General features: G+C 37.2%; 1 protein-coding gene across 1 annotated transcript; it reads right to left on the bottom strand.

Moving 5' to 3' along the window:
• Positions 1–17,092: 17,092 nt before the first annotated feature.
• Positions 17,093–63,342, bottom strand: TMEM41B (transmembrane protein 41B). The gene is made up of 7 exons (XM_056802104.1): positions 62,931–63,342; positions 41,673–41,790; positions 36,933–37,061; positions 25,745–25,838; positions 24,909–25,013; positions 20,707–20,845; positions 17,093–19,525 (listed from the first exon to the last, which is right to left on the bottom strand). The coding sequence occupies exons 1-7, from the start codon at positions 63,019–63,021 to the stop codon at positions 19,356–19,358; spliced, it is 846 nt and encodes a 281-aa protein (XP_056658082.1). The 5' UTR covers positions 63,022–63,342; the 3' UTR covers positions 17,093–19,355.
• Between the last annotated feature and the right edge of the window lie 8,747 nt (positions 63,343–72,089).

Raw genomic sequence — 72,089 nt, 5'->3', positions numbered from 1 at the left:
CCCATTGCCTAGCCCTTACCACTCTTCTGCCTTGGAGCCAATACACAGTATTGACTCCAAGACGGAAGGTAAGGGTTTAAAAAAAAAATTTAAATTCATTAAGTACAGGATGGAGCCATATAGCCAGACACGTTGTGTGAAAAAGACCTGGATCTTTCAGTGCTTCACCTGGCCTGCTATTTCAGGCAGATATCATCCATGTTCACTTCATTGACCACCTGCTTGGTCCTCTTCTCAGCAGCCTGCTGGCCAGCTATCTCACCTCTAGAGCCTCTCCTTCACCTCCTGCACCATTACCATCAAATCAACTTTGCTAATATTCCTGGAAGAGGTGTACCATCTACTCTCCCTGTGGCCCCATTAACCATCTCTCTTACATTTTGGACCAAAGTGCCCCCTTTTCCACCCTATGTGTGTTTTTTCCTATAAGAATGTAAGCTCCTTGAGGGTAGGGGCTGTTTTTGCTTTTGTATTTGTATACTCAATGCTTAGCACAGTGCTTAGACCATAGAAAGTGCTTAATAAATGCTTTCTCTAAACTGGAAAGAACTACATGAACTGATGCCAAGCAAAATAAGCAGAACCAGGAGAATATTGTACACAGTAACAGCAAAATTGTATGATGATCACCTGTGAAAGAATTAGCTGCTCTCAGCAATTCAATGATCTGGGACAATTCTGAGAGACTGACTTATAACTAAGAATGCTATCCACATCCAGAGGAACAACTATTTTTTTCACGTTAGTTTATTTATGGTTCTATTTTGGAGTTTTGGTTTTATGAGTATTCTCTTACAACAATGATGAATATGGAAGTATGTTTTACATGATAACACAAGAATAATCCAGATCAAACTGCTCTGAGAGATGGGAGGGAAGAGAAGGGAGACAATTTAGATCTTGTAATTTCAGAAAACATATGTTGAAAATTATTATTATGTGTAACTGGAAAAACAAAATATCTTTGAATTTTAAAAAATACTTTTCCTTCTTTCCTTCTCCTTGAAAATGTATCAGCAGAGTGACAGGATGATCAAAAAGAGCCAATATTATCTTGAGTTGCATTATAAAAGTTTCCATACATGGATTCTACACAATCCTTGCATTAATAAAAGTCCAGTATTTCAGAAACAGGTGTTAATAGTCCTACTGCCCACTCCACCTTATTGGATCACAGTTGGAGTATTGCTTTTTGTTCTAGGCATGCTTTACAGAGATTAATAAATTGCAGTATGTAGAGGAGAATGGCCAGGATGTTAAGAGGCAAGGAGGCTATATACATGGAGGCTACACTACATGAGAATTAAACAAACTAGGGTTGTTTAACCTGAGATGAGAGGCTTAGTGGGGACAGAAGAGCCAGTTTTAAAGATTGGGAGGTTTGTCTGGGATAGGCAGGACTAGACATAATTTTCCCTAGCTCCAAAAGTCAGAACTAGACTTGTTTTGCCTGCTCCCCAGAGTGCAGGAGGATCAGGAGGTGAAAGCTGCACAGGGAAATATTCAAAGCGAATCTTCCTAACACAAATCGGGTTGCCCCAGTGTGGAATGGTCTGCATGGAGAGACAATGTACTCCCCCTCACTTGAGCCTTTCAAGAAGAGGCTGAATGACTAATTGCTAACAACACTGTGAAAAAGATCCTTTAACAAATCTTGATAGGAATCGAGAGGCTCTGAGGTCCCTCCCAGCTTGAACATTCTGAGATTCGTTGACATGTTTAAAAAAAATAGATTTTTTTTTTGTTCTTCCTGCTCAAAAAGGGAAATTCTAAGTTTATAAATATCTTCTTTATTTTCCCTCTCTCCCTATGCTATAGGTCCTGGCACTTTTCTCAAGAGTAGAGACACTGATATAAATATAATTCTAACCCCCACTCCCCAACATATACACATATACACATACACAGTCTTCAGCTATCAAAACAAAACACCTACACAACTGCAAATAACATTTTCCTAGAAATAAATATAACTGCCCCCCTCTGAGGTCTAAACATACCTCCCTGAATTTAGAAATTTAAATTCATTACACTTTTTGATTAAAGGAGTTTCCTAAATTACCTTAACATATATTCACTCAACAAGTATAGAACTGGAGTTGGTCTCAGCTATTTCACTTACCAGCTAACAACACAACCTTGAACAAATGGCTTCCCTCCTTTGAACCTGTATCCTCTTCAATAAAATGGGGGGAAATTATTTAGTTGTGAGGAAATACAATTTATAAATCTTAAAAGTGAAATATAAATATGAATTATTGCATACCCAAGGATAACATGAATCAGAACACAATTAAGTGAATAAGAAATATATTAAGTCCTATGAGATCAGATAAGGAAGAAATTGCTTCTAGTTTTGGGGAAGGATAAGAAGACATCACTGCAAGTGGCTTCATTTGCAGTGAGATTTGAAGGGATGATAATGATAATGATGACAATATCATCTATATATAGTGCTTTAAGGTTTGCAAAGTATTTTACAAATATTACTTGCTTTATCCTCATGACAATCCTGAGAAGCAAATGCTATTATTATCCCCATTATCCAGATGAGGAAACTGAGGCTGAGAGGTTAGGTGACTTGCTCAGAGTCACACAGTTAGTATCTAATTTGAATTCAAGTTTCCTGACTCCAGGTCCAGTGCTCTATCCGTCGTGCCACCTAGCTGGGAACAGTACAAGATAGGTTATACAATTTTAACTCCATCGAAAGCAAAGGGCAAATGAAACTCAGAGAGATACAGGATTCTTGGTTCAGTAAGAAGGCAGATGAAATTCAGCTTTATGCTGTTAGTAACAATCCAAATCACTTCTATGATGCCCTGAAGGCTATTTATGGACCAAAGATCTATGGTGCATCTCAACTACTTGGAGATAAAGACATGATCCTGGAGAGATGGACTTCCAGAATGTTTTCAACAGATCATCCACCAATGTTGAAGCCACTGACTCTACACCTCAGTTTGAAGTCAATTATTCCCCAGTCAAACTTGTAATGGAAGAAGTTTTGAATGCCACTAGGCTCCTCTCACTTGGCAAAGCACCTGGGGCTGATGCTGTTCCAGCAGAGATTTACAAGGAACAAGGATCCACTGCTCATACAAAAACTGAATGAAATCCTCCAGATTATATGGCAAGAGGCAGTTATCCCCCAGGAGGTCAAGGACTTGCCTCCATTGTCCGCCTCTATAGAGAAAAGGAAGCAGGCTGTTCTGTGACAATCACAGGGGAGCTTCTCTCTTAAGCATTGCTGGAAAGAGTCTTCCTCCTTAACAGGCTGATGCTTCACTTGAGAGGCAGCATGGCTTCAGGAAGGGCCAAGGAATGGTGTTGGGAATGTCTGATAACTCCAGAAGAAAAGCCAGGAGCCGAATAGAGGTCTGTACACAATATTCATCGATCTGACCAAGGATTGATACTGTTAGTTGTGAAGGCTTGCAAAATCTGGTGGCCCACAGAAATTCATCATTGTTGTATGCCAGCTCAATGGGGACATGCTTGCACAGGCTCTGGATAACAGACAATGCTCTCCTGCTTCCCCAGTCACATGGGAGTGATCCAGAGCCGTGTGCTTGCTCCCATGATGTTTCAGCAGATGTTATCAGACACCTTCGATAAAGATAAAAATGGCATCAAGGTCAGCTACTGCACTCGTGGTAAATTATTTAACTTGAAAAGGCTACAAGCCAAGGCTAAAGTAGAGGGAGAGTTGGTATGTGACTTTTTGCTCACAGATAAGTGTATACTCAAGACAGCATCTGAGACTGAATGCAGCAGCACAGTGATCAATTCTCTGTCACTTTTGCTAATTTTGGCCTGACAATTAACACCAAAATAAGAGGTTCTCGACACCGTCTACTCATTAAACTACTGGTTACAGCAAATGGAGAAATGTTGAATGTTGTGGGTAAGTTCCCTTAGCTTGGCACTAACTTCCCTGGGATGTACACACACATGATGAGTTGATGAACACACTGCTGGAATTAGCTCAGTGGTTGGGAGGCTCCAAAGGAAAAAGGGTGGGAGAGAAGAGGTATTAGGCTGCCTACTCTACGGAGCTGTTGCACTGACCTCATTGTCGTATGCCTGTGAAACCTGGACAGTACGTATATCAGCACCATGACTGAATGGCTTTTATTTGAATTGTCTTAAGAAGATTCTGAAGATTACCTGGCAAGATAAGGTATCAGATGCTGAGATCCTTATCAAGCCAAACTGCCATGCATGCAAACCTGATTAAAGAATGCAAAACCCCAAAAGGCTGACCATGTTATTGAAATGTCAAACTTGCATTTGCCTAAAAGACTATTTTATGGAGAACTCACACAAGACAAGTCAGAAGAAGCAATACAGGGGGCAGCTGGGTAGCTCAGTGGATGGAGAGCTAGGCCTAGAGACAGGAGTTCCTGGGTTCAAATCTGGCCTCAGACACTTCCCAGCTGTGTGACCCTGAGCAAGTCACTTGACCCCCATTGCCTAGCCCTTACCACTCTTCTGCCTTGGAACCAATACACAGTATTGATTCCAAAATGGAAGGTAACGGCTTAAAAATAAATAAATGAATGAATGAATAAATGAACGAATGAATGAAAAGAAGAAGCAATACAAGGACAATCTCGAGGTCTAAGGAAATTTGGTATTGATTATGAGATATGGGAGACACTGGTGCAGGACAACTCAGCACAGCTTGCTCACATCAAAGAAGAAGGCACTATGCTCTAGGAGCAAAGAAGAAATTGCAGCAGCTAAAAACAACAACAACAAAAACCATGAGTTGAAGAAATTCAGAGATCTCTATCTCCAATTTTCATACACATTCTTTGTGCCCAACCTATAATAGAGCCTTCTGAACTTGTATTGGTCTGATCTGCCACAACTGGACACATAATACACAGACTCCAACTTAGTAATGTCATTTTTGCCCCTTTTGAGTCTGAAGAACAAAAACCAGGAACAAGTTTTATTATACTGAGCGTAGATCTTAACCTGTTACTGGCCCAGGTTATTCCTGGAGACCTTTCTCTGATTGTAATTTCTATGGCTCATTTGGCCCCAAAATTTGATCGACTTCTCTCAAAAGACCTCCTAAGTTTCCTGAAAGCATTGAGACTAATACACAGCATCAACCATAGAACAAGTTTATTAAAAGCAATTTAAAAAAAAGGAAAGTCCCCTTGCCAAAGCAGAAGTGACAGTTCCCCTTCTAATGAATTCCATTTCCCTGCTATACAGAAATTTAGATTTGGTCTCTGCAAAACTCAGTCTAATACGCAATCATGTCTCTTTTTTTATCCTTATCTTCTGTCTTAGAATCAAAACTATTGATATCTAACCATTGAGAAACTTAGCTTCCCCTACTTATTTATATCTTAACCATGGGCGTCAGAATTATGGATCGTGAGGCTGGTTCAATGTCTGCTGTTTTCTCTCCTCCTCTCTGGTGTCTGTGTTCACCAGCATCAATATGGTGGCCCACTGTTAATCCCATACTCTCCATCTGAATCCCTGTCCTTCAACATAGTTCAGTAGCTCTTGTTTCTCTCCACATTGCCCATTGGTAACCAGAGTTTCTCAACATTTGTCAGGCAGCCTGGGCACTTTCCCTAGCTAATTTCACATTCCTAATGGCTGCTCTACGCAGGATCTACATCTTCTCTCTACTGCATACCCATCCTCATCTTTCCCCTCTACTCTGTACAGAATTAGGATTCAATCCTTGATATCCTGACTCAGGAAACCATACTGTAAGCATGTGAAAAAGGAATTAGACATACTCTATTTACTCTAAGGTAGAACCAGAACAAATGACAGCAAGTTCCATGGCTCCGAATGGCAGCTTAGGATTTACATAATGCTCAATTTGGCAAGTCTATCAACCATCATTCTCTCTTGGGTTCATAGAAACCAGTTTCCTCAGGGAACATAACAATTTGGTTTGTTTCCAGGTGTTTACAAAAAAAAAATGATAAAAAGACTCCCATGTAAGCACTTAAGCTCACAAACCAGGAAATATATTGAATATTTTATTTAACACAGAAAAAAAATACGAAGGACTCACAACCAAAACAGTCAAGACACCATTCTTCTCTCTGAACTTTGTACCTCCCTGTCTGGGATTTCCTCAATACTCTGTATTTATTTACTAAAAGAGGTTGAATGCATCCTGGCAAGGGAAAAATCAATCCTTATAGCCAATCATGAGCCAGCCTGCCAATCAAATTGATATTGAAGGCCTACTATGTATTCCTCAAAATAAGTAGATAGGTAGCTACTGTGACTATTGTTACATAATGAGCAGGTGAGCTGGGAGTAGGGAGAACACGGACTGTGATAAACATTTTAAAACTGAGGCATATGGAGGTTGTGACTTGCCCAGGGTCATGTAGCCAGTGAGTGCCGAGTCCAAAATGGAACTCAGATCATCTTGACTCTAGTCCCAACATTCTAGTTACCCTCAATTCCCCACTTTCCTTTAATCTGTAAATCTGAGACTAGGAAGGAAACAATTCTCTTTATGAGCCATGGGTGTGCACAAAGAAGATCCAAGAGGGAGTGTGCTTGACAGAAAGAATTTATATTTTCTTTTTCATTTTAATACCATGTTATTAAAGCTATGTGATCACATGGTAAGCAGGGTGTCTCTTGGGGTACGGAAGGATGACACACCTGAGGGAGTGAAATATAGCACAGTGGTAGGAGGAAATGAGTGGAAAAGAGAAAAAATAAATTTTGTATTTTAATATTTGATCATCTCTTACATTAGATTGGGATTCAAGATAATGAAAGGTTAAAAAAAATCAATTCCAAAATCATCCTCAAAGACCTGTTGTGCTGGAGAGAATAGCTCAGACATTGCAGGCTTGACTACCCTCTACAGGGTAAAGGCGATACTGCAGACAAGATGCTCTAGTCTAAACATTTGGGGAAAGATTCTACTCTACTCTAGAATGTGAACTATAACTGATTTCTTCTGTTAAAGAATAAAAAAGTAAAGTCTTCCTGTAGTAATTGGCACCTGAACTTAGCCTGAAAGGAAAAGGATGGAGGGAACAAATTCCAAGAATGGGAAACAGCTTAGATAAATGTACAGAACCAAAAATTAGTATGTCAAGATTGAAGAACAATTAATGGTCCAGTTTGGCCAGAGGGTGTATAAAGGAGAAAATTATGAATTAAGATTAGAAAGATAGATTGGAGAAAGACTGCAAAAGGCCTTAAGTGTCCTTTGTACCATCATCAATAAAAGAATCACCAGATTTTTGAATAGGGAGGTAATATAGATTTATTACTAATTCCTACTATGGGCAGCTAGATGGATCAGTGGATAGAGCACCAGGCCTGAAGCCAGGAAGATTAATAATATTCCTGAGTTTAAATCTGACTTTATATACTTATTCGATCTATGACCCTGGATAAGTCACTTAACCCTGTTTACCTCAATTCCCTTATCTGAAAAATTAGGCAGGGAAGGAAATGGTAGTAACTTTGCCAAGAAAATCCCAAATGGGTCACAAAGAGCCAGATAAGACTGACAGGTCTGAATACCAACTAACATATAACATATGCATATAACATATACTAACATATAAATAATATATAATAATATACATTGTATATAAATTGCAGTGTGAATGGAAAGAATGGGGATGAATTGGAGGGAGGAGGTAGAGAAGTAATGGATTCTCTGCTCTCTTGGTTTGAGCTCTTCAAGTTCCTGACCTGGGTTTGGGGCTGTGAACCCATTGCTTTGGACTTCCAGAAGTGTGCTGAACTCAGACCCTTTCAGGTAGTTGGGAAATTCTACTGGTTCAGCAGGGGAGAACTTTAGGCTCCCCTTTGGCCTGAGATTTCTGCACTCATTTCCCCTTATTCCACTGAAAGCGTCAGTCTGGTTAGAGGTTAGAGCTGAGATTCCATTCTGCTCCCAGGGTTTGAACCACACACCTGCTTGCTCCTGAACTGCCTGGGGCCCATCACCCCTCTTCATCCTGGAATGCCATCCCAAGGCACAAGTCCTTTCCTCAGTCTACCCTGGATCTACAACTTTCAACTAAGCAGTGAGCCAAAGAGCTGCCAGCTGTCACCTCGTCCTAAACCATGCATAATCTTAAACCCTTTTCTGCTGGATGTGGGGCCTCCTCTTTCCCTCTCTGCTCCTGGCCAGATCCAGTTCCCAGTGTAGGCTTCTCTGTCTCCCTGAGATGGAAAATTGATTTGTGATTTTTTCTTTAATATCTTGATTAGGATTTTTTCTTAAAATATCTAGATCATGATTCTAGATCTATTTGTAAGAGATAGTTTAGGTTTGGGGGAGAGAGCAGATTCTCACTACACTTCATGCTACTCTGCCCTCTTGGTTCCACCACAGCCTCCATAATCATTCCTGCTCCAGAAAAGAGATTTCAATTTTTTTCTTTATATCCAAGATTTTAGAACACATAAAAGGGAGACTTCCGGGTAAGTATGGCTTCAGAGTAGATGCGGCTTGCTTCCTCTCCTCAGACTCAACAACACAGATGACCGCAAAAGACCCTCCCAAAATAAAAAACAACCATCCTCATAAGAACGGAAAGACCCCACAACAAGGCGAAGCTCTGAAGGTAGGTGGGATTCCGGCACCTCCACAATATAAGGGAACGAAAAGCTGACCCACCCTCCCCTCCCCCACCAAACAGCGGGAGCCAGAGTTAAAGTCAGCACTGGCCAGAATCAACAAGTGAGTGAGGGGCACCCCAGGACTGAACAAAAGGCAGCCCCAGGTCTGAGGACCTGAATAAGATCACCAAGGTCCTCCTGAGAGTACTAACACCCAAAACCCCGGCAGGCGGGATAGGGGAGCACAGATTTCAGGCACCCAGAACTAGCGCGCTGTAATCACCGAGTGCACGAAAGGATCCCCTGACCTGAGCAAGGGGCACCTACAGGTCTTGGGAGTTAGCTAAGACAACACCAAAGGCTTTCACCTGAGAGCACTAACTCCCAAAACACCGGCAGGCAGGGGAGGGCAGTCCCTGGGCCTCCCCAGGAAGACAGCGCAACTGCAGAGAACCTAGAATTAGCCTGAGACTAAAGCCTTGACCATTAGACCCTTATACTGAGGGCAAGTACTACTCATTCACATTTCTGACTGGAAAGGGGAGGAAGGACGAAAACAAACAAACAAAATAGAGATGGCAAACTGTACCCAAGAACCATAACACCAAGAAAAGCAGGAAGACGAGGGTGACTTTGGATACATTTTATGGAGGAAAAACACAAAAAACAGAGGAAATAGCAGAAGAGGAAGTTCAAACAAATGCTCCCAAACATTCCAAAAAGAAATGGAAATTGTCTACAAGCTCTTGAAGAATTTAAATTGGAAATTATCAAAAATATGGAAGCCTTCTGGCAGGAAAAATGGGAAATAATGCAAAAGGAACTCAGCAATCAGAAGCACAAAAAAAAAAAACACAACTACAGAAACAGCTTGAAGCCTCAAATAGCAGGATAGAACAAACTGAAAAGGAAAACCAGGCTTTAAAGGTCAGAATCAGGCAACTGGAAGACAATTATCTTGCAAAAGAGCAAGAATTAATAAAGCAAAGCCAAAAGACTAAGAAATTAGAATATAACATAAAATATCTCACTGACAAGGTGACAGACCTGGAAAATAGAGGAAGGAGAGACAATCTGAGAATAATTGGCCTACCAGAAAAGCCAGAAACAAATAGTAATATCAACATCATAATACAAAATATCATCAAAGAAAACTGCCCAGAGATTCTAGAACAAGGGGGCAATACAGGCATTGAAAGAGTTCACAAAACACCCTGTACACTAAATCCCCAAAAGACAACTCCCAGGAATGTAATTGCCAAATTCCAAAGCTTTCAAGCAAAAGAAAAAATCTTACAAGAAGCCAGAAAAAGACAATTTAGATATAAAGGAATGCCAATCAGGGTCACACAAGACCTTGCAATTTCCACTCTGAATGACCTTAAGGCATGGAAAATGATTTTCAGAAAGGAAAGAGAGCTGGGTCTTCAACCAAGAATCAGCTATGTGGAAAGTTCGACATCCAAACACAAAGAGCAAGGAAAACTTGAAAAGGAGAAAAATGTTATCTTTTTCTTTTATTCAAACTCTCTTCTATAAGGACTACATTTATATCAAATTATACATATTAATATGCGGGGAAAATGTAATGTGTAATGCATCATTAGAGTAGTTAGAAGAATCACACATAGGGAACGATTGGGGCATTAAGACAATATGGAGAAAAGTGGGGTGAAAGAAAGAAAAAGGGAGGGGCTGAATCGTTGATGGTACTAAGATATACTTCAAGAAATAGAAAAAACTAAATAGAATAATCTTTCTCAGACAAAGATACACATGGGAAGGGGAGAGGAAGGAATTTCCTATAGGGAAGAGAGGAAGAAAGTGCTAATTGGTATTACAGTGAAATCAACTCTGAGAGCTTAGAACATCTAGATCCATTGGGATCTTGAATTTTATCTTATCCAACAGGGTAAGAGAGAAGGGGAAATTAAGGAGGGGGGAGGGAGTATAAAAAGGGAGGGAAGGAGAGGGGGGAGGAGAAGGGAACAAAAAGGGAGGGGCTAGAAAGGGAAGCATATCAAGGGAGGGGACTAGGGGTCTAATTTAAGTAAATCACTGGTTCAAAAGGAGATAGCTAAAGAAGAAAGGTCAGAATTAGGGGAGGATATCAAAATGCCAGGGAATCCACAAGTGACAATCATAACTTTGAACATGAATGGGATAAACTCACCCATAAAACATAGACAAATAGCAGAATGGATTAGAATCCCAAACCCATATGTTGTCTTTAAGAAACACATATGAGGTGGGTTGATACTCACAAGGTTAGAATTAAAGGATGGAGTAAGACCTTCTGTACCACAACTGAAAGAAAGAAGGCAGGAGTTATAATCATGATATCTGACAAAGCCAAAGCAAAAAGACCAGATCAAAAGGGATAGGGAAGGTAAATATATTCTGTTAAAAGGGAGTATAGATAATGAGGACATGTACACACCAAAAGGTATAGCACCCAAGTTTCTAATGGAAAAACTGGAAGAGTTGAAGGAGGAAATAGACAGTAAAACCGTATTAGTGGGAGACTTGAACCAACCACTATCAAATTTAGATAAATAAAATTAAAAAAGAAATAAGAAAGAGGTAAAAGATGTGAATGAAATCTTAGAAAAATTTGAGTTAATAGACATATGGAGAAAAACAAATAGGGACAAAAAGGAATACACCTTCTTCTCAGCACCACATGGCACATTCACAAAAATAGATCATACACTAGGTCACAGAAACATGGCACTCAAATGCAGAAAAACAGAAATAATAAATGCAACCTTTTCAGATCATAAGGCAATAAAAATAATGATCAGTAAGGGTACATGGAGGGCCAAATCAAAAATTAATTGGAAATTAAATAATATGATACTCCAAAATCGGTTAGTTAGAGAAGAAATCATAGAAACAATAATTTCATTGAGGAAAATGACAATGGTGAGACATCCTTTCAAACCTTATAGGATGCAGCCAAAACAGTACTCAGAGGAAAATTCATATCCTTGAGTGCATATATTAACAAATTAGGGAGGGCAGAGATCAATGAATTGAAAATGCAAATCAAAAAACTTGAAAGCAAACAAATTAAAACCCCCCAGAAGAAAAAAAAACCATCTTTCAAAATTGTTCTTCATATTCTGAATTCAACCAAATATAGACAACTTTCAGATCTGTTTTCATTCTATCTCCTCCCACCTCTGTATGTTTGTTTCCCTTATGCCCAGAATACTCTCCCTTTTCTCCCTACCTTCATCTTCTTAAGTCCCTCACTTCCTTTGAAGTTCAAACTAAGTGCCATCCCCTCCATGAAGCCTTCCTTGAAAATTCCTTACAAGGGGAAGGTGCCTTCTCCACATCTGAGGCTGGTGCTTGGAAGGACAAGATTGGCAAGAGGATAAGAGGGATAAGGGACTCAAGAGGCCAGAGCAGAACTGAACTGGAAGACAGTGTAGCCTAATGCAGAGTTGATGGCCTGGGAAAAAAACAGAGACTGAAGGACTGCATATCACAGTGAGGATTTAGAACAGTAATGAATTTCAATCAGATACAGGAATGTCAGTCCATGAACATGGAAGGTTGAGGTTATAGGAAATGAGTAATTGAATAACTATGAGGTTATTGTTTGAGGGAGTTATCAATATGTTTAACTGCTTCATGATGGTAGGATTAAGGGGAGAGACTGTGAGACAAGCACCAGACTCATTAAAGAAAGGCGAACAAGCTGGAATTTGACACTTAAGTTACCAGAATCTTGAGTGACAAATATGAACTGAATGAATCTCAAATGAAGTGAGATCATTGTCTGCATCATGGTGGTAGCATCTGGAAATGGCAATAGGAAGCAAGAAGTATAGCAACTCCCCAACTATGACCAGTGAGTGGAAGGGATCTAAAAGGGCAATGAATTATGGAAAGGGTGGCAAGTTTTGCTTTGAAAAGAGTGCAAGACCAACTATTTGACAAAAACTGCTGGAAAAGTCAGAAAACAGTACGGGAGAGATTGGGTTTAGCTCAACATCTCACACCCTATACCAGGATGACTCAAATTTATAAGGAGCTCAATCAATTGTACAAAAAACTAAGCCATTCCCAATTGATAAATGGGCAAGGGACATGAATAGGCAGTTTTCAGATAAAGAAATCAAAACTATCAATAAGCACATGAAAAAGTGTTCTAAATCTCTGATTGAGAAATGCAAATCAAAACAACTCTGAGGTACCACCTCACACTTAGCAGATTGGCCAATATGACAGCAAAGGAAAGTGATAAAATGTTGGAGGGGAGGTGGCAAAGTTGGGACACTAATACACTGTTGGAAGTTATGAATTGATCCAAACATTCTGGAAGGCAATTTCGAGTTATGCCCAAAGGAATGATGAACTGCTTGATTTCTATAAGAACTGGAAAGACCTACATGAACTGATGTGTAGTGAAATAAGCAGAACCAGGAGAACATTATACAAAGAGGTTGTAACACTGTGGGACAATCAAATGTGATTTTTTTTTTAATTAGCAGCACTGCAATGATCCAGGATAATCCAGAGGAATTTATGAAAAAGAATGCTATCCACATCCAGAGAAATAACTGTGGGAGCAGAAATGCAGAAGAAAAACATATGACTGATCACATGGTTCAAGGCAGACATGATTGGGGATTTTGACTTTAAATGATTACTGCAAATATTAATATGGAAATGGTTTTGAGTGATTATGTATATGTATGTGTGTGTGTAAAACCCAGTGGAATTGCTTGTCAGCTCTGGGAGTGGGGAGGGAAGAGGGGAGGGAAAGAATGAATTATATAACCATGGGAAAATATTCTAAATTAGTCAATAAATATTTTTAAAATAAAAAGAGTACAAGGCCTCAGGGAGAGTCAAAGAAGAAATGAGAAAGGAAATGGTTTAAGATGGAAATAATTGTAATAGAGAAAGCATTCCAAAGAGCACAAAGGAAAAGATAGGGAGATTTACACTGGGAGTTGAGGGTGGGTAGAATTGAGAGATTTACTTGATTTGGAGAAGAATGTTTGAACAGCAGCAGTAGAAAGAACTAAAAACAATGAGGATGGGAAAAAGTAGGATGGGGTAGGGAGTATATTAATCTTTGAGGAATGGATTCAGGTAGGTCATCACTTTCAGTCAGGAGTGGAGTTGTATAAAGCTAGATCAGTTATCTGCTTTCCCGTTGTTTTCAACTATTAATCTGGATTTCTTGAATGTAGAGCAGGATCTTTTTGTTTTATTAACTCTTGTACTATCCCCACAGTGCCCTGAACACAGAAGACACTTTGTGTTGATTAGAAGTAGAACTAGGAGTTCTAGTGGATTGCATGCACATCAAAAGAATCAGCAGGATAGCAAAGAAGATCTCCAAAAAGTCTATGATCTCAGGTTGAAGTCCAGAGTTAAATTATGTGTCTAGGCACAGAGGAAGGATATGAACTCCCAATCCAGCTCTCTTTCCCACAATATCATGATGCCTTCTTGAGGACTGTGGCCAATTGTGGGCATCCCATTTTATATATAGGATGCCTGGAAAAGCGACGGGCCTAAAAAACAGATAAATGATTTATTGAGCATTTAGTATATGCAAAGAAAACACTGTGCTAAATGTGGGGGATATAAATAGAAAAGACAGTCCCTGCTCTCAAAGTGATCACACTGCAATGGGGAAGAGAAATATTTAGGTTTCAGAGCAAGTCAGATGGAAAAGTTTCATGATACTTAGGGCACAGCAGCAAAGATGAAAATACCTCCTCCTTCATATTATCTCCTTGGAAGATATATCAGTTTCTAATGCTGAACCTTTGGCAGTACTAAGGACCTTTGTAACAAGAACATTCTTTTCTGGATCTTTAATAGATGTGGCTATAGGACCTACAAGAGTCACATTATATAAAAAATCATTAAAGAAATTCAAGACAGGTAGAATTATGCTATAGGTTACTGTGAAAAAGAAAAGGAATGATTATTTTAAGACTCTATCATACAGCAATATATGAAAGTTAAGGGGGAGTCAGTTTGATTATATTAGAATCTCCTAACAATAAGAGTGATCCTTTCAGTTCTAAATCCTAAAACAGGAATACTTTCTTCATTCATCCAAAAATACCTACAAATATGCAAAGCAAGAGGCATAGTGCCAGCTGGGAGAATGAACTTTGGGAATCATGAAGACCTGGATTCCATAGGATTGGCTAACATATCAGAAAAGGAAAATGACAAATGTTGGAAGGAATATTTCTAGGATGCCTGGGAAAATAAGGGGTCTAGAAAACACAAATAGATAAAGAATTTATTAAGCATTTATTTAGTATAAGCAAAAGAAGAGTAATACATTATTAGAATTGTGAATTGGTCCAACCAATTGTTTTGGAGAACAATTTGGCACAATGCCAACAGCCTATATAAAACTGTATATGCTCTGATATTACAATACCATTACTAGGTCCATACTCCAAAGGAATCAAAGAAAAAGGAAAAGGATATGTCTGTACAAAGAAATTTTTATATAGCAATAGTTTTTGTGACAAAGAATTGGAAATTGAGGGAATGCCCATCAATTGGGCCAAACTTTTTTTTAAAGAATTGAAAATTTTTAATTAATTGATTTAGAATATTTTTCCATGGTTACATGATTCACGTTCTTTTCCTACCTCACCCCCACCCCCCGTAGCCAACGAGTAATCCCACTGGGTTTTACATATCTCTTTGATCAAAAACTATTTCTATATTATTAATATTTGCATTCGAGTGATCTCTTAAGAGTAGATCCCCAATCATATCCCCAACAACCCATGTAATCAAAGCAGTTGTTTTTCTTCTGTGTTTCTACTTCCACAGTTCTTTCTCTGGATGTGAATAGCATTCCTTCTCTTACGTCCTTCAGAATTGTCCTGGATCATTGCATTGCTGCTAGTAGAGAAGTCCATTACATTCGATTGTACCACAGTGTATCAGTCCCTGTGTACAATGTTCTCCTGGTTCTCCTTTCATTCTGCATCAATTCCTGGAGGTCATTCCAGTTCACATGGAATTCCTCCAGTTCATTATTCCTCTGGGCATAATAGTATTATCACCAACAGATAACACAATTTATTCAGCCATTTCCCAAACGAAAGACATCCCCTCATTTTCCAATTTTTTGCCACCACAAAGAATAGGGCTATATATTCTTGTACAAGTCTTTTCCCCCATTTTCTCTTTGGGGTACAAACCCAGCAGTGGTATAGCTGGATCAAAAGGCAAACAGTCCCTTAAAGTCCTTTGAGCATAGTTCCAAATTGCCTTCCAGAATGGTTGTATCAATTCACAACTCCATCAATAATGCATTAATGTCCCAATTTTGCCACATCCCCTCCAACATTTATTATTTTCCTTTGTTGTCATTTTAGCCAATCTGCTAGATGTGAGGTGATACCTCAGAGTTATTTTGATTTGCATTTCTCTAATTATAAGAGATTTAGAGCACTTTTTCATGTGCTTATTGATAGTTTTGATTTCTTTATCTGAAAATTGCCTATGAAAACAGCCAAACATGATGGTGATGGAATACTACTATGTAATAAGAAATAACAAGAGGAATAGATTCAGGAAAACTGGAAAGACTTTTATGAACTGATAAAGGTTGAAGTGAGCAAGACCAGTGGAACATTGTACACAGTAACAGCAATATTATAACAGTAATCAACTGAAAGATTTAGCTACTCTAATCAATACAATGATCCAAAACAGTTCAAAAGGCGTCATAATTAAAAATGCTATCTATCTCCAGAGAGGGCTGATCAACTCTACATGCAGATTAAAGCACTTTTTTTTCCTTTTTTTTTTACCCATAATATAGCTTATGTAGAAATGTGTTTTGGGGGCAGCTGGGTAGCTCAGTGGATTGAGAGCCAGGCCTAGAGATGGGAGGTCTAGGTTCAAATCTGGCCTCAGACACTTTCCAGCTATGTGACCCTGGGCAAGTCACTTAACCCTCATTGCCCAGCCCTTACCACTCTTCTGCCTTAAAACCAATACACAGTATTGATTCCAATATGGAAGGTAAGGGTTTAAAAAAAAAAAAGAAATGTGTTTTGCATAGCTTCATATGGTAGTGGAGGAAAGGAGAGAATTTAGAACTAAAAATTAAAAAGTCGCACCTCTAAATCCTACCATCTATATGTTCTGGGCAGATCCTTATTAACCTTTTAGTATTCGCTAAGACATCAAGTACAGAGAAATTCCTGATCCACGCTGATAAAAGGAGTTTCATAATCCAGAGCTCTGTAAAGGAATGAAAAAAAGAGGTCTACACCAAAATACAGAACTCTCAAGAAGGCTGTCCTATTAAAGTAATCACATGCACAAATAAGCCTTGTTATAGAATAACTCATACTTATAAAACATTTTAAGGTCTACAGAGCACTCCTCACAACTTTTTGAGGTCACATCAATGAGTTCATAGATTGAAAGTAAGTTATTAACAGAAAAATGTCTGTGAAATAAAACCCATGTACAAAGGTGATGTTTCTCAAGTGTTTTATTCCCATCACAGTTTAGCTTACATAGAGTATCTTCAAAATATTGTACACAAAACATAATACAGTTCCAAAGACAATCTACTTTGCCAAGTGAACAAAATCTCACATTTTGGATAAACAAATGTTGTTTATCTTCCCATTTGTTTCATGGCAGCTCTCTCCAAAGGACTTAGACTTGGCATCTCTCCATCCGAAGGATTTAAATTTGTGCCAAGTGGACCTTATTAATTTGGGGCTTTAGAATAAGTCTTCTAGGAATAACACATTTTTGAAGGGACCTTTGTATGCTACTGGCTGTATTTTCCTCTAGTAAAACATGCTCAAGGATTCTTTCCTAGCAGCCAAGGAAAAGGAATCTACAACCACTAGCTTGAAGTCAATGACATTCTTGGAAAAAGAAAAACACTGAACTGAAAATAGCAGTCATTTTCATCTAATATACAAATCTCAACAGTAAAAGGAAGCAACTAAACAGTTAATAAGGAAATAACTCCGAAAAGGCAAGAGTTAGGAGGGCTTCAGACAACAAAACTCAGTAGTGTGAAGCTTCACTGCTCTGCTGAGTCCAAGTTCATAAATTATAATTCAAGCTCATATTTTGAAGTAAAAATTTACTCTGTCATATTTTTTTAATTAGTACTACTTTGTCCATAAAGTACATTTTAAATCATTTTATGTAAAAATACTCAAATCTTTATTGTGCGGTCTAAGGGCAACAGAAAACCTTTTCTATGAACAAAATTAAATCAGATCACATAAAGAATGAGACAAGTGCATATTAATATATTTTCTGTGTATTTACAATAAATTCATTTGTTAATACTGTGACAGAAAAAGAAATGGATTGATCTGCATTACATTATAGAAACCAGGTTTTAAAGATGACCATATCTTTCTAAATTAAAACAATAATAATACAAGGTTCTTTTGTTTCTATAGTAGATTCTAATGTAATGACAAACTTCTAGTAAAACAAAACTGACAAAACCTTAAGGAATGGCAAAGCCCAGGATCAGGGGCATCGCAAATAAGCAGCAAGCAGTGACTAGTTTTTCCAGTGCTACCTAATTAGATTTGTTACCATTTGAGAGACAGTGTTCTTTTTTTATTTGGTGACTTAAACAAAATAAATCACTTAATTTGAAAACTGCATTGATCTAAAATAGGTACAATTAAAAAGTTACCAAGCAGGTACAAAAAAACATTGCTTAATAAGTATAACATGCACTAAAAACTATAATTACATAACATACTTTAAGTTCCAGGTTAATAAATTAAGGATGAAAATTCTGTAACCATTTCTCTGAACAATTTATTACATTTACCAGTGAAGATGAGTACTGGCATTAAGTTTTTGTCCCTAAAAATCAAAGCAGTGCAAATTTTCTACCCCCTTCTGACTGTATTTGGAGTGATGCTTTGGAAACCCTCTTTTGAGTTTTCAAAGAGGAATAGTATTCTAAAATATTATTTGAATAGAAATTATTGCCATTAATTTTGATCACCCTAGTATACAGGCACAACTGAAATATTGGCAAAACTAGTTTAAAGAGAACAAAACAAGTTGAGGTCAGAATTTTAAGATTCAGACGAATTCATGATAAAAATTCAAAACAAAAAAACAAAAATCAAACCCCACAAAAGTAGAAAAACTTGATATCCTAAATGAATTCATCAATCTTCCAAGGTCTGTATTTAAACAAATCCATTAGCACAAACCTAAGAGGGAAAAAATAAGAACCATAGCATGTTAAGTCTCATTTTCCCAGTTGCTACTCTGTAAAAAAGGCAGGAATCCTAACACTTTTGTGGTCCAGCAAGTACCTTTGCATATCCATTAGGTTATCACTGGGGAAAGAGAGAAGGGAGAAGGGAAAATCAACAGCCCCAATTACCAAGTCAGGGAGAAGTGTGCTCAGGTCCTGAGATCACAACCACTAGATTAGCTCGATGGATCTAGATGAAGAGTTCTCTGCAACCTGCCATTAATACTTGTCTGCAGTTATTGGTGAGGTGAAAGAAGTTCATGTTTCCCTACCCACCATGAGCAAGAAAATCGATGTCCTTTTCCAATTCCCATTTTACTCCCTCTTCTTCCTCACCACTTAGAATGCCTTCCCTCAACTGTTTGATAGGAAAATGTTCTTTTTTCCATTGGTGAAAAGATGATGATTTCAAAACAGAAAAATATGGAATTGCAGATCCTGAGATGAAAACACGGGAAATTAAAACCAAAGAGCTTTGTTACTGGAATTTTTGTTTCAGTTTTTTCTGGAAGACAGCTGGCAGAATAGAGAGTACTGCTAAAATCATCAGGACAAATACTGAGTTCCAGGAAACAGCTTCTCCTGCTGTTGTAAGCTGGTAGAGTGTTGTTCCTGCTTTGATAGCTACGAAAGATGGGGGTGCAACACCTAGAACAAAACACAAAATGACAGGATCAAGCCAGGTTATTTCAGTTTCAATAACAATATGTTGCCTCTCAGCTTTGAAAGATAATTCATGAAAGACAGGAAAAAACCTTCACTTCAGGATTTACTAAAAAAGTGATTCATCTTACACTGACAGGTCAAAGTACTAACATTAGCTGGGTGACTTGGTACTGATCAATTCCCCTTTATGTGCCTCAGATGAGTAGGTTGGACTAAATGATCTCTAGGATCCCCTTCTTTTAAAATGTCATGACTCCAGGAATGAACAACACTAACTACATAGTATACAAGATGTAACGATTTCATTTTTAGAATTTTAGTCAAAAGCTATAAATCAAAACAAGACCAGGGAGGAATTGTGGGGATTTTTTCTCCATATTTGCCCATAAAAATGGAAAAGCCTACTTTTTTTTTTATCAATTACCAAATTATCAATTATCAAAATTTTATCAATTTTTATCAAACTTTTTAGGAATAGAAACCATTTCATCAACCTAAGTCCACCAGTAACGCCTTCCTCTGATACCTCATCTGGTAGGAAAGTGATCCTGGATTTGCAAAGGTTTTGTAACACAGCAAAAGCAAGGGACTGATAAGGGCTAGCTGTCTTTCACCTTAGCACCAGACTAGTCACAATTATTTACATCAAGTTGTTTACCAGGGTAATTTTTCTTGTCATAGAAGATCTCAAAGACGGACTACTAAATGGCAAAGGGATTGCAAGAATTAACTAATTTGGCAAGATCCAAAAAATTTGAGACATCACTGCTCATTTTGTTATCTCGGTATTATAACAGGAACCCCCCCCCCCCCCCCGCCAAAAAAGATCTGACCAAAAAGAACTCAAGTTCATCTAATGATTTATTCTGCCTCTAAGCAGACTGCTTGCAGATAAATTTCAAAATAGGTTAAATTTTCCTTAGGGAATAAAATTCAACCAACCTCCTTAAGTGGATTCATATTAATGTCAAAGATTTAAGATCAGTTAAAACGAAAAAGAAAAAAGGCAAGAAAAAAGGGACCTTGGCTTCCTCTAAATCCCTTCTCTTAACTCCCTTTTTATATAACAGAAGTTTTAAATTCTTATTTAATCTTGTCCTCTAATTAAGTCAGTATCCAGTAGAGGGTAGTATTTCATAAAGCATGTACAATGAAAGTCTTACCTAGAAAAGTACCAATAAAAAATACTTTTAATGGTACATTTATAACAGGAGATGTTATATTAATAAACCAGTTAGGCAGAAAAGGAGTTATTCTCAAAAATATTATGTAGTTAATAAGATGGTCTCGATGTCGTTCAACCTGTTATAAAAGAGAAGTAGATTAGAATTCAAGCAAATTTCAGTCCAATTTTTCTTTCAAAATGGTTACAATGTATACAGCTGCTAATTACGCTGATCTTATCCAGCTGAAATGAACAAAAACGAAACTAAGTGGAAAAAGTATGAACTGTGCCAGCATAAATTTGCACAAAATATTGAAAGAAATAAATTGTAATTTTTTTAAAACCCTTACCTTCCACCTTAGAATAAATACTATGTATTGGTTCCAAGGCAGAAGAGTGGTAAGGGTGAGGTGAGGCAATGGGGGGGGGGGGGGGGGGGGTGAGGAGGTGTTAAATGACCTGCCCAGGATCACACAATTAGAAAGGGTCTAAGGCCATATTTGAACCTAGGACGTTCCATCCCTAGGTCTGGTTCTCAATCTACCAAGCTTCCCAGCTTCCCCTTAAATTCTAATTTTTAAACAACTAATAAAATTGGGTTTTCTTTTAGGAATTGTGCTTATAATGTATCACCAGAGGTTCTTTTTTCCCCTTAGGGTAAAAATAGGCTACTTTTTAGGACAATAAACAACAGATTCTTGTCTACAAGTTCCCTGCAGAGTTCATGTATTCAGAATGGTGTAATAGAAAAAGCAATGGAATGGGAGGTAAGAGATTCATCTGCTGGTTCTGAATCCATCTAAACTCACTACATAAGCAAAAATAAGTGCCTTTATCTCTCCAAATTTCAGTTTCCTCGTCTGAATTTTAAACTCTATACTGCTATTTCCAGTTATAAGAAGTAAATCTCAGTATACACAGTAAGGAAAGGGTAAAAAATTTGGAGGGAAAAGAATTCCATCTGAGGTACTTATTCCTTAAAAAAAAAAAAAACCTCCTCTTATAATAAAGATCTTCATATTTCCTTGGGGTAAAGATACCCTGAAGGAGACTGACAGAGAACAGGAAAATGATTCTTATTATTTGAGGTCACAAGTGAAAATTGATGGCATCCCTTTTCTATAAGTCACTTCCCCCCCCCCCCTTGTCTCTGCCTTATAAAGTCTTCACTATGGATAGTAATCCTTTTGACCTCTCTCCACAAGTATTTATCAAACTCTATGTTCCAAGCATTATGGTAAACACTGTGACACAAAGAAAGGCAAAAATTATCTCTGTCCTCAAGGACCTCAAATTCTAGAGAGAGAAATAACAAGGTAAATTAATAATAATAAATAATAAACCTGTCCCTGAACAAATGGCCAACATTCTGAGAGCAAGGGTCAGGAAAGGCTTCTTAGGCCTGGAAGAGGCCTGGGAACTGAAGATGCTAAAGTTGAAGAAGCAGAGAATTGCAGACATAAGGGAGTTCATGCAAAGGGACCCACATGGGAGCACCATGCACACTCAGAGAACTTTGGGTGGACCAATACTACTAGAATGCAGAGTACAGGAAGAAGAGCCAAGTGTGAGAAACCCAGAAAGACGGAAAGGGGCCAGGTCAGGAAGAACCTTACATATCATGCTGAGGACTTTATGAGGCAGCTAGAGAGCACAGTGGATAGAATGCTGGCCTTGAAGTCAGGAAGACTCTCCTTCCTGGGTTCAAATCCAGTCTCAGACACTTACTAGTTGTGTGACCCTAGGCAAGTCATTAACTATGTTTGCCTCAGTTTTCTCATTTGTCAAATGATATGAAGAAGAAAATGGCAAACCATTCCAGTATCTTAGCCAAGAAAACACCAAATGGGGTCATGAAGAGTCAGACACAACTGAAATGACTGAACAAGAAGAAAACTTTATAATGAATAAAGAAAAAAAGCATTTATTAAAGGTTTCCTCTGTACAAAAAAAAAAGCTACCTGGAGCTACACATGTGGCAGGTGAATGTACACACACACACAGGCATGTAAGAGGGAAGAGTCATGGATGACAATGAGATTTGTTAGTCTGAATGCCTAAATAGATAGTGGCATACTCAACAGTCATAGGGAAGTTATCATAGGTATGATGGGTATCCTGTTTCTTGCCTTCTCAATAGATAAAGCAAGAAGAGAATCTTGAACTGAAAATAAAAATTTTAATTTAGGGGCAAGAAAGATCTAAGGAAATTCAAAAGATGTAATGGGTTTTGTTTTGTTTTGTTTTTAACCCTCACCTTACATCTTGTAATCAATACTGTGTACTAGTTCCAAGGCAGAAGAGTGGTAAGGGCTAGGCAATGGGGGTCAAGTGACTTGCCCAGGGTCACACAGCTGGGAAGTGTTTGAGGCCAGATTTGAACCTAGGACCTCCCATCTCTAGGCCAGGCTCTCAATCCACTGAGCCACCCAGCTGCCCCCAAAAGATGTAAAGGTTTTGAGGGGGAAAGGAGTTTTGTTTGGGTCAAGTTAAATTTGAGGTTCCTACACTACAATCCAGTTGAAGAGGGACAAGAGGCAATTGGAGATGCTAAAGAGAAAGACCAGTGTTGGATATCCAGAACTGGGAATCACCTACAAAGAGATAAATAACTAAATCCATGATAGCTGATGAGATCACTAAGAATTGGGGGGGGGGGGGGGGGGGGACACACGACATACCTAAGACAAGAGAGAGAATACATATCGGGGAATCTTTTGTTTTTATGTACACCAGCCACACCAAATGATCAATCTGATGCCAAGATAAAGTGCACCATCTTTACAAGAAACTTTGGTGTGTTATTCACTTAAAATAATTTAGAACAGTTACATACTAGTATGGTACCCAATTCTGTATTATGATCTGCTACTAGAAAGTTTTATGGGAACCCAAAAAAGTAGATGACAACTAAGACATTTTGAGAGTAAACATTTAAAGTGGCACTTAAAAATCCATTCAAAGATTCTAAGTAAAAAAAAGTATCATCCATTTATTTTCTTTTTTAAAAAACCCTTTCCTGGTAACAAATCTAAGATAGAAGGGTAAGGGTTAGGTAAACAGTTAAATGACTTCCCTAGGAAGTGACTAAGCCCAGATTTGAACCCTAGTCCTCCTGACTCCAAGCCAAGCACTCTATCCTAAATGCCCTAGTCCATTTATTTTCAGTGCAGATGCCTACAATGCAGTTTTCTACATAAGTAATAATTGAACATACATGAATAAGCCTACTAAAATGCAAACCTAAATTTCCTACCATTTTAATGACACCACAAAAATTTCAGAAATTAACAGAATAATGTAAACAACAACAAAAGTAAAATACCTCAAAATCCTGAGTCAAATTTTATAACTCCCATGCATTATTATAATACTATGGAAATTCAGCAGCAAATATACCTAAAGAATTTAATCCACAGCAGCTAGGTGGCCATGTGAGAGACAGACCTAGAGATGGGAGATCCTCTGGGGGTACATTTATAACACCTCTCTACCTGAAGTATAATTTCTCACTCCCCTAGCCCTAAGAAATGGTGCCTATTGAATCTCATTATTAATGTCACAGTGATAAGCACAAAAGTCTAAAGAAATAAGCACCATCACAGAACAGTTTACATTTTAATCAAAAGTCTTACTTGTCTGTTATAGTGTTTCTTTTAGACAAGTTCCATTATTTTCTTCTTCCTTTAAAATTTTTTTTTTTAATATTTTTCCATGGTTATATTTTCTCTCCCTTCCCTCTTCCCTCCTCCCACCTGGAGATGACAAGCAATTACATTGGGTCATACAAATGTTATCATTTGATACCTATTTCCATATTATTCATTTTTGCAATAGAACAATCTTTTGAAACCAGAACCCCAAATCATGTATCCACAGTTTCTTTCTCTAGATGTGGATAGTATTCTTTCTCATAAATCCCTCAGGATTGTCCTGGATCATTGTATTGCTACTAAGAGCAATGTACACAGTGTTCTCTTGGTTCTGCTCATTTCACTCTCCATCAGTTCATGGAGGTTCTTCCAGTTCATATATAAATCCTCCAGTTCATCATTTCTTATAGTACAATAGTATTTCATCAACATCAGATAACTCCATGTTATTTTAAGTAAGAATGTTTGTAGAGAGTAACAATGATACATTTGGCAAGACATTCATTATCAAAGAAAGAAGTGATATATGAAATAGTACAAATATTACCTGCTGTGACCATTTCACTGCCTTTTCTGTTAAATACTTGTACACCACTGGTCTTCCAACCAAATACGAAAGCATGTAACAGAAGGAAGCGCCAAGTCCAGAGCACTAGAAAGCAAAAGAAAGCCATAGGCATAATTACACCTCTTAACTTTTTGGTAGGGCTCTTTTCACTCTAAGAAAGACTCACCCAGCATAAATTTCAGGTGGTCCTGAGGATCACAGATTTCAAATTAGAAGGGACCTAAAAAATAATTTAGTCCAACCATCTCAGTTTGGAAATGGAGATACTGAAGTCCAAAGAAATTAGGTGACTTGCCCATGGTCCCATAGGAAGATCTAATGACATCTCCAGTGCCCATCTATCTGGACCTTCTTTGTATCGAAGGTTACTCTTTTTTAGGCTCTATTTTAGGATTCACACTTGGGATTTGTTACAAGCAAGTTTATATAGCTAATCTTACCCAAGAAAAGCATTTTTTCCCCAGATAAAATCTCAAATGCACTGATTTGCTTTAACTCAAACCATTATTTCTGAAGTGTTTCCAGTTCCCCAAATCAAAAGCCCCATCTCCCTTCCAACAATAAAACATGACATTCTAAAGATCAGTATACCTTGGGACAGACAGAGAAGGGGACAACTAACAGAATAGTTCTCTACTGTTCCATGAAACAAAACAAGTTTTTTGTGAGGCATTTTTTAAGTTGGGGTGCTGCCATTTCAGTTTCATCTCACAGACTGTCATGTCACTAGGACAACCTAATCATCATATCTGATTTCAAGATCAAATCCCCACTGCTACTTACTAATTTTATAGTTTATGTATATATACACTTACCAAACAAACAAGGAATAAAGCTAGTGGAAAAGGATAAAGAAATCCTGAGAGAATACTGAGAAATATAGACCCTGGAATAGCAAAAGTTTGCAAGCTATAAACTTAATGGTTAAGGATTATAAGTAAGATCCTAAAAAGAAAAGAAATTTAACACTTCTTAGAATAATGTATACTATATGATTTATGAGATAACCCACATAAATATAAATAACACTCAACAGGCAATTTCTACAAAGTATCACAATTCACTAATATATTAATAGAATGTCTACACTATACGGTTGCTATTCTTGGAGTTAATAATAATAGTAAGTTATACTAATAAAAATGCTCTTATTTTAAGAAAATTTGGCATATCTATATCCCAAACTTAAAAACCATAAAAACATGATAGCTAATTACTACCTTTGCCAAAAATAATTTGAAATTTGAACACAGGAATTTTTCACCATCAAATTAAAATTTTTTACTAATAAGAAAGAAGTTGGGTCATATTAGCCAGTTAAATATGAAGACATAAAAAATTTATCACAGAATTATGTTAGCCTAGGGCAGAAAAGTTAATCTTCCCTCTCCTCATTAAATTTTAAAAATATATATACATGGTTAAGCATCATTTTCATGATATTTTATTATATGTCATATTACATGTTATATTATAATTTGTGATAGCATTAACAAAAACAAGGAAAAACTGTCTTGCCAAACTCTTTTAACATGAAAAATTATTTCTTATTGTCTAGAGTTTAAAAGGACCTTTTCAAGCAAAACTGTTTCAGACTAAGATTTAAAATGTGTAAAGAAAATCAGAATGCTTAAAAAGAAATGTTTAATAATCAGAAAATCTAAATTAATTTGTAATAATTATTAGTAGTATGACTGACTTAAGCAGACTATTAAAAACAATAAAGGAATTGGGTACGAAAGATAATAAAAGGATAAGGATACAACAACTAAACAAAAATAATCATTTTAATCTTAAATTTATAAAATACTTTTTATTCAATTTTTCTTCTTCCAACAGAAAACTGAGTATATTATACAAATAAAGTTTATTTTGTCCTCCTGTAAAAGTACATAATGGCACTGATGTGACTCTGGGCTCCAGAAGGTTACATGCTAATAGAATTCAAGTACTTCCTACCAAAGACTTGAGGATGGACCATATATCCCTCTACTGTGAGAACTAGTCTAGCAAAATTAGAAGATATTTATGACCACAGCAACTCTCAAACATCCACTAAGTTATAGTTGACAGTCATGTATTATTTAAGGTCTGCAAAGAATTTTAAAAACTTTATCACATCTGAGCCTCACTCACAACAATCTTGCAAAATAGATGTGTAATTAGGAAAATAACATATCTTTGAATTAAAAAAAACAATTAGGAAAACTAAGTCTCATAGGATCATACCTCCAGAGCTGGAAAAACCTCAAAAGCCATTTAATTCAACCTCTCATTTTATAAATAAGGAAAAGGAGGCTCAAAGTGTCTTACCCAAGAAGCTTAAATGACTTGTCCAAGTCACACAGTTAAATATAAGAAGCATTAGCCTACATCTTCTTGAGTTCAAACCTAACATTCTGTCCAGTAAAAAACCTACACTAGGGGGTAGCTGGGTAGTTCAGTGGATTGAGAGCCAGGCCTAGAGATGGGAGGTCCTAGGTTCAAATCTGGCCTCAGACACTTCCCAACTGAGTGACCCTGGGCAAGTCACTTAACCCCCATTGCCTAGCCCTTACCACTCTTCTTCCTTGGAAATACACAGTATTGATTCCAATATGGAAGGTAAGGGTTTAAAAAAAAAGATACCTACACTACCCCTGTGTATGGGGAAACAAACTCAAATTCTTTCCTTAAATAGGTTACAAACATAACCTTCCTGAATGTATTTGGTTCCACAAAAAAAGTTAAAGTATTAAACTTTACAAAGAACAGTTAATTCCACAGGAATAATGTTACAATTTACATCAATCAAGAGATATTAGAGTTTTACAATACCTGTTGTGAGTTCTAGTGTATTAATCACACTTATTAAATGAGATTGTTGAAGATGTTATGAAGAGTTTGATCCTACCTTAATGAAATAATGAATATTTCTCTTGCTTCCAATAAATATTAAACCTCCTAACAGTGAACTAGTAAGTCCCAAAAGTCCCAATCCTTTATAGTTCAGAAATCTTAGATATCAACCAACCTTATAATTAGGCTGAAAAAAAAAAAAGGAAAATCTATCATCATGAAAGCCCAATTCAAATTTCTATCCACATTTAGCTATGTTAACCATCATCCTTTCTTAAGCTATCTATCTGCTTAACTGAGCTCCAAACAATTAAGGAGTAAAAAAGTGGAAGAATGATGAAGATATGGTACATAATAAATATACACAATTATGATTTTAATAAAAAGAAATGTTTGTCCCTCTGTAAATATTAGATATTATTGAGATCATTAGTTAGGGAAATTTTCATTGGTACTACTCATTTAAGAGATTCATTACAAGAGATACATATTTATAAGAAGCAAAAAATATATTAGAAACAGCACATATCTGAGTCAGTAAACTGTCTTCTTCCCAGTTCAGTCACTAATTAGTTATGTGAATTAATGGTAGAGAAGTCACTCACAGTGTAGAATCTATTTCTTTATACATAAAATGAAGAGTTTGAACCTAATGAACTAAATGTTCTCCTTCAGTTCTATCATTCTATAAACAATGATCCTAGGATCCGTATGTATGTTATATGTTGTCTTTAGGTCTGCCTCCCACCCAACTCCCTGTTTTCAGAATCCTCCTCCAATGCCTTATCTTAGCATGGAAATGGCTTTGGATTTTTGAAGGATATGCCAAAGAAGCACATGGTCTAAGAGTCTAGAAAAGCCTTAAATTCTGTCCTGACAACAGACAAGCCTTATTTTCTGAGGATTGACTTAACAAGGGCAGAAAGGTTCATTTATCTAGCTACTTGGTAATAAATTCCCTGAGAGCAATTCATTAAGCAAAAAGTAAATAAATGACTTTTGGTCCCATACAATTTCCCTCCCTCCCATTTTCACTTCTAAAGTAATGATGACAGAGGTGAAGAAAAGGACAAATTATGCTAAAACTCACCTAATTTTTAGAAGACCTGTAAACATTAATTTGGCTATTACTGCCTTATATATAAGCCCTTTTGTCCCACAATGAATTAATGGACATATTATTGGAGGAATTGAATCATAGCAATCTTAAAATTCTTGCTATAAATGAAGTCAAGAAAAGAGTTAGTTTTTCATGCAAAAACCTGAGAACACCTAGAAGAATATTTGGACATTTTGCAGAAAGAAGCTGGCTCAAAAGTGCTAGATCTAAGACCTAAGATCAAATTCTAAATCAAACACTAAAAATGTGATCCCTCAGCAAATCACTCAAATTCTGGCACTCTCAGTTTATGAATCATCTATAAAATAGACATAATAATAGCACCTCATAAGGCTGCTGTAAGGATCAAAGGAGACAATTATGTGTAAAAGGCTTTGCAAACATTAAAGTGTTATATAAATGTTTGCTATCATTATTATTACTACCACCACCTGTTGCAGAGAATGAAGAAGTAAAGAAATTCTATCAAGAATTGAGGAAGAAGTAATAGAATCAAGATTTCTAAAGAAGATAACTAAGACAAGAGGGAGGAAAATCTAAACTTTTGTTGTTGTTCACTTGTTTCAGTCCTGTCTGACTCTTCAAGACCCCATTTGAAGTTTTCTTGGTGTAAATATTGAAGGGTTACCAATTCTTTCTCCAGCTCATTTGACAAATGAAGAACTGAGGCAAACAGTTTAAGTGTCATGCTAATCATCACATAATTATTAAGAGTGTGAAGCTATATTTGAACTTGGGTCTTCCTAACTCTAGGCATGGTGCTCTATCCACTACACCACCTACCTGCCCTTAACACTTATTATTAATCACAAAAAAATGTGAACCATAACATGTCATTAAACATCTATATCTGGCTATTTTTCCATCTATAAAAGTATTTGATGAGAATATCCTAAAAACACTAAGTTTATCCTTGATGAAAATATTAGAAAGTCCTGAGAAAGTAAAAGAAGCAATATTCAGCAGTAAGTCATAGCTACCATCACACAACTTACTAAAAAGAATATCTGGATCCAGCTGTACTTATTGTTTGTTGGATATAAAAAGATTATTTGATTCATTAGAGCAAAATATTTCATACTTTCACCATCAAGGTATAACGCATTTATATTTTAAAAAACACACACACACAAAAGACTTTGAAAGATATGAAAGAACCTTATTTAAGAACTTTATGATCAGTAATATCAGGCAAAACATAAAACAGTGCCACTAGCTCCCCCGAAAGGTACATATCCCCAACATAGAGGAGAGAGACTATATGATGTCCAAGTGAAGTGGGGCACTCTGAAGACAATGAGGACCTTCAGATGCCCCACCAAATTAAACCTTCTTCCCTCATTGGTGAGCTCCTTCTGAGAGGTCTACATTTGGGGAAACAACCTAGGCTAGTCATGGTTCATTCCAACTCTAAGACCCAAGATGGTGGCTTAGTGAAAGCTAGAACCACTCCGAGAATCCTGACTCTGCAGACTTAGCTACTATGTCAAACAGGTTTGCTAACATTCTTTTTCTATCTCTCTTTTATGTTATTTCCCCTCATTAGAATATAAGCTCCATGACGGCAGGGATTGTCTTACTTTTTGCTCCTGTTCTGTGTATCCTCAGAACTTAACATTGTGCCTGGAATCTAGATGATATAGTGATATTTACAAAAATATATAAACTGCCTAGATCAGTGATGGACAACCTTTTGAGCTTGTTGTATCAAAATTCACCAAAAAACAGAGCATAACTCAGGTGGTATGTCACTTTAAGGAAAAACACCATAATTTCGTGATATTTATAGTTAAAATAACAAAAATGTACAATTGTAATATATAACTGTATTTAATAAACCCAAAACTAATTATTTAACTTACCTGCTTAGTGACTTCTTTGTTCATGTCAATCAGTTTCTTTTGTTGGTCTTGATATTATTTAACTTGTGCGGGGTGCGTGAACAAAGATAAATTAGGGGGAGGGGGAATTCTTTAACTAACCTGCCTATTAGTGACTTTTTTGTTGCTGAATTTCATTGGCTAAATCTTCAATTGAAGGTTGATATTTTGTACACATCAAGCCCAAGCAAGAACTACTAATTTCATATGTCAATCTGTTTCTTTTGTTGGTTTTGATATTATTTAATGCTGAGAATAACGTCTCACAAAAGTACATAGAGGGAAAAATTTTGAGTAAAGCCATTGCTATATTTTTCTTTTTTTTCCTTTTTTTTTAAACCCTTACCTTCCGTCTTGGAGTCAATACTGTGTATTGGCTGCAAGGCAGAAGAGTGGTAAGGGCTAGGCAATGGGGGTCAAGTGACTTGCCCAGGGTCACACAGCTGGGAAGTGTCTGAGGCCACATTTGAACCTAGGACCTCCCGTCTCTAGGGCTAGCTCTCAATCCACTGAGTTACCCAGCTGCCCCCCATTGCTATATTTTTCAGGGTGCTAAAAGTGTCTGGTAATCAGTTCCAGGCATTGCTTCATTGCACATGGGCCAGAGTCCCACCCTGTCACAGCGGGCTGGCCTGGGTAGCTGTGAGGGTAGATACCCCTCCTCCCCGCCTTCATGGGAGCCCCATTCACCCCAGCCAATGCCCTCCCCTCCCCATGCCCTCAGCTAGCACGTTGAGCAGCCTCACACATACCAACCCTGGCATGGTCACATGCAGCTCTGGGATGGGGGGTGGAAGTGGGGGACACCCGGGCCCCCACCCAAGGCATGCTGAGCCGCATGAGACTGTGTGTCATTGAAAATGGCTACCCATGTCAATGCTGACACACGTGTCACAGGTTTGCCATCACAGGCCTAAATTAACAGAAGAAAAAACAGAATATTTAAATAATCCCATATCAGAAAAAGAAATTGAACAAGCCATCAAAGAACTTCCTAAGAAAAAATCCCCAGGGACAAATGGATTCACAAGTGAATTCTATCGAACATTTAAAGAACAACTAACCCCAATACTATACAAACTATTCAACAAAATAAGCAAAGAAGTGCTACCAAATTTCTTTTATGAAACAAATATGGTACTGATTCCAAAGCCAGGCAGATCAAAAACAGAGAAAGTAAACTACAGAACAATCTCCTTAGTGAACACAGATGCAAAAATCTTAAATAGAATACTAGCAAAAGACTCTAGACAGTGATCACAAGGATTATTCTCTATGATCAGGTGGGATTTATACTAGGAATGCAAGGATGGTTTAATATTAGGAAAACCTTCCACATAATTGACTGAATCAACAACCAAAGCAACAGAAATCACATGATTATTTCAATAGATGCAAAAAAAGACATTGACAAAATACAACACTCATTCCTATTAAACACTAGAAAGAATAGGAATAGAAGGGCCTTTCCTAAAAATAATAAATAGTATATATTTAAAACCATCAGCAAGCATCATCTGCAATAGGGATAAATTAGAAGCCTTCCCAATAAGATCAGAAGTGAAATAAGGATGCCCATTATCACCTCAATTATTTAACATTGTACTAGAATCACTAGCAGTAGCAATCAAAAGGAACCTGAAGGTATTAAAATAGGTAACGAGGAGAGTAAACTATCACTCTTTGCAGATATGATGGTCTACTTAAAGAATCCTAAAGAATCAACTAAAAAGCTAGTGAAAATAATCAACAACTTTAGCAAAGTTGCAAGATACAAAATAAACCCACATAAAATATCAGCATTTCTATATATTTCCAATGCATCTCAGCAGCAAGAATTAGAAAGAGAAATTTCATTTAGAATCACCCTAAATACAAAATATTTAGGAATCTATTTGCCAAGACAACACAGGAACTATATGAACACAACTACAAAACACTATCCACACAATTAAAACTAGATCTAAATAATTGGAAAAACATTAATTGATAATGGGAAGGACAAGCTAAAATAATAAAAATGACAATTCTACCCAAACTAATTTACTTATTCAGAGCCATACCTATTAAACTAACAAAAAACCTTTTTACTGAATTAGAAAGAATTAAAACAAAGTTCATTTGGAAGAAAAGATCAAGAATATCAAAGGAAATAATAAAAAAATGTAAAGGATGGGAGCCCAGCAGTACCAGATCTTAAACTGCACTATAAAGCAGTGGTTATCAAAAAACAGAAAGGAGGATCAGTGAAATAGACTTGGGGTAAAAGACCTCAGCAAGACAGTGTATGATAAACCCAAAGATACCAGCTTTTGGGGAAAAAAATCCACTATTTGACAAAAACTGCTGGGAAAATTGGAAAACAGTATGGGAGAGATTAGGCTTAGATCAACATCTTACCCTACACCAAGATAAATTCAGAATGGGTGAATGACTTGAATATAAAGAAGGAAACTATAAGTAAATTAGGTAAACATAGAATAGTTAACCTGTCAGATGTATGGGAAAGGAAAGATTTTTTTTTGAGAAAGTAAAGATTTTAAGACCAAGCAAGAGATAGAGAATATTACAAAATGTAAAATGAATAATTTTGATTACATTAAAATGAAAAGGGTTTTATGTGGGAGTAGAAATACAGAAGAAAAATAACTGCTTGATCACATGGGTCAATGGGGATATGATTGGGGATGTTGACTCTAAATGATGACCCTAGTGCAAATATCAATAATATGGAAATAGGTTTTGATCAATGACACATGTAAAACCCAGTGGACTTGCTCATTCGCTATGGGAGGGGGCTAGGAGGAAGGAAGGGAAAGAACATGATTCATGTAACCATGGGAAAATATTCTAAATTAATTAAATAAGCTTAAAAAAATTTTCCAAACCTTAAAAAAAAAATTGTGCCTGGCATATTGTAAATGCTTAATAATAAATGTCTGATACTTTAATCTTTAAAGATGACATATTGACTGTGTAGCAAGTCCGGAAATGCTGTGGAGTCAGGTCCTAATTGAGATCCATAAATTTGGAATGCCTTGCAGGTGGAGTTGTGAACCAATCCAATTGCTAGGGAGGACAATTTGGAATCATAACCAAAGACACACCCTTTGATCTGATAATATCACTCCTAGGTCTGTATCCCAAAGAGATTTTAAGAAAGGGGGGGGGGGGTGCAATTCGCTTATACAAAAACATTTATAGCTACTCTTTTGCTCTTTTTGTGGCAGCAAAGAATTGGAAATTGAAGGGATGTCCATCAATTTTGGAATGGTTAAACAAACTATGGCATATAATGATAATGGAATACTATTATGCTGTAAAGAATGATGAACAGGATGATTTCATAAAGAGCTGGAAAGACCTCCATGAATTGATGCAGAGTGAAATAAGCAGAAACAGAACACTATAATAATTACATCAATACTAGGGAATGATCAACTGTGATAGACTTTGCTACTATCAGCAATACAATGATCCAGGACAATTCTGAGGGACTCAGGACAAAGAATGCTATCTACCTTCAGAGAAAGAACTACTGGAATAGGAATGCAGATGAAAATATATGATTTATTACTTCTTAATTTGGGTATATGTTTTGGGGTGTTGGTTTTATGAGATTATTCACTTATAAAGTGAATGATATTGTAAAGATTAATTTGTTACTGATTAGGCATAAAGATTAATTTGTTATTGATTAGGTATAGAGCATAATTAGAACACAGAAATAAATTCTTGGGGAAAAGATTTTTTCCTTGTCTCTGTGATATATGGACAGGGAATTCCCAGCACCCCTCCAGAGAGAGGTGGTTGGGAAAAATGGACACTCTTTGAATCCTTCTTGTGGAGAATGGGTGTTCAGAGAGTGAGCTCTGTGACTACTGGAAGATTTTGGGTGGTGGATAGTTGGAAAATTCATAATTCTATCTCAGAAGACTGTTAGTAACTGAACTGGTTTAGAGTGAGTTACTGAAGCTGTTTCCTTTGGAACTCTCTAGGGGGGGCAGCAGAGAACAGGTCTTACACAGACAGCCTGCCTGTGAAAAATCCTGACAGGCAAATTTGGTTTTGGAGCCTGGAACAGCTGTAAAGAGATAAGATTTATAATTAAGATTAGATCTAATAAGATAGATTTAGACAGACAGACAGACAGAATATTTAGGTTAGCCCTGAATTTTTTAGGGAAGAAGTCTCGTGAGAGATAGATTTGGGATCCGAGATCTAGTTAGAATTGATTAATTATAGGGAATATATCTCCTATCAATATTTATCCTTCCTTTTCCTTTCCCTGCATTTTTTATAGTTTAATAAATAGAATTTTTTGTTATAACCAGTCTCCAGCCAATTCCCTCAACTGCTAATCCAACCGTCTCCTCAACTGCCAACAACTGAATCTCCATATTAGCTATATTCTATCAATATTTATTGACATCTATAAATAGTAGATCAATTTCAAATATAACAATATGGAAATGTTTTGCATGACAATATGTGTATAACCCAGACTGCACTACTTGATAGCTCCAGGAAGGGGGAGGGAAAGAGGGAGAGAGACAATTTGAATCAGAAAACTTATGTGGAAAATTATTACATGTAATTGTTAAAATAAATTTCTTAATGAGAAAAGAAAATAAAGTTTGGATAGAGTCAGTTAGGTGGTATAGTGGATAAAGTGCTGGACTTGGAGTCAGGAAGACTCAAATCCAGAGTTTACGAGTTCAAATTCAGCCTCAGTCACTTACTAGCTATGTGACCCTGTTTGATTCAAAAAAAAAAAGGAAAAAAGTTTAGCTAAACCACTCAAAAAGAAAAAATTAAGGAAGATGCCAGTGTTACAAAGTTGAATGTATAACCTTTGGTATTTATATAAATACATGTATGTATTTATGTGTATATGTACTTTGGAAAGGCACTATAAATGACCAAAGAATTGGTCCAAACATTGAACAGAAGAATAGGCAGTATTACTTTTTGGGTAATCACAAAGCTCTTTCAATTACCCCAAGTTTCTCCTTGACACAAAGATTTTTTTTAAACACTAATATTATTCTGGTGGTGGTGTATGGGAGCTCAAGACTCTCTGAAGAAATTAAATGAGTATCATCCAAAAGTCACCAAAAGGCACACGGTGGGATGGAGCTAGCTTCAACATACTATAAACAAGGAATTATGAAGAATAAGTTGAGTAACAGAAGCCATTTAAGAATCATTTTAGAAAAAGAGAAATTAGACCAGTCATATGCTAATCACATGGTGTCAAAAAAAATAGGAAACCTCCAGGCTGAATGGATAAATCTGCTGTGGTAAACACGAACAAGAATGGCACAAGATGGACAGAGATGAATAAGGTGGTTACAATCTTCATTGCTGGAGGGAATCCCCACATTAAGGCATCTATGATTTTTATGAACTGCAATAGTAGCCATTGGCCTGGTGGTGAGCCTCTCCACATATAGTTCACCTAGTCCTCAGATGATATGCAATCTGTTACTTACTGTTACATAACACTTAGAGCTTTTTCACCTCAGCAAGATCTCCAGAGCTATGATCCAAAGGCTTAGCTTTCTACAACCCATGGTCACCTCTGCATTATAACCAGGTATCTATTTTCATATTTATAGTTTAGTAGTTCAATAAACTTAAATACAAAAAATATTCAACAACAATAATAAAAATGCTGGTAATTTGTAGGAAAAATAAAAACGAGAGAACACTCAAGGGGCTATTAAAATGACTAATGGACATAACTAATGGAACAAGATAGAAGTACCCAAAAATAATACAGTATATGATATTGTATAAATTATGACTAAAGAAATTATATATATACACATATATTTGATACTGATAAATTAAATTTTCATTTATCAAGAATGGGGAAAGAATAAGTTAGATATGGAACTGATACTTAATGTCAACTCTAAGACATAAGGTAAAGGTTTAAAGGTTAAGGTAGAAAAAAGAACAGAAGTAGTAAATAAAAAAATAAAAACTTCCAGTTAATTTGGAAATTAGATAGCTGGTAAATAATTAATGGGAATAAGTATGATTATAAATGTCATTTTCACAATTAACAAAAATTACCATTTCTAAACCAAACACTAAAAGAAACCCTTTTTCATTACCCATGTACAGCTGGAAAATGTTTCTCACATGAAAGGATACAAAATATACGTAGCAAAATAAGCTACAAGTACTTGTACATAAAAGGTGTCCTTGTATTTGGATAAAACTTTTCCTAGTGCCTTGGCATCATCCATATCTCTGGGAACCTTCATATTTGCTCTTTCTTCCCTAAAGAAAAAGAACAAAGTTAACAGATTTTAAAAATTTTAGTTGAGAAAAAATTACCAAACTGTCTTTAAAAAATGATGTTAAAAAATAAAGTTGTGAACATGAAGTATTCTACAAAATTTATTTGGTGCTTTCTTGTACTCTGGCCATTAGCTTCATCTTTTCCCCGTATAACTCTAGACTGCTGCACTAGAATTATCATCTCTGAGAGATGATATACCTTGTCCTGCTCAGAATCAGACCCCCAGGCAACTTCCAGGCCTCCTCCTCACCATGCCAATGAAGGCATACACACCATACTCCCTTCTAGTTCCCCTCTAAGTGCTGTGATGGAATTAGGGTCTATCTTGCTAGCTTATGTCTGTGTTCCCAGTGCTTATCATTGTTCCTGGTACATTTTAAATGCTTAATAAATGCTTTATCTACCCCAGTGAATTGCTCATCAGCTCCAGGAGAGGGGAGGGAAGAGGGGAAGAGAATGAACATGAATCATGTAACCATGGGAAAATAGTCTAAATCAATAAAAAAATTTTTAAATAAAAAAAATAAATTCTTTATCTTTTTACCTTAGTCTGGTTGGATCAAATACATATATGTTGAACTATAAGCTCCTTGAGGACAAGGAATCTATTGCTGTTTAATTTCTGTATCCCTCCAGTGGAGGCTTGTCTAAGGTAAACACTTAATAGTTTATTCACATTCAAACACAAGCATTTACTAAAGACCTAGACTCCAAAATAGTGCTTTGCAGACAAAAGACACTCAACACTCCTGAACTATTAAGTTCTAAGGAAAACAGAAATAGCAGCTATTTTTTTCATTTATTTTTAAAATTCAACTTTATTTTATTTGCATGTCCAAATTCTATCTCACCTCCATCCCTTCATCTCTATTGAAAAAGCAAGAAAAACAAAATCTTTTACAATTTTGTACAGTCAATTAAAACAAATTCCTGCATTGGTCACTTCCTCCCTGAAAAACCAAAAAGTAAAAAAGGCCAGCCTCAAACTGCACTTCCATCACCTCTCTATTTGGAGGTAGGTAGCATGTGACTCGAGTCTTTCAAGATTGTCTGTCTTTACAGTATCACTGTCACTGAATAAATTATTCTCCTGGTTCTACTCAACTTTGCATCAGTTCATATATGTCTTCCAAAGTCTTTCTGAAACCATCATTTGTTTCATTTCTTGTACAATGATAGTATTCTATCATATTCATACAGTATTGCTCGTGCAGTCACTCCTCAATAGATGGTTATCCCCTCAGTTTTACAAACATTTGCCAACACAAAAAGAACTACTATAAATATTTGTACACATAAGGGTCTTTTTCCCATATCTTTGATCTCTAACACTGTATCAAGGGAATATACATAATTTAATATCTTTTTGAGCATAGCTCCAAACTGCTTTCTAAAAGGGCAGGACCATTTCACAATTCCATCTACAGTGCATTAATGTACTTGTTTTCCTACAGTCTTTCCAGTCTTTGTCATTTTCCTTTTTTATCACCTTTGCCGATCTGATGGGTGTGAGGTAGTACCCAAGAATTGTTTTAATTTGCATTTTGCTAATTATTAGCAATTTAGAACATTTTATATGATTATATTGATAGCTTGTAATTCTTTTGAAAACTATATATTCATATCCCTTGATCATTTGTCAATTGGAAAATCAGCCTCTTTCTTTATATATATTATCTTAAAATTTTCATTTTCATTTGATGGAATGAAAAGCACAGGAAATCATCACCTACATCCTCTATCCCTCCTCTCTCCACCACTCTATGATGGTTCCTTCCTACCATCCAAACCTACTGGAGGTAGTGTGGTACAGTACAAAAAGGAATGGATTTAGAGTCAGAGAACACAAGTCTGAATCTCAGCTCTTCTGAATGTATCATCCTTAGCAAAATGTTTAAACTCTCTAAATCTTAATTTTGTCATCTATAAAGATGAGGTTAGATGTTAAAAATCTCTTCTAGCACTAAAACCAATAATCCTTGTAACAAGAAAGGATCTAACACTAATTCAAGGTATAAATAATTTAAAAAGTTTTCACTTTGCATTCTCAAGGATATTTGCACTTTAAGGGGATGATAAAGTTACATGCTGAAGAACTAAAGTTCCAACTGCATAATTTCAGTAGGTTGCTGGTGAGGATGGAGAAACTTAAGCAATTATCTACTCCAAGGACATACAAAGGCTTACTCTGGTAGAAAATACATTTTCAACAAAACAAAAAACTTTTAAAAACATTATCAATTTACATAACTACATGGTGGTAATCATAACTTATAACAATAGAAAAAGTGGCTTAGAAGGCCTAGAGGTCATTAAATCTAATCCATAAAGATCAATTATTTATCTACAACAGAGATGTCAAAAATGTAGCCCACTGCATGTGGCCCAAAATGCTCCTGAATATGGTCTGAAACAGATTACAATGTAATTGAGAAAACAGTTAAAACAAATTAAAATAAAATATAGATATTAATATGTAGTTTTCTATCTGAGTTTAATGCTACTTATCTGGAATCTTCCCATCAAGTGGCTGTCCAGTCTTTCTCTGGAGATAGCTAATAAGGGAGAATCTATCCCTTTCTAAAATAGTTCATTACAGTAAAACCTAGTGCAATTGCATGTTGGCTGTGGGAGGGGGGTTGGAGGAGGGGAAGGAAAGAGCATGAATCTTATAACCATGGAAAAATATTCTAAATTGGTTAATTAAATAAAATTTTCCAAATTAAAAAAATAAAGTAGTCCATTACACTTCTGATTTGTCTTAAATATTTGGAAGTTTTTCTTCATATTAAAACTAAATATAGGGCCAAGTATAAGAAATCTAGACCTCCTTCCACATAGTAATAAATCTTTACATACTTGAAGATAATTAACAATCCCCTCCAAGTCTGCTATTATCCAGGATAAACATTCCAAGTTCCTCCAAACAATCATTATATAGCATGTTCTCCAGACATTTCACCAATTCTTGTCACTATTCTCTGAACACACTTGAGCTTTCTATTAGAAACACAGAAATGCATTCCTCTAGTCTTTCTATTTCCCTTTTCTCTTGGGAGTCACAGTGTATTGCTGTCATGCACCTGTAATAGAGGCTGATTCTAGCATTAACAGGCCTAAAGCCACACGTGAATTACTACAACTAACACATACCAGTTGAGGCCAAAGCAGCATTCTCAGGTACCAAGGTGACAATGAGGCAAGCACTGCACTTTGAGCTCATCTACAAGTGGTAACCAATGAAGTCATCTTCTTCAACAAGGTACTGAGTAATAAGCTCTTCCTGGTATGTCAAAGGATAAGCTCAAAGCAGTTCTCACAATCTTACCATCCACCTAACTTCTCTGCTTTCCAGACAGTTCCCCACCCACTCAGGGACTGCTGAATGCCTAAACGCCAAATCCTTGAGAGGCTATTGGGCAGGCAGTTGAAAAGCCTACATACATTTTTTTCTCCTTCATTCATTCACCTGAATTACAAAAGTCAGTTTACACATTGCAGGTATATGAGAGTTACATAGTATATGCTACATGGAGAATAATAAAAATAACATTCTTTGCAAGTCATGGAAAAATTCTCCTTGCTTAAACCAAGTCCTATAATCTTATTTTCCTTTTTTGGAAGCCCTCTTATCTATCCTTTGAATCTAACTACTAAAGGACATACATCCACACCATTTTACCTTATTCCTGATCTCTAAAACTTTCCCTCAACTTTTCTTGACTCTAAAGACTTAACTTTATTTCAGAGTACAACAAATAATTAACAGGATATTTTATCCTCTAATTATCCTCTAATAACCCTCTAGGATTATTATTGGATACTCAGACTTTTAAGGTGAACTTCACTTTGTAAACAACTTACTGATGGAATTTAGGGCACAATCCTCTCCTAAAAAACAAAAGGTGGGGGGGCAGCTGGGTAGCCCAGTGGATTGAGAGCCAGGCCCAGAGATGGGAGGTCCTAGGTTCAAATCTGGCCTCAGACACTTCCCAGCTCTGTGAACCTGGGCAAGTCACTTGACCCCCATTGCTTAGCACTTATCACTCTTCTGCCTTGGAGCCAATATACAGTATTGACTCCAAGACAGAAGGTAAGGGTTTAAAAAAAGAAAAAAAACTTGGTACATACAACAGTATGCCTCTCTAGGAAGCAGAGCTATTGGGGGGGGGGGGGGGGGAGGCAAGTTTTTTCACATTTTACAGAGGAAGAAAAAAAAGTAAAGGTCATAAAAGTTAAATGACTTGACCAAGGTCATAAAACTAGTATAAAAAAAATCCAGGTTTTTTACTCCAAAACTATTACTCTTTCCATGATAAGATAGCTTCCTCCTTTGGCTCAGGGGCATAAATGGAGAGGAAACCTAACTTTTCTGGTTTCTGGTGAAGGGCAGATTTGGGAAGAAGAGAACACAGAAGTGGTACACAGAGAACACAGATGTAGAACCTGAAACACCATTTTTGCACCAATACACTTTCAATCTTAATCTCATTTTGAAAACCATGGTGTGAAACCAATTTTGATATTTTTGTATATTTACAATACCTCATTTTCTAATGAAAAATTCAGTTCCTTTTTTGGATACTTACTCACTAAGTTGAGGAAAATTCTTATATACCAAAAACATAACAGAAGCAGCAGACAGGAAAATGGACACCAGTATAAGAAGAGACATCCTTGCTGATCCAGCTTCTGCATTAGCTTTAACTAAAAGAAAAATAAAATAAAATTGAGGATAAAGAAAGATAAAACTTTTTTTTTACAGTAGAAAAGTTCTTTTTAGTCAGAAAAGCATTTCTCTGGGCTTGTACTAAAAAGTATTCAAATTTCTTTTCTAAAACATTTTCAGTAAATTATAATGATGTAAAACATTATACCTTGCAAAGATTAATAGATTTATACTGTCTTTTGGCAAATATATCAATTTTAGGAAGTAAAAGACAAGAAGGAAAAACTGTCATTTAATAAGAGTTAGTGAATAAGCACAGTATGAATAGGCTCAACATAAAACCAACAAGGTGGGGCAGCTGAGTAGATCAGTGGATTGAGAGCCAGTGCTAGAGACAGGAGGTCCTAGGTTCAAATTTGGCCTCAGACACTTCCTAGCTGTGAGACCCTAGACAAGTCACTTAACCCCCATTGCTTAGCCCTTACCACTCTTCTGCCTTAGAACCAATACACTGTACTGTTACAGGGTCCAGATCTATTAGGGGATGACTGGTCAAATTATGGCATATGAATATAATGGAATAGTGTGCTATGATAAATGATAAAATAGATGGTATCAGAGAAACCTGGGAAGATTTGTAGATGTTGAGTGAAGCGAAAAGAAAAAAGGAGAACGATTTTTATTATAACAATAATGCTTTTAAAATAAACATCTTGGAAAGATCTAAGAACTCTTATTAACTCAGTTATCTATTATAATTCCAAAGAATCAATGATAAATAATGCTAGCTACTAATCTGTCAGAGACATGATGAATTATGCAGAATGAGACACACATTTTTTTTAATATGAACAAAATGTGAATGTTTACCTGCCCAGCAAAACTGAGTATAATACTTCGGGGGGGTGGGGGATTGATATTTAATGAAAGAAGATTTTTAAGTATTTCTGATGAAAAGGCCAGAGCTGAACAGAAAATCTGACATTCAAACACAAGTCTCAAAAGAAATATAAACGGGTAATAAGCATGAAAGAGTAAATTATAAAAGATTCAATAAAGTTAAACTGTTTATGTTCCTAAATGGGAAGAAGATATATATAACTCCTAAGAACTTTATGAGGAGGAGTCTGTAATCAGAGGGCATGAATGTGATGAGTATGGGTAGATTATGTTGGGATAATCTCAAAAAAAAAAAAGAATAAGGGGTGAAAAAGAGAAATACACTGGGAGGAGAGGAAGAGGAAGGGAGAGACAAAATGGGGAAACATCTCTAATATAAAAGAGGCTTGTGAGGAAAAACTTTTATAGTGGTGGGGCCAAGGTTTGAACCTCACTCTCATCGGAATATTTTTTTTAAGTATATGTATATGTATATATACAGAGAGAGAGAGACAGACAGAGAGACAGAGAGACAGAGAGAGACAGAGAGAGAGAGTTGGATCTAGAAATCCATCTTACCAGGGGCAACTAGGTAGTTCAATGTATAGAAAGCCAGGACTAGAAATGGGAGGTTCCAGGTTCTTATCTGACCTCAGACATGTCTTAGTTCTGTGTCCCTGGGCAAGTCACTTAACCCCAACTCTTACCTCTCCTTCTACCTTGGAATCAATAACTCAGTGTTGATTTGAAGACAGAAAGTAAGAGTTTAAAGAAAAAAAGACATCTATCTTACCCAATAGGGAAATAAGAGTGGAGGGGCAGAGAGAAAATTATAAAAGGGAGGGTGGATTAAGGGAAGATTATATTGTTTGCAAGAGACACACTTAAAAGAAAGACTTATACAAAGTTAAAATAAAAAACCAAATCAGAATCTATTAAGCTTCAGCTGACATAAAAAAGGCAGCAGTAGCAATCATGATCTCAGCGAAGCAAAACTGAAAATAGACCTAATTAAAAGAGATAAGCAGGAAAATTACTCTTGATAAAAGGTAACAGTGACATTGAAGTAATATCAAAAATTTTACAGTTAAGTTTCTCTAACAAAGGCATCATTTCTCAAATATATACTGACTGCAGAACTGAGTCAGTTATAAAAATAAGAACCATTTCCCAAGTTATAAATGTTCAATGGATATGAACAGTTAGCTTTCAGAAGAAATCAAATCTATAGTCATATTAAAAAATCACATACTAAAAAGTTCTCTAAATCACTACTGATTAAAAAAACGCACATTAAAACAACTCTGAGATACTACCTAATACCTATCAGAAATGGCAAATGCTGGAGGGGACAAAGAAAATAGGGAAATAAACTGGTGGAGTTGTGACCCTAGTTCAACCATTATGAAGAACAATTTCGAACTATGCCCACAGGGCTATAAAACTGCATACCCTTTGACCCAGCAATACCAGTACTAGGTCTGTACCCCAAAGAGATCAAAGTGTGACAGGTACAATCTAAAATGACAGAAGAAACAAAGGTCCAAGCTACTGAGCATATCATTTATTAAGCAATGCATGCCAACTGCATTACAAATCATAACCAGGCGTTCTTTAGATTGGTACTTAACCCAGAGTGAAACAGATATTCAAGCATTAAAAACAAGTAATCAAATAAGATCAATTAATTAAATAATTAACAGGATACTAACCAGGGCATAAAATTAGGTAATCTGATTTTTAGTAGAAAGAAAGATTAGAGACTTCCCAAGTTGAGAGCAGAAGAAGTAAACAGGTATAATTCCCTGAAATCATAAAAAGAAATGGCCCCTTTCCTCCAAGGATCTGTATTCAATCAAAGAACATGGAAATAATAACTGATTGACGGTAGAGGATCAGTTTTCACTTAAAAAATGAGTTGAGATATAGAATTGTGAGAAAACTCTTTGTGCATCAATCTTTGGAACTGAGCTTCTGGTCAGCATAATCTAGCTCCTTAATTAAGGATCTCTAAGCAACAGGTAGAGGTAGTGCAGCTTCCCAGACCTGTATGGCTGAGATATAAAACAACATTAAAGTTTTCTCAAAATCCCTATAATTGAATAAAGTTTCCTCACAAAACAGAAATTGAGGGGGTAGCTGGGTAGCTCAGTGGATTGAGAGCCAGTCCTAGAGACAGGAAGTCCTAGGTTCAAATCTGGCCTCAGATACTTCCCAGCTGTGTGACCCTGGGCAAGTCACTTAACCCCCATGGCCTAGCCCTTACCACTCTTCTACCCTGGAACCAATACACAGTATTGACTCCAAGATGGAAAGTAAGGTTAAAAAAAAAAACAGAAATTGAACTAAACCATAATTGAATAGAAAGGTGAACTAAGCTAGATCCAGAATTGGGAAACAAAACAGAGTCAAGGTGTTTCACTCAAAAGGAAAAGGACCTATACATACAAAAATGTTTGTAGCAACTCTTTTTATGGTGGCAGAGAATTAGAAATTGAAATGCTCATCAATTGAGAAATAGCTGAACAAGATATGACATATAATTGTGATGGAGCACTACTGTACTATAAGAAATAGCTAGATCATTGTGTACCATAACAATAATGATGATCAACTGTAAAAGACTTGCCTATTCTGATCAATATAATGATCCAAGACAATTCCAAAGGACTCATGATAAAAAAAAAATGCTATCTATATCCAAAAAGAGAACTGATGAACTCTGAGTACAAATTAAAGCATGATTGTCTTGCTTTTTTTTGGTGGCAATATAGCTAACATAGAAATGTGTTTTACATGATTTCATATGTATAATTAATATCATTTGGCCTGTCTTCTCAGTGAAATAGGAGGGAAGGGAGAATTCAACTTAAGATTTTAAAAAGAAAAATATTAAAATGAATAATAATTTTTAAAGATAAATTTAAGTCAATAGTGTAAGATTAAAAATTAATAGCCAAATATTATACTTAATAAGATTTATTATTAATAACAACTTGAAGTAACAGAAAATAAAAGCTAGAGCAAAGAGGGAGTTAACACAGCCCCAGTCATGGGAAAAGAGAAAGAGAAAAAAAGGACAGAGTCACGGAACTTATAAACAATACACAAGAACACTACGTGGACGAAGGGAAAAGGATTCTGAGAGATGAAGTCCAAGGGTTCAAGATTTTCCAACTACACAAAAGTAACAACCAAGTTGGCATGAAATAAAACCATACTTTTATATTCCATCCTGAACTTCCTTTTCATCTCTATTTTATAATATATGATACTATTTTCTTTCTTTGCATCTCTATCACTTCCCATTCATATCCCTGCATAGTTATTTTTTTCCATTTTCATATGTGCAAAAAGAATTAGAAAAATGAGGGAACAGATCATAAATATTGAGTTTCAGTATAATGGCTAATTGATCAATAAGAGAACTACAGATATAGAATAAAATTTTAGTATGGCAACATTTAAAATTCTTCATTTTGAGAATCTACTTATAATTAACCAGCCTGAACCCACAATAAAATGTACTTTTCTTGGCTTAGGTGTAGAATACAAGGTAACTCCAACATGAAATGCTTAAATGCTCTGATACCATTTTTATAAACATTTACTACATTTTTTTTTATCAAAAAGATACTTAATGGGGAAAAAAACACAAAATAGATGAGCCTCACATATATTATTCCCTAAAGGGCTTTCTTCCCCTCCCTTGGTTAATTATTTTTAGGTTTTACCACTGTTCTCTGAACAATGTGTACAAAAGTACTGTGGAGTACCTAAAGAATATTTATGTTCTTTTGTTAAGAAGTTTATTTGAATAATAATTGTTCATCTATGTCATTTAAGCACTGTGGAGATAACATCTCAGAAGAGTATGAAAATTTAAATCACAATACAAGATATCCCAAGACAGAATGTGATTAAACTTTCCAATTCAACCTTCTTCCCTATGTAGGAATTCCTTCTATAACAGTCAAGCACCTAAAAAAACCTCCAAGAACAGATACTTTCTATGGTACAATCCACTCCATTTTTTAGTATGTTTCAACTATTAAAAGAGGCTTTCTTCATACCTATCAAACTACCAAAAAACTTTTCTTATAGAATTAGAAAAAATTATAACAAAGTTCATCTGGAAGAACAAGAGATCAAGAGTATCAAGGGAAATAATGGGAAAAAATGTGAAGGATGGAGGTCTAGCAGTACCAGATCTTAAACTGTACTATAAAGCAGTGGTCATCAAAACAATCTGGTACGGGCTAAGAGACAGAAGGGAGGACCAATGGAACTGACTAGGGGTAAATGACCTCAGTAAGCTAGTGTTTGATAAACCCAAAGATCCCAGCTTTTGGGACAAGAACTCACTATTTGACAAAAACTGCTGGGAAAATTGGAAGACAGTGTGGGAGAGACTAGGAATAGATCAACACCTCACACCCTACACCAAGATAAATTCAAAATGGGTGAGTGACTTAAACATAAAGAAGGAAACCATAAGTAAATTGGGTAAACACAGAATAGTATACATGTCAGACCTTTGGGAGGGGAAAGACTTTAAAACCAAGCAAGACATAGAAAGAATCACAAAATGTAAAATAAATAATTTTGACTACATCAAATTAAAAAGCTTTTGCACAAACAAAACCAATGTAACTAAAATCAGAAGGGAAACAACAAACTGGGAAAAAATCTTCAAAGAAACCTCTGACAAAGGCTTAATTACTCAAATTTATAAAGAGCTAAATCAACTGTACAAAAAAAAAAGCCATTCTCCAATTGATAAATGGGCAAGGGACATGGATAGGCAGTTCTCAGATAAAGAAATCAAAACTATTAACAAGCACATGAAGAAGTGTTCTAAATCTCTTATAATCAGAGAGATGCAAATCAAAACAACTCTGAGGTATCACCTCACACCTAGCAGATTGGCTAACATGATAGCAAAGGAAAGTAATGAATGCTGGAGGGGATGTGGCAAAGTAGGGACATTAATTCATTGCTGGTGGAGTTGTGAACTGATCCAACCATTCTGGAGGGCAATTTGGAACTATGCCCAAAGGGCGACAAAAGAATATCTACCCTTTGATCTAGCCATAGCACTGCTGAGTCTGTACCCCAAAGAGATAATGGACAAAAAGACTTGTACAAAAATATTCATAGCTGCGCTCTTTGTGGTGGCCCAAAACTGGAAAACGAGGGGATGCCCATCAATTGGGGAATGGCTGAGCAAATTGTGGTACATGTTGGTGATGGAATACTATTGTGCTAAAAGGAATAATAAAGTGGAGGAGTTCCATGGAGACTGGAACAACCTCCAGGAAGTGATGCAGAGCGAGAGGAGCAGAACCAGGAGAACATTGTACACAGAGACTGATACACTGTGGTATAATCGAACGTAATGGACTTCTCCATTAGTGGTGGTGTATTGTCCCTGAACAATTTGCAGGGATCTAGGAGAAAAAAACACCATTCATAAGCAGAGGACAAACTGTGGGAGTAGAAACACCGAGGAAAAGCAACTGCCTGAATACAGTGGTTGAGGGGACATGACAGAGGAGAGACTCTAAATGAACACTCTAATGCAAATATTATCAACATAACAATGGGTTCAAATCAAGAAAACATGTAATGCCCAGTGGATTTACAGGTCGGCTATGGGGGGTGGGGAGAAGGAAAAGAAAATGATCTATGTCTTTAATGAATAATGCTTGGAAATGATCAAATAAAATATTTAAAAATATTTAAAAAATAAAAAAGAGGCTTTCTTCATACCTATCAAACTACCAAAAAACTTTTCTTATAGAATTAGAAAAAATTATAACAAAGTTCATCTGGAAGAACAAGAGATCAAGAGTATCAAGGGAAATAATGGGAAAAAATGTGAAGGATGGAGGTCTAGCAGTACCAGATCTTAAACTGTACTATAAAGCAGTGGTCATCAAAACAATCTGGTACGGGCTAAGAGACAGAAGGGAGGACCAAAGGAACTGACTAGGGGTAAATGACCTCAGTAAGCTAGTGTTTGATAAACCCAAAGATCCCAGCTTTTGGGACAAGGACTCACTATTTGACAAAAACTGCTGGGAAAATTGGAAAACAGTATGGGGAAAATTAGGTTTAGATCAGCATCTACACCCTATAACAAGATAAATTCAAAATGGGTAAATGACTTAAATATAAAGAATGAAATCATAAATAAGTTAGGTAAACACAGAATAATATATCCATCAGATTTGTGGGAAAGGAAGGAATTTATGACCAAGCAAGAGACAGATAACATTGCAAAATGTAAAATGAATGACTTTGATTATATCAAATTAAAAAGGGTTTTGTACAAACAAAACCAATGCAACCAAAATTAGAAGAAAAGCAACAAACTGGGAGAATATTTTTATTTTTATAACAAAACTCTCTGACAAAGGTTTAATTTCCCAAACATATAAGGAACTAAATCAAATTTACAAAAATTTACAAAAAATTCAAGCCATTTCCCCAATCAACAAATGGTCAAGGAATATGAAAGGGGAGTTTTCACATGATGAAATCAAAACTATCAATAAGCACCTGAAAATGTGTTCTAAATCCCTCTTGATTAGAGAAATACAAATTAAAACAACTCTGAGGTACCATCTTACACCTAGAAGACAGGCCAATATGGTGGTAAAGGAAAGTGATAAATGTTGGAGAGAATGTGGCAAAATTGAGACACTAATACAGTGCTGGTGGAATTGTGAATCAATCCAACTATTCTGGAAGTCAATTTGGAACTATACCCAAAGGGCGTTAAAAGACTGTCTGCCCTTTGATCCAGCCATACCATTGCTGGGTTAATACCCCAAAGAGATAATAAGGAAAAAGGACTTGTACAAAAATATTTATAGCTGTGGTCTTTGTGGCAAAAAATTGGAAAATGAGGGGGAAAATTGGGGAATGGCTGAACAAATTGTGTTATCTGTTGGTGATGAAATACTATTGTGCTAAAAGGAATAATAAAGTGGAGGAATTCCATGAGGACTGGAATGACCTCCAGGAATCTATGCAGAGTAAAAGGAGCAGAACCAGGAGAACATTATACACAGGGACAGATATACTGAGGCACAATCAAATGTAATGGACTTCTCTACTAGCAGCAATGCAATGATCCAGAATAATTCTGAGGGACTTATGAAAAAGAATGCTATCCACATCCAGAGAAAGACCTATGGAAGTAGAAACATAGAAGAAAACATTTCCGTGATCACATGGTTCGATGGAGATATGATTGGGGATATAGACTATAAACAATCACCCTAGTGCAAATATTAATAATATAGAAATAACTTTTGATCATGTAAAGTCTTTACACATGTAAAACCTAGTGTAATTGCTCATTGGCTATGGAGGGACGTAGGAGGGGAGAGAAAAAACATGAATCGTGTAACCATGGAAAAATATTCTAAATTAATTAAATAAATAAATGAATGAATGTTTTTTAGAAAACTGCCTTCCTGTAATTTTCATCTAGTGCCCCTAGATCTGTCCTCTAGAATTACACAGACTAAACCTAATCCCTCTTCCAGATTTGAGAACAAACATGAATGACACTATCCTATTCCTATCCAAGTGGTTTCTCCTCCAGTTTATACATGACATATCTCTTCGAAGTATGCTCCTGGAACAGTGAACTCTAGGAAAATGCTTGACTTAAGAGTTTAAATATGAATTTTTTGAGAATTCTTATATTTGCTAACTATACGATTATAGGCAAATTCCTTTACTTTACTGAACCTGCCTTAGGTTCCTTAATTTGAAAATGGAAATAATACAACCTGAATCACCTACTTCATAAAGTTGTGAGAAAAAAATGCTTTTCAAATCATAAAGTTTTTTTTTCAAACCTTAAAGTAATTATTCAAATGAATGGTTAAGAGTTTCAAATTTCTTTGCTATTCTAGTTGCCTTCCTTTGGATTAAGACATAGTATGTCTATGTCTCTTAAAATGTCTATATATGAACATAATGGTATATATTACTATGCTGTAATAAGATAAAAATTGCTTAGTACAGTGCCTAGTACATTCCACCCTCTAAGAAATGATAACTACAATGAATACAGAGAAGCAAGGGAAGAATTAAATGAACTGAATCAAAGGTTTTAAGATAATATATATAAAGTAAACAGAACCAGGAAAATAATAGATATGACTACAGAAATGTAAATGAAAAGAATAAATAAAATCAATATCTGTGAATGACCAAGCTTAACTCTAAAGAATGCATCTCCCTGGAGTTACAAACAGGCACACTAGGTTGGTCGTTAATGGTGTGGTGAACTGCAGCCTTTCTGGAAAGCTATGTGACCTATGCACTAAACTGTTCATAGCCTTTGACCCAGCAATACTACTCCTAGGTCAATTCCTCAAAGAAATAAAAAATAGAGGAAATGATCAGACATTCAGAAAAATATTTATAGCAGCTCTTTTTTGCAATAGCAAAGCACTTGAAACTATGGATTATCCATCTACTGGAGATGTAAAAAATAGACTCGAATACATCACTACAATCCCCACAAGCCTTTGCTCCACTTCCCCAAAATGCTTTGTAATCTCACGGGAATTCTGAGGTGGGCTGGTGGCAAAGGTTTTTGGGGGCTCTTTTGGACTTCCTTTTTGGAGCAGGCGCGTCTCTTGCGTGATGTGAGGTTATTTTGTCTAGGCCTCTGGCCTAGGCACATGTTTCTTACTTGTATATTCTTTAATCTTTAACCTTTAATAAACCTCTAAAAAATATAATACTTCTTACAGAGAGAAACTAATTTCTACCTGCCTCAGTCTCCCCATATTCCTAAATTTTAACTGTTACAGAGAATGGCTAAACAAATTATGCTATATTAATGTAATTGTGAAGTGTGAATCAAACTTTTTGTCTATCAATCAGCAACTTTTAAATTAATCAATCAAAAATGTAAGCACCCCTACTTAACAATAAGCAAGAGAATTCATGAGTCACTTACTAAAGTAAGCTCACACCTCCAAAGGCTACTGCCATCCCCCTTGGGCATTTCTTTCCAAGTAGATAATAAGATAAAATGGAGAATTTTGATGCTATGAAATTGAAAAGCATTTGCAAAAACAATTCCAATGTAGTTAAAATTAGAAAGGAAACAAGAACTTTGCAGAAAATTTCTCTGATTAAGGTCTCACTTCAAAGATTTGTAAGGGACTGATTCAGATGTAAAATTTAAGGGCTCACTTAAAAAGCTTATTTAGAAAACTTAACTACATGTATCCAATTTGATCAATGACCAACTTGGAAAGAAATGTAAGCTACATATGAGACCTGTATTGTCACATGCAGTTATATAATACAAGAGAGCAATATAATTTTTAGTGTTCTATTCCGAATTTAACACAGAGCTCTAAATAAAGTTTTACATGAGTTCAATGGGACGATTATTTCTCTTATTTTGGTTATCATGCCCCAGATTATATGAACTGTTCAGCAGCTATTGTTAAAAGTAGTTTAGCTGTCTCTTGAAGGATGAATTTGAGTTAGAAAGGCTTTTGAATTGCATAACAATAGTATTAAAAGTTTCTGAAGGCTTCATTCAGGTGACAGAGGTTTTTTTCTTCCCTACTTAAGGATTTTATATGGCAGCTCTTAAGTTTAAATATTAGCATTTGCCTATATATTCTTACCAATTCATCAGTTCTTGGATTTTTTTTTTTAAAGTGTGAGGAGAGGAGAATCCATTCTCTAGTGAATAAGTGGACAAAGGATATGAATAGAAAGCTCTCAAAGAAATGCAAGCTATCAATTATAATCTGAAAAAAAACTGTTCCAGGTCACTAATGAGAGAAATGCAGATAAAAAAATGAACCATTACCTGTTTAAGCTTTTATTTTTATATCTTAAAAAAATTATTTTATGTGACAGATCATTTTTTTGTGAACACTTTCTGTCTTGAGAAGTTTAAAATGGTTGACTGCTGAATTCAGTTTTAAAAAAATTATGTGATGGGGATAGAAAGCAGATACTGCTTAATTCTGCCTTTCCTATTAAGAAATAATACTGAAGTGCTAATTTGCAGTCTTAAGAATGAAAGCACACATGGCAAAGCTCCCTTCTCCCTGCTTATCCTCATACAGGATGATGAAATACTAAGACATAAGCACCAAAACAACTTGTATGTTTAATTTAAGGTTTACATGTTTTCTTTAACTCCTCCTTAGGGCTAGGCATGTTTTTCTAGATAAACTGGTTTTTCAATGCATACAAAGAACAATGATTATTAGTGCCTATATTATAGGCATAGTTATTCAATTTCAGGCATCTATCCTGTTCCATAAATACATCCAGTACTACTAAATCCAAATAATCAGGACCTAAAGCACAGAGACTGTAGTTTTAATTTTTCTTTGAGGTAATAAAAGATTTAAAGATTTTTCATTCATGTCAATATGCAATCATGATTTGGCTCTCTTTTGGCTAGCTACATGACTCACTGCCCCATTTACTTAAAGGTCTACCATTTAAAGGTTTCCCTAACATTCTAGAATTTATCTCCTTAGTCTCCCACACTATCAATCCTCAACTTAAGCCATTCTCTTCCATTTGCTTTCTTTCCTCCTATTAGCAGACCAAAGAACATTATAAAAGATTGAGAACTATATTTAATTTAAAAAATTTTAAATACATACTATGAAGCAAGGCCCTATTAACTTCACATACTACAACTTTATGCTCTAGATCAATGATGGTGAACCTATGGCATGGATGCCAAAGATGGCATGCAGGGCTCTCTCTGTGGGCACTCAGCCATCCTCCCTGCCATCCCACCCCCACCCCCAGAGTTTGTTACTAGAAAGGCAGAGGGACTCAGATGGAGTTGCTCCCCTCCTCCTCTCCACCTGATGACATTTTTTCACATCACTCACCTCTGCCCAGAGAATGCACAGAGGGTAAGGTGGGCGGCTCATAGGCAGCAGAGCTAGAGGGGAGTGAAGTGCTTGGGCCCATTCCTATGCCCCCACTCTACACTCGCTGAGGACATTCCTCATTTCACCCATTCCCCCACCCAACAGCCCAATGAGAGCACTTTCTCCCTTTCCTGTTTGGGGTTTGGGGAAGGGAAGAGCAATCTGTCTGGGGGTGGGAGAAGGTGGGGCCTGGTACCCCATCTCTAAAAGGTTCACCATCATTGCTCTAGATAATACTTTTACTCCTGTCCTTAATTTCCTATAACTACTCTTCCTGACCTTACTCCCAAATTCAAATCCTATCTTCTCCGAGTATAAGGAATTAAAATTGAGTTTGACAAAATATATGAGAATTCTAGGATAGTATTGTGGTCACCGATTTAAAAATATTATAGCTAGAGTCAAATTGACTTTTAGTAGCTTTATTTACAAAAAGGTGGAACGAGTGAAAGTAGATAAATGTAAAAAAGGGTAGAGAAAGAAGTCTAGCCTATCACTCTAAATATTGCTCTGGGAAGTGTTGAATAAAACAAGGATTCAACCCACCAGGCCTCCTCCAAGAAGGGGAGTCCTCTCCAGAACTAATCTCTCCAGAAGCCAGGAAAGGAAGTTCCATTTCTCACTCACCCAAAGTTGGGGGGTGGGGGTGGGGCGGGAGCAGTGACCTTTGGAGGGGAGCTTACTCTAGTAAGTGACTAGAATTCTCTTGCTTAGTGTTAAGTAGGGGTACTTTAAGTTCTTAATTTGATTAGCTAAAAATAGGCAAGGGGAGAGAGTTAATCCTATCTTCATACAAGCTTTCCATTCTTAGCAAATTTCCTATTACTGAGAACAATGAAGTTTCCTGGTGAAAAATTCCCTTCTTTCTTTCCCATGCTGCCTTACACATTTCTTCTCCTCCTACAACCCTCCCACCCTTGACCTTGATTCCATTCCCTCTCCATGGGCCTTTGGTACTCATCTATCCTCCTTTATTGCCCAATACCTTAAATTTCTCAATTTTTATTGGTTCCATCCCCTTTGCTGTTAAATAAGCCCTTTCTGGAGGGGAAAAAGTCCCCACATTTTTGCTTGACTGTTAATTCCTCTCCTAGTCTATTCTCTATCTTCTTTTCATAGCCAAAATTCACCAATGGAATTTTGCCCTTATTATTAACACCATATTCAGGAATATCACCAAAGACCTAACAAATTAGATGACTTTTTCTCACAAAATTACCTTCTAACTTTTGATTTTCATAAATAACATTTTTTTCATTCTCTTCCTATCTGTGACCAGTTTCTTAATTTTAGTCACTAGCTTCTCCTGTTTCCTTCAATGTGGACTTGGCCTCAGGTTCAAGTTGGGTTTGGCTTTGGGGGGGGGCTTTCCTAATTACTCCACAATAACTGTAGTCTGTGCAAATGATTCCCCAGTGTACATCTCCAACCTTGACTTCTCACCAAAATTCAGTCCTACCTCTTCAATATATGCTGAATATCCTAAAACAACTCTTCCCCAAGATCAGCTACCCTCTCTTATTTTCCTTATTTCTATAACTACCATTTCCCCAGCTACTCAAAAGCTTAAAACCCCTAATCTCTACTCTCTCTCTCTCTCTCTTACATTCAGTCATTGAACCCCTTGAGTTTCTTATCCACATTTTATCTTGTTCCTGACCATTCTAAATGCCACCACCCTCATTCAAGTCAGTATCACCTTATGCCCAAGCTAATACAAAGGCCACTAAATCAGGAGTTTTTAAACTGGGAACTCTGAATCCCCTTGCAAAATATGGGTAGATATCAAGTGGTTTGAGAACTTAGAAAAGAAAAAAAATTACACCTTTATCCAATAATAGCTAATATTTATATAACACTTACTATGCAGGCTATGCTTTACAATTATTCTCTCATTTGATCATCACAATAATCCTGGGAAGCAGGTCCTATTATTATCCTCATCTTATAGAGGCAGATATATTAAATGACTTGACCACAGTCACACAGTTTGACATGAAATCTGAACCCAGGTTTTCCTGACTCCAAGTCTGATATTCTATCCACTACACCACCTAGCTATCCCCAACTCACTTTAATATAATTGCTTTCCTTTATAATCCAATGTACCTCAATTTGTTAAATTAAAAACATTATTTTATCCAGGAACTGATGCAGAACAAAATAAGCAGAACCAGGAGAACAGTGTATACAGTAAAGCATCATTGTATGATGGTTATCTGTGAAAACTTAGCTACTCTCAGCAATGCAATGATCTGGGACAATACTGAAAGACTTCTGAAAATGAATGTTATTCACCTCCAGAGAAAGAATTATTGGAGTTGAATGGCTGCAGATCAAAGCATATTATTTTTCACATCAGTGTATTTAGGGTTTTATTCTGGGATTTTGGTTACGTATGGGTGTGCTCTTACAACAAGACCAATATTGTGTATTTTGCATGGTAATAAGAATAAGTTTTTTTAAATAAAATTATTATTCTGAGAAGCCCACAGGCTTCTCCTTATAACCCACCTTTCATCCAGCTGCCAGGTTTATCTTTTCTAAAGCACAACTTTACTCATGTCACACTATTCCACGCAAAAGCATTAAATGGCTTGCCAGTGACAAAATATAATTTTCTATACATAGATTTGATCATGTTAATTCTCTAGCTCAGCTGTGGTTCCCTACTACCTCAAGAGTAAAGCATTCAAAGTTTTCCAAAACCTGGAACTACTGTCCTTTAGGTACTCTCTATTTTAGACAACCAAATAATGCTTTGCCCTCCCCCTACCCTTCCCCGCTCACCATTCACCATTCACCTCCCCATACACACTGTACTCTCATGCCTTTCCTCAAGCTCTTCCTGTGCCTGAAAAGATTCTTCTTTCCTCTCTTTGCCTTTAAATGCCTTCTCATCCTTTAAAAACCAAAGTTAAACATCACCTTCAGAAAACTTTCTCACCCACAGTGGTTGATAACCTTTCTATCCTAAACTCATACAAGTACTGTTTTCTCTGATGCACTTATTAAATAATACTGTGTACTTTGGCTACTATGATGGTTTCTTATCTAGACTATAACTCTTGGAGGGCTCAGACTGAGTTATTTGAACTTCATATCTTTCACAGAATCTAGTACAATGGTCTGCAAATAGTAGGCATTTAAGAAATAATCACTTCAATATTATATCAATACTGTAAATTATATAATTATGAAAAAACTTTGAAAAGCCTCAGGAATTCTGATCAGCACAATGTCCAATAATAATTCCAGAAGACTCAAAATGGAACATGTTAACCATCTCTTAGTAGAGAGGTAAAGTATAGACTGACTTTTTTTCAAAGTATAGTCAAAGCAGGTCATATGTTTTGCTTAATTATACATGCTTGTAACAGGGGTTCTGTTTTTCTTTTTCAATTATTGGGAAAGGAGGAAATGCAAATCTGAAAATAAAATAAATTTTAACTTTAAAAATTTAATAAAATAATTACTGTTAGGAAAGTCCAAACATCTTAATCTGGTCCCCAAAATATCATTTTCAATTTATTTTCCACTACTTTCCTTCTGCAATCCTATAAACTCGCTATTTCACCTGCAGCTCTGCCTAATCTCAACTACACCAAGCAAGATGCCCTTTGGTGTGTCTTTCCCCTTTCTTCCTCCTTTTGTATGTTGTTTCTTCCCATTAGAATGTATATCTAGTGATTAAGAGAATGCCTGATACATAGGAGGCACTTCATATGTATTCCAGATCAACTTATTACCTATGAATGTCAAACTTTTCTGCCAGTATTCTTTTGTTCATTTCCTCCTATTCCCTTTTTAATCCAAATCCTAACTATTCTCCAAAAATGAATGCAAGTCCTTCCTCTTCATAAATCATGCTAATCAACTAATCCTCCTCAGGCTGAATTGGGGATCCTCTGTCAATATGAAAAAGTGTTTACAAGAGAATGAGGCTCCTCATATTTGGGGATGGACAGTGGAGGGAAGGAGACATACAGAAAGAAAAGCAAGTAAACAGGACAAAAGATAATGAAAACTTACACAAGAAATGAAATTAACAAAGCAAAGAACACCAAAATAAAAAACAATATAGACTTCAGACCAGATGAAGCAAAACAACTGGGAAATGAAACAATTCAAGCACTTCAGGAAATGTTCTTGGATAAGTTTTTTCATTAATTGTAATGAGAAATAAATAATTAAGGGACTTTTTCACTTTTGTCTTTGTACCTCCAGATCCTAGCAAAATGCCTGGCATCTAATAGGTGCTTTAATAAATGCTTGCTGATTGATACGTTGCCAATAAGGCAAAGTGTACGTAAAGTAGATATTCCAAGTAAAACTCACTAACTAAAGATATTGGAAGAAAAGTGCTTGAGGCTTCATTACTATAACAGGAATTGAACTCAGTATTTCCTGCAGAACCAGCCTAAAGGAATAATCAGTCAGCAAGCAGCTATTAAGTTTAAGCCAGACACTGTTCGGCACTAGGGATAGAAAGATAAAAGTGAAACTTCACTTCAATCCCAATATCTGCTAAAAACAGTTATATACATGGATGCCATCCTTCTGGGCCAAGAGAGCCCCTTTACTACTCTGAATTCTCAAAAAGTGACAAAAGAAAATAGCCCAAATATAATGTCCTTACACCACACCAAGTCAGGACTAAAATAACTTAGATGACACAATGGTTCCACCTGAACTAGTGCTGTATGGTTAAGTATATAACCAGGGCAGCTTAGTGGATAGAGAGCCAGGCTGGATACAGAAGGTCCTAAGTTCAAATTTGGTTTCAGACACTTCCTAGCTGTGTGATGCTGAGCAAGTCATTTGACCCCAACTGCCTAACCCTTAGTGGTCTTCCACTTAACTGACACTTAGTATTGATTCTAAGACAAAATGGTTTTTTTTTTTAAATACATAATTGGGGGCAGCTAGGTGGCTCAGTGGATTGAGAACCAGGCATAGAGATGGGGTCCTGGGTTCAAATCTGTATTCAGACACTTCCCAGCTGTGTGACCCTGGGCAAGTCACTTAACCCCCACTGCCTAGCCCTTACCACTCTTCTGCCTTGGGAACCAATATGCAGTATTGATTCTAAGACGGAAGGTAAAGGTTTAAAAAAAAAAAGGACATAATCATTTTATAACACTTCTCTCTTCCAAATCTTAGGAGTCCAGTTTCATTCTAAAATTTATTTTTATTACTCAGGGTCTTTTTCCACTAATAAGACAGAATCCTGGATATACTAAAAAGGAAATTTATCAGTGTCCCAACAATACTGTTGTCTCAAAACAATTACACTCCCTCAACCACTTCCCCTAACTCAAAACATAATTGCTAGGAAGTGCCTAGAAACAGACCCAAGCTGGCAATTAATAATGATGAATGAGAATCCACGTTAGTTTAGTCCCCAATCACTTCATACTTGGACTCAAATCCTAACTGGTTGCACCGTCCCCTTCACACAAATTATCCCTCCTCCATTCCTTCTACACACACCATTAAAACTGATCACTCTTAAAAAACTTTAGTGGCTCCCTAATATGTGAAGTGGATGGAGTCAAGAAAGACCTGCCTGGGTTCAAATCCTACATCGAATACTTACCAGATGCAGACACTGGGCAAATTGCCTAACCTCTCTAGACTGTGCTTCCTCTTCTATAACAGGAAGGAGTTGGATTCTTATGGTCCCTTCTAGCTCTAAATCTATGATCTTATGTACAGAATGCAATTTAAACACCTTTGTGTTACAATTCAAGACCTTCCACAATTTGATCCCATCCAATTCTGCTCAGTCTCATATATCACCTCTATGCTTACAAATTAGTCTCCAGATATGCCATATTCATTCAAGTTCCAATTTGCTGGTTCCACTTTATATAGATAGCTTTTTTTTTTAAACCCTTACCTTCCACCTTAGAATCAATACTGTGTAGCAGTTCCAAGGCAGAACAGTAAGGAAGAGCAGTAAGGACTAGGCAATGAGGTTAAATGACTTGCCCAGGGACACACAGTGTCTGAGGCCAAATTTGAACCTAGGGCCTCCTATCTCTAGGCCTCAATGCTGCCCCCATGGATAGCTTTAAAAGCTCCAACTCTTCTCTCTCCTTATTAAATCTGTCTTTCCCTCAAATTCCTTCTCTTCCTTAAGCTTCTACTTAGCCTCCATTGATGCTTTCATCTTCCTCTGAACTAAATGTAGACAACATTCATTTTGAAAGCTCATCATGTTGCTTTGCATTTTTATTATCTTACATATGACAGGCAACATAGAAAACTTGTGTCAAAGTCAGAAGACCTGGCTTTTTCCTCTGGCACATACTGGCTGCAAGACACCTAAAATCTCAGTCCCTCTAAAATTTCAAGTTGGTGAAGATATGCTGGCAATGTCTTCCCCAGGGAGATCCCAACATTAATAAAACAAGAGGGAGCACAAAAAGTATCACCTATATACTTCTGCCGCCTGAAGAAAACAGTAAACTTCCTTCAGAGGAAGGAGATCCCTATATGTCCTCATTAGGCCAATGTTTAATATATACCTTCTTCAATACGATATTTCAATATTTAACAAAGGTTGATGCACACACACTTCACCAATGTAAACTGCAACCTCTCTACATCATGGTAGACAGATAATATTGAGATAAGCTACTGTGGCCAATAAAAATTCATCACTTGATTAGATGGCCTTCTGAGTATAAGCTGCTCCAAACTCAGCTAGGATATTTATCCACTGTTAAGCCATAAACTCAAGGTTTTTCCAGTTTGGAAGGATCTCAGAAGTACTTGTCCAGGTCACCTATGAAAGGCAATGGAGTAGAATTATGGTAGAAATCTAGTACTCAACACTAAAATATTTAATTTTGACATAGAAATTAAAAGTCCCAACAAACTCTCAAAAATTAGTTTTTCAAATATCAACTATGGTTCCAAACCAAAGAAAAGTATTAAATGGGAAGTGGTTTTGACAGTACTGTCCCTCAAACCACTCTACACTCCAGTCAAACTGGTTTTCTTTCTGCACCTGGAACAAGAACAGCACTCTCCTACTCTTATGTCTCTACTTACAATCTTCTCTGTGGCTCAGGCTTATGTGGCTCATCTCTCTCCAGGTGAATGTCAACTTCTCCCTTCCAAAGCTTTTCACAAAGCACTTCTCATCTCATCTATGAAGCCTGACCTGACACCACCAACCTTGACTCTGAGAACTCAGGGAGTACTTTGACTTACAACTCTCTAATGATTTATGATATGCAATATTATGTAAGTGATTTATATTTGTGCCTTTTCCCTTTACTAGACTGTAAGTTCCTCCATTCCTTAGCACAATGCTCTACAAAGAGTAATTAATATTATTATTAATATTATCATTAACATCTCTTCTTCATATAGATAATAACAAAACCAATTCATAATCATGACCCATCCTCCCTTCACTCATCACTGGCAAGTGAACCAGAAAACATCTAAATTTTCCTTAGTTATTTGAGTGACCAGTATACTTAACAGCCACTGTTTTGGACTAATTCAAGTGTTTTGAGTTTTAAGACTGTTTGGAAGCCTAATCATTTTAGTGGCTAATAAACAGAAATGACTGATCCAAACAAAACTAGATTCAAAATATTTAGTATCTAGAGTTATTTAAGAAATGTTTAGAAACAAAAAAACCTGGACAATAATAGTTTTAACATTGTGAACTTAAGGTATCTTGTGTATAAGACCAACAATTCCTAAATAGGCTTAAGTTGCAGAAAAGGCAATTAAGCAAAATAAAATTAGTTTCTTATGCAGATTACCAAACAGTTTGGTCATAAAAACTTCGGAGGCTGGAAAATGTTAATGATTAGGAAAGCCAAACTCATATCTGAAATCAGATTTTCATTTGTTCACAGACTGTGAGCTCCTGAAAGCAAGGAGGACCAAGGGTTGTTGGTTTGGGCTGGATGGATGGTTTTTGCCTTTCTTTGAACCCCCACTGCTTCACATAGGTCCAAAGCAGACCCTTAACTATGCCAGCTGATTTGATTAACCAACTGCTGTGGGCCAGGCCCTGTGTTTTCTATATTTTTAAACCCTTATCATTTAACTTAGAATTTATAAGTATTGGGATGGCTAAGTGGCTCACTAGATAGAGAGCCACACCTAGAGAAAGGAGGTCCTAGGTTCAAATATAACCTCAGACACTTCCTGGCTAGGTGACCCTTGGCTCTTCTGCCTTGGAACCTATTCTTAGTATTGATTCTATGATAGAAGGTTTTAATGGGGGGGAGGGGGGAGGGAGGAGAAGAATTGTTAAATATTGGCTCCAAGGCAGAAGAGTAAGAAAGACTAGAAGGGGATTAAGTGACTTCCTCAAATGCCACACTGCTAGGAAGTGTGAGGCCACATTTCAACTCAAGACATCTCTTATCTCTATCCACTGAGCCACCTTACTGCCCCACAGCGAAGGTGTTTCAAAGACAAAAAACAAAACTGGTTTGGAAGAAGGTTTTTCCCATCCTCCTTAAATTTAGTGCCTCTCCTCTAGGTTTACTATTACACAAAGTGGCCCACATAGCTAATAAAGCATCAAACTACATTGAGATCCTTGGATTCTCTTCTATCTTGTTTCCATGTGGACTCACCCATTAGACCAAGCGCAAGTTAAGAGCTGGGGCTGTATTGATTTTTGTCTTCTTTTCCTTTGTAACCCAGTGCTTAGCAGAGTGACCTGCATAGAGTAAGGGCTTAATAAATGCCTCAGAGATCCCCACAAAGATCAACCTCCCAATTCAAATATAAGAATCCTTGGGGAGTTAGAAAAGCATTAAGTTTATGGGGTTTGTTTTTTACCTTTACTTTTCGCCTTAGTATCAATTCCAAGGCATAAAATCCATAAGGACTAGGTAATGGGGGTTAAGTGACTTCCCAAGGCTCACATAGCTAGGAAAGTGTCAGAAGCTACCTAAGAACCCAAAGCCTCCCGAGTCCCGGCCTGGTGCTTTATCTTGGTGCTACCTATATGCCCCAAAGCATCAAGTTTAGATGCAAAGGAACTGGACTTGAGTCCGGCCTGTGCCAGGAACGTATTCTGTTCCCAGAGCGGGGCCTCGGCCGCCCGCTCCATAGGAGGTGGGGACCGCAGGGCGCTGCGTTTTCTTTAGGACTGGGGGTGCGGATCAGGGCTCCTCCCCCTCAGGCCCCCGATACCCTCAAGCTCACGTTCATCCTGCCCGTTTGTCTCACAACTATCGTCCCACAGCCTGGCACCCAGGAGGTGTTTCCTGGATGTTTGTTGACTGACTATCAGATGACCCCAGGCCAGCTTCTCCCTCTTCCCCGTCTCCCGCCTTCCGCTCGGACCTCACCTTTCAGGGAGTCTCCGAGGGCCTGGCTCGAGGGGTCCAGCGGCCCCGCAGCCGCCTCCTCAGCCGGCTGCCCGACCCTGCTTTTCGCCATGGCCGCCGCCGCTGGGGGAACCAGGGGAGGGCGCGGGCTCCCTCACAACGCCGGAGCCGGGGCCGGAGCTGTCTCCGCGCAAGCACAGCCTCCTCTGCCGGGGCAGCTGGACTCACTTCCGCCTCCTAGCCGCCGCCGCTGCTTCCACCTCCTCCTCCTCACCCCGAGCGACCCCTACTTTCCTCCAGTGGGGCCCCCTCCGAGTGTCTCCTCCAACCCTGCTCCTCCGCTCCGCCCCTAAATCTCGCGAGCGCGTGCGAGCCCGCCCACAAGAGCCGCCTCGAGACTCGAGAGGCCGGCTTCAAAATCCCGCCCCCTCCCATCTCATCTTCCGTTGGTTGCGGGGCATGCGCGTTTGTGGGCACGCCCGTGCTCCCTGCTAAGCCGGGAGGCAGTGCATATAGCCTGTGATCTGGACTCTTCTGATTGGGGTGGAGAGAATCGGAAGTGCTAGCCAGGTGTTTGTCTTAATGAATGCTTGCGAAAGTGGTTAGGAATTGTAGATAAGCCGGCTTCTGAAGGATTCCCGCAGTTCAAAATCCGTACTGAATTTCTCCAAGCAACTAACACGTTACATTGTTTCTCCAAAACTGGGGAAACAAAGTTACGTTTCAATTCAATTCAACAAACATTTATATAGCGCCTGCTATGTACTAGGCACCAATCAATTGACTAACATTAAAGCACTTACTATGTGCTGGCGAGGTTGTTCAGTGGATAGAGCAGTGTGCCTAAAGATAGAAAGACATTCAGGCTGTTCAGTCCTCTTCTTCATTCATATGGGGTTTTCTTAGCAAAAAACACTGAACTGGTTTGCCATTTCCTTCTCCAGTTGATCTTACAGATGAGGAGACTGAGGCAAACAGGGTGAAGTGACTTGCCCAGGGTCACACATTTAGAAAGTGTCTGAGACTGATTTGAACTCATGAAGATGAGTCTTCTTAACTTCAAGCCTGCCACTCTATCCACTGAGCAACCTAACTATCCAGTTATGGAAAACCTGAGTCCACATCCAGCTTCAGATACTGTGTGACCCTGGGCAATTCACTCAACATCTTTTGCCCCCTTAGTCCATTGGAGAAGGAGATGGCAAACCATTCTAGTACCCTTACCAAGAAAACCCCATTGGGATAATAGTGTCAACTAGGAAAAACACAGAACTATTAAATAGTCAAAAATCACTCTTTAATCAAGGGAAAAGGGGTTAGCGCTACTAATACGACAACAGAGCTGCTTTCCAAGACTGCACAGAGTCAAGACGCCCTGGTCACCAGCCCCTGGGAGTGCCACCGACTCAGGATGGACTCCAAGGAACAAAAGAACTTGGGGAACCTATATATCACTCTAGATGACCTGGGGGGTTTAGGATTAGAGGGACAGTTGATTGACTTTACAATGGTGAGAAAGGAAAATGAAGAGTTCCAGACAGGAATAATAGTGAGGGGCTGATGCCCCACAATGGACACAAATGGGAAAGACCAAACCCAGGGCTGGGCCACCTTGGTAGTGGACCTTAGCCTAGGGGGAGAAACCATTGGGTTCCCAAAGGACCAGGAAGTCCATTGTCTGGTGAAGAGGGACCTTCCCTCAGGGGGAAACTCTCCTGTGACAAGGTCAAAACCTGGGGTTTCTATACTCAAACTAAATAAACTGGGGATCTCTAGATTTCCATGTTGACAATAGACATGACTGAAAAACACCTGAATACATGTTCCAAGCACTGTGCTAGGAATATAAAGACAAACAAACTTTGGACTTTCAGAAGCATGTGTTTCACTAGAATTACTTTCTCTCTTCTTCCCCCTAAAGATTCAACTCATTCATTCAACAAACATTTATTAAGCCCCTAGGACTAAAGATACTTACCCTTTTTAATGTCATGATTCCCTTTGGCATTCTGGGGAAAATATCTGGACCCCTTTTTAAAATAATGTTTTTAAATTAATAAAATCAATTACAGCATATGACAAAATAAACCAATTATGTTGAAATACAATTATTTTTTTTACCTGTGTTCACAGATCCTAGGTTAAGAATCCCTGCTTAGAACTAGGTTGGAAGACAGTAGAAAAGAGCCTTGAATCTAGAGTTAGAGTTCTAGATCACTCACTTACAAGTGGCTTACAAGTCACTTTACCTCTCTAACTCTCACTAAACTCAAGGAATTGGACTCAATAGACCTCTAAGGTCTTTTCTAACTCTACTTCTTTGATCCTAAAAATTGTCCCAGACCACCTCATTTCATTAGCCTTCTTCTACCCAGTCCACCAGATTTGCCAGACTCTTAATTCAATTCAATGTACAATTCAACAAATATATATTAAGCAACTACTGGGTAAAATTCATTCTAAAAAGCTCTGAGAAATTAAAAAAAAAAATTATGACAGTGATTGCCTTCTAGGAGTTTACAATCTGATGAGGAGAGGGGCATAAGTGATTATGCCAAGAATGTAGCAGATAAGCTTAAAAGTTATTTAGTTCAATGGCCTCATTTTACAAGTGAGGAAACTAGGTTAAACCATTTCCCCAAAGTTTCAAGGGTAGTAATTGACAGAACTGTGATTCAAATGTATGCTAACTTTGAATCCCCACATTCTTAACTCAGAAGAGTAATGGAGACAAGCAGAAATCCAAACTAAGTGTCAGGCAAAGAAATTACCAACCAAATACAATTCCAGAGGACTAATGATAAAGCATACTACCCACTTCATGATAGAGGTCATAGATTCACTTGCAGTATGAACTATAAATTTTTAGATAAGATTAATGTGATTATTTGTTTTTGCTTGATTATTCGTATTTGTACAAAATTTTTCTTTCTCTTTTCAATGAAGGAGTTGTGAGGAAGCAGATTAGAGATACTCACACCCAAAAAATAATGAAAAGAGGGTCATTCAAGTATTTTTTTTAACGCACAGAAGAGAATAGATAGAATGAAATTCAGACCAGAAGGATAGCTTTGAAAATTACATGGCAAATTTAGTGTGCATTTGCCATGAAGAACTAGATAATGAAGGTCCAGTCCTGGGAGGATGCACAAGGGAAACAAGTGGATGTTTGGTGAGTTTGCTTCTAGGAATTTGTGATAATGCAGATTAAACAAGATCAAGATCTTATTTGTATTTATTATTATTTATATATATTTATATATTATATTTATGTATAATATTATTATTATTTATTTATTACTAAGATTAAGATTAAGATACAAATAAGATCCGGTATAGAGCATTTTATTGTTGTTCAGTTGTGTCTGACTCTGTGGCCCCTGGTACTGTAGCATACCAGGCATATTGGTATCTGGGAAGTATGATTGATGTATTGATATTGTATTTCCAGACACATGGTCAGACCTCTTGATGGTCATTGTATGGAAAGGGATGGGCCAAGGGACTGGCAAAGGATGGGCAAATTCATGGGCTGGGTCTTTGCTGCATCAGCTCAGAGTACTTTCATTTGCAAAGGGCAGGTTAACAGCCATGCCTCCTCTTGGACTACCCTCATTTGCAAAGCCCAGGTTGGATTAATCTCCACCTCTTTGATCTCATCATTGTCAGTTCAACCAATGTTAAAACCTATGTCATGTTACCTATTCGTTGATCCACATTCCTAAAAACCTTCAATAAATACGGGGAACTACCGTGAAACTCCCTCTTACTAGCCCTTTACTAGCTCTCTCTGACTAGCTCTCTAACTAGCTCTTTCACCCTTCACTTCCTCTCTCCCTCTGTTCCCTCCTCTCCTCTTACCTCTCTTGCTTCACTGTACCTCTTTCCTATCTACTCGGAAGCCCCCAGTGCCTCCTACTAATGCTCAGACTCCATTGTCTATAGGAGGCACCAAGGAGCTGAGACTCCCCCCTTTTCTAGCAATGCTGTCGCCCCCGAAGCTTCCTATTAATGTTCAGACTCTCTTGTCTATAGGAGTATCAAGGGTTGGTACTCCCCACCTATTCTCTTATTCCTCTTATTTCCTCTGAGTTCGAGATACTCCCCATGTGTTTCTACTTTGCCTTTGAGTCTTTATTATTCTCCCATTTCCTAACCTCCTCTCTCCACCTCAGGTTATTACCCACAGATAAATATTATAGGACTCCCGGGGGGGGGGGGGGGTCCGCTATAGATACTGGACTGGTTTACTATTTCCTTCTCCAATTCATTTTACAGATGAGGAAACTGAGACAAACAGAATGAAGTGATGTGCCCAGAGTCACATAGCTAATAAGTGACTGAGGCCACATTTGAAATCAGGTCTTCTTGACTCTAGGCCAGCACTCTATCCACTATGTCATCCATCTGCTCTTGACCTATACAAGCTGCAAAGCCTCTTGAGCCCTTCCAGCTCTTTTGGTAAGACTCTAGCAGAATGTGACACAAAGATCAAAACTGGAATGGAAGCTGAGTTGAGATTTAAGGCCAAATACTCAAACTCAACAATCTTTTACCGAAGCCTCTTCAAATTCCATTTATATGTCAAGTTCTGAAATAAACCAAACTCATGTAGAAATGAAAAAGGCATCTTGAATCTAGATTATAAAGGTCAGAAGCCTGGGGCACAGCCATACACCTGAGTTCACAAATGTCCACACCAAGGAAAACTGATAGATTTTTATGGGTTCATAATGGGGGAAAGAGGGTGTCATTTGAGAAGTGAGGCATGATCATGAGTTTCCAGTTGCCTCTGACCCTCCAAGCAAGAGAACTGGCTTTTTTCTGGTCAGTTTTCTTTCTTTCTAAGATCCAAAATTCCTTGTAATTTAATGAGGAGACAAAGATACTCAGAGGGCTCTGGCTAGCCTAAGTTACTTTTTTGCCTATGGGTAAACAAGAACTCAAATTCCTATGGTGGAACCCAGCCATACTAGATTAAAAGTAAACATGCCTGAAGACCAAGTATCCATGATATTCCTACGACTGTCTAGGAATGGGGAAGAGGAGATCTGTATTGTCAGGGATGTCTTTTTGACAGAGAGGAAAATATGAGAGCTGATTTTTTTTTCCTACCAGAGAGGTTTGCCATTTCCTTCTCCAGCTCATTTTACAGTGAAGGAGTAAGGTGAACAAGGTTAAGTCACTTTCCCAGGGTCACCCAGATAATAAATGTCTCAGTATAGATTTGAACTCATGAAGAGTCTTCCTGACTCCAAGCCTTATGCTCTGTCAACTTTGCTAGCTAACTGCCTCTAATTGCTGATATTTCTACAATATTAAAATTAATTCTACTCAATATAGAACTAAATTTCTCATTTCCTCCAACCTTCCTTTGTTTCAGTCCCTAAACTTTTATCAAGGAAATGTGGTAGAACTGAGAAAATCAGGAAAGGCCATTTCTTCAACTCTACTCCTAGGAAAGGCCTCTTAAAGGAAATGCACTTGAGCTAAAGGGAACAGATTTAAAGGAGCAGATTTAAAGAGGTGGAGATGAGGATGGAGAGCATTGTGAGGTACAGGGTATATAGCTTGTGGTGCAAAGGCATATGGAGTAAAGTCAACTAGTAAGTAAGGAGGGAGATGGACTATCAGACTCCTTCCAGTTCTAAATCTAGAATCCTATGACCTGGGGACAAAGACTCAGTGACTGATATTGTAACACTCAGAAAAATGGAATAGATTGGACTTGATCTTGGGAAGGCAAAGTGATACAATGAGAGCTTGGCTTCACGGGAGGAGGTCCCCACTTATTGATTATAGGAACTGCTGCCCCTCATCCAAGGGCAAAGATCAGGAGAGAGAGGCCAAGGATCTTTACTTTGCCTCTGTTAAGTATTCCAAGATTTATTTATATCCAAGAGTAGTGTGGCAGAAAATGGAAAGAGTGGGATTTGGTGTCATGATGGTCCTAGGTTCAAATCTTCACTTTTCTGATACTTACTATTCAATATGAGTGTAATAGAAAACTGGTCTTCTGAGTATGCACAGAGGAACATTGCCAATATTATTCTCCATACAGAACAAACCTATTTCTAGGAGAGTGATGGGAATATAGAACAGAAGTTCTTTGAAACCCACATAACTAATCTGTCGATGATTCCAGTATGCTAATAACATGGCAAAGAAGTGTCTTTTAATCTGACTGGGGAGATATTTAAAAGACACTGAAGTTCCAACTCCTCTGTTCTTTCTGGTCAGTGATTATCAAGGAAAGACAATGATGTAAAGAGAAAGAACTTCCTCCAAGATCATCATGTGACCTTCTGGGTCCTAGTTCTTTGCCTCCATGTTTGTTACTACTTTTTAAAGCTAAAGATACATTGGAAGCTACAATCTGGAGCATTTCTTTTTTTTTCTTTTTAAATATTTTATTTTTCTCTAATTACATGTAAAAATATTTTTTAACATTTCAAAAAAATTAGTTTCAGATTCTCTCCCTCCCTACTCCCTTCACTCCTCTCCACTACTCACTGAGATAGTAAGCAATCCAATACAGATTTTATGTGTGCGATCAGGTAAAATATTCTTTCATATTAGTCATTTGTGAAAGAGATTTCAGAAGAAAAAAGGAAGAAAGGAAGAAAGGAAGAAAGAAAGAAAGAAAGAAAGAAAGAAAGAAAGAAAGAAAGAAAGAAAGAAAGAAAGAAAGAAAGAAAGAAAGAAAGAAAGAAAGAAAGAAAGAAAGAAAGAAAGAAAGAAAGAAAGAAAGAAAGAAAGAAAGAAAGAAAGAAAGAAAGGAAGGAAGAAAGGAAGGAAGGAAGGAAGGAAGGAAGGAAGGAAGGAAGGAAGGAAGGAAGGAAGGAAGGAAGGAAGGAAGGAAGGAAGAAAGAAAGAAAGAAAGAAAGAAAGAAAGGAAGGAAGAAAGGAAGAAAGAAAGGAAGGAAGGAAGGAAGGAAGGAAGGAAGGAAGGAAGGAAGGAAGGAAGGAAGGAAGGAAGGAAGGAAGGAAGGAAGGAAGGAAGGAAGGAAGGAAGGAAGGAAGAAAGGAAGGAAGGAAGGAAGGGAGGGAGGGAGGGAGGGAGGGAGGAAGGAAGGGAGGGAAGAAGGAAGGAAGGAAGGAAGGAAGGAAGGAAGGAAGGAAGGAAGGAAGGAAGGAAGGAAGGAAGGAAGGAAGGAAGGAAGGAAGAAAGGAAGGAAGGAAGGAAGAAAGAAAGAAAGAAAGAAAGAAAGAAAGAAAGAAAGAAAGGAAGGAAGAAAGGAAGAAAGAAAGGAAGGAAGAAAGAAAGGAAGGAAGGAAGGAAGGAAGGAAGGAAGGAAGGAAGGAAGGAAGGAAGGAAGGAAGGAAGGAAGGAAGGAAGAAAGGAAGGAAGGAAGGAAGGGAGGGAGGGAGGGAGGGAGGAAGGAAGGGAGGGAAGAAGGAAGGAAGGAAGGAAGGAAGGAAGGAAGGAAGGAAGGAAGGAAGGAAGGAAGGAAGGAAGGAAGGAAGGAAGGAAGGAAGGAAGGAAGGAAGGAAGGAAGAAGGGGGCAGCTGGGTAGTTCAGTGGATTGAGAGCCTAGAGATGGGAGGTCCTAAGTTCAAATCTGGCCTCAGACACTTCCTAGCTGTGTGACCCTGGGCAAGTCACTTGACCCCCATTGCCTAGCCCTTACCACTCTTCTGCCTTGGAGCCAATATACAGTATTGACTCCAAGACTGAAGGTAAGGGTTTAAAAAAAAAAGAAAAAGAAAGAAGGGAAGGAAGGAAGGAAGGAAGGAAGGAAGGAAGGAAGGAAGGAAGGAAGGAAGGAAGGAAGGAAGGAAGGAAGGAAGGAAGGAAGGAAGGAAGGAAGGAAGGAAGGAAGGAAGGAAGGAAGGAAGGAAGGATGGAAAAGAAAATACTGCTTAAAGAGTGATATAGAACATTTTTTCCACGTAACTTCTAGTTAGCTTTGATTTCTTAGACTAGAAACACCTATTCCTAGCCTTTTGACCATTTATCAACTGGAGAATGACATATTTTTATAAATTTGATTCAGTTCTCTATGTACTTGAAAAATTACATCTTTATCCAAGATACTTGCTATAAAAATTGTTTCCCAAAACCAAATGAAGTAACTTCCTTTAGCAATGCAGGTGGTACTTTATAGCTGTAGGGTAACTTAGACTAAATTCTGAGAAGTTAATCCTCTTGCCTAACCCTATCCCTCAAAATATCCCCAAATATTTTGATTTGAAGAACCTGAATTCAACTCCTGGCTTTTTTACTTATTACTTATGTAACTTTGGGCAAAAATGCAGGCAGTGAATTAGTTGGCTTCTAAGGTCCCTTTCATCTCTAAATATATGATGCAATGACAATAAATACAGGGAAATCATTTATATTATTTCATCATATATCTAATATTTGTATACAGTTAAAATGATAAGTTCTTGATTTCATTTTAATAAAAACTCAGAATTTTTTTAAAAAATTACTTCCCAGCTCTCTTCTTTTCTTCTCATCTTGGTTGCATTGGTTTTGTTTATACAAACCCTTTTTAATTTAACATAATCAAAATTATCCATTTTATAACCTATAAAGCTCTCTTTTATTTGGTCATAAATTCTTCCCTTATCTTTAGATCTGACAGGTAAACTATTCCATCCTCCCCTCATTTGCTTATCAACTTTGCAAATTTCAAAAGATCAGGAAAGTGAGCCAACAGAAGTCTTAGATTTCTAAATAACCTCCAAGTTCAGCTTTGCTGCCATTCCAATATTAGAGACTGAGGAGCAATCTTCTTAAGGCTACCCAGGGAGAAGAAGGAATATTCCTCTGGTGATAGAGATATATTTAGCTTTGCTTGAATTAACCTGAATTCTGGGGTAAAGATAGGACTAAAATAATAGAATCAAGGATCAAATGTCCAAAGGCTACCTGAGGAGTAGTATTAGTGGTAGGTGGAGATAATTTCATTACAAAAGATTTTGACCTTTAGGTAAGTTTTTCCAGAGAGGTTGTGAGAGTAAGGAACTAAGTAAGACTCACTGGGTCGGAAGAGTATTAACCTATGACAGTTTGAATAAGTCTTAAAAATAGAATTATAATCAATTCTCAACTTTATAACATGAAATAAGTGAGTTAATTGACAGTATTGAGGATATATTGGTCAAGTGATCTTCTCTGTATGTATCAGACTGTAGGCCAGTCTGTTAGGCCTCAGATCTGATTCAGTGATA

The sequence above is a fragment of the Monodelphis domestica genome, chromosome 6 (assembly GCF_027887165.1).
Source record: "Monodelphis domestica isolate mMonDom1 chromosome 6, mMonDom1.pri, whole genome shotgun sequence".
Classification (NCBI taxonomy): Eukaryota; Metazoa; Chordata; class Mammalia; order Didelphimorphia; family Didelphidae; genus Monodelphis; species Monodelphis domestica.
The sequence above is the reverse complement of the archived record's forward strand: the minus strand, read 5'-3'. Positions and strand labels throughout refer to the sequence as shown.

Coding starts and splice junctions, on each gene's coding strand:
- TMEM41B (XM_056802104.1), bottom strand. CDS start 63,021: ATGGCGAAAAGCAGGGTCGGGCAGCCGGCTGAGGAGGCGGCTGCGGGG. Junction 41,791..62,930: donor CCTCGGAGACTCCCTGAAAG/GTGAGGTCCGAG, acceptor TTTTTCTTTTAG/TTAAAGCTAATGCAGAAGCT. Junction 37,062..41,672: donor AATTTTCCTCAACTTAGTGA/GTAAGTATCCAA, acceptor CTTTTTCTTTAG/GGAAGAAAGAGCAAATATGA.